Source organism: Pteronotus mesoamericanus, unplaced genomic scaffold (assembly GCF_021234165.1).
Source record: "Pteronotus mesoamericanus isolate MK-2021 breed Mesoamerican mustached bat unplaced genomic scaffold, CSHL_Meso_final contig_33, whole genome shotgun sequence".
NCBI classification, from domain to species: domain Eukaryota; kingdom Metazoa; phylum Chordata; class Mammalia; order Chiroptera; family Mormoopidae; genus Pteronotus; species Pteronotus mesoamericanus.
In genome coordinates, this window is record NW_026555135.1 from 13868949 (window position 1) to 13941037 (window position 72089).

The 72089-nt window shown below is 39.8% G+C and overlaps 1 protein-coding gene across 1 annotated transcript; it reads right to left on the reverse strand.

The window, feature by feature from the left end:
* Positions 1-12679: 12679 nt before the first annotated feature.
* RAB38 (RAB38, member RAS oncogene family) lies at positions 12680-60406 on the reverse strand. Its single transcript, XM_054576171.1, has 3 exons — positions 60205-60406; positions 39478-39758; positions 12680-13415 (listed from the first exon to the last, which is right to left on the reverse strand). Exons 1-3 carry the CDS (start codon positions 60404-60406, stop codon positions 13260-13262), a joined length of 639 nt encoding a protein of 212 aa, XP_054432146.1. The 3' UTR covers positions 12680-13259.
* Between the last annotated feature and the right edge of the window lie 11683 nt (positions 60407-72089).

A 72089-nucleotide genomic window follows, 5' to 3' on the forward strand; every position in this document is an offset into this window, starting at 1 on the left:
AGGAAGATATAAAAATGGCCAATAAATACATTAAAAGATACTCAGCACCCTTGGAAATCAGTTAAGTGCAAATCAAAACCATAATGAATTAATACTTCACATATACTAGCATAGTTATTGTCAAAAAGAGAGAGAGTACTAGTGTTGGTGAGGATGTGGAGAAAATGGAAGCCTCATACACTGCTGATTAGATACTGTCATCTTGAAGAACTTGGCAATATCTCAAATAGTTATTGCATAGAGTTACTGTACGAGCCAGAAATTCTACTCCTAGGTATCTATTGATTGATTGAAAACATATGTCTACAAAAACTTGTACATGAATGCTAAGTGAAAGAAGCCAGTCACAAAATTGAGTCCTACAATATGAATTATACACATTGTATGATTCAATTTACATAAAATGTCCAGAATTGGCAATCCCATAGTAGAAGGTAAAGATTAGTGATTGCCAGAATGTGGGAGTGGGTGGCAATTGGGAGTGATTGCTAACGGTTGTTTCTCTCAAGGGAAATGACAATGTTTTAAAACTGATTGTAGTTGTTCATCAGACAAGTATGTCAATATAGTGAAAAACATTTTATTATTTTTTTTTAAAATATCTGCTGCAGCTTTATACTCTCACAGCTATTCCTCTTGTTGATTAAGGGGCTTACCAATTCTTACTTGGGTTACTGTAACAGCATCCTCATGTGCTTCACCTCCAGTGCTGCCTTCAATCAACCTTTCATACTACAGCCAGAGGGAGCTTGCTATAATCTAGAGCTGATGCTCACACCCCTGTTTAAAACCAACTACTTAAAATATAAAATATCCTTACCTGTGTTTCAACCTGTGTTTCAGCCCCAGCTTTACAGCTTCAATACTATAGTAGTCTCCCCTTTATTCGCAGGGGATACATTCTAAGACTCCCAGTGTATGCCTGAAACTGCAGATATAACCAAACCTTATACATACTGTGTTTTTTTACACATACATAACTGTGATAAAGTTTAATGTATAAATTAGGTACAGTAAATTAACAATTAATAATAGAACAATTATAACACTATACTGCCATAAAAATTATTGTGAATGTGGTTTCTCTCAAAATACCTTATTGTACTGTACTCACCCCTTTTGTGATGGTGTTAGACGATACAATGCCTACATGAGGAGATGAAGTGAGGTAAATGATGTAGGCATGGTGACGTAGGTTAGGGCACTTTTGACCTTCTCACAATTTGTAGGAGGATCGTGAGCCATGACAATACCATCTCTTTTACCCACACATTCAATGCCTTTTCCATCTTAGTTAGGCCTTATCATGCACTGTCCCCATCACTTTTGCAGTGTGAAGTGCATTGGTAAAACCAGCACGAATGTATTTTTCCTTCTTCACTATTTCACAGGTAGAAGCTGTGTTCTTACGTAGATCTCAGCAACCTCAGCATAAGCATTTTTTTTCCTTATTGAGAACATTCACCTTTTCACTTAATGAAAGCACTTTACTCCTTCTCTTTGGCCTATCCCAATTGCCAGAATCACTAGTCTTGTGCTTTGGGACCATTATTAATTAAATTAAAGGTCACAGGTCACTTAAATACAAGAACCAGCTGCTCCGATAACAAAGGTGGATACTAAGTGACTAACAGGTGAGGAATGTTTACTGTGTATATAGCGTGGAGCTGCTGGAAAGAGGATGAGACACATAGGGCAGAGCAGGATGTTGCAAGATTTTCATTGTGCTACTCAGAACAGGAAAACTTATGAATTACCTGTTTCTGGAGTTTTCCATTTAATATTTTTAGACCACAGTTCACTGAAAGTAACTGAAACTCTGCAAGGGGAACTGCAATAAAGTGGGACTATTGGACTTACACAAGAAGTGCCCTGCTACATCTGCCGCTTAACTCTTCCCTCACCTTTCACTTCATTTTCATTCATTCTCTGTCTCTCCCATATGTCCTTCCTTCTTTTTCTATCTTGAAAGATACACTTAGTCTTCAAAGAGATTCTTACTTTCATACCTGGAAATATTTCTCCAACTTCCAAATACAATGAGCCAGTCCTATATTATGTTCCCATGGCTAGTTGATCACATAAGACATAGCTTTAATAATGTTTTCTTTCTCTTCTACTAGCCAGAAGCTCTGGCAAATTAGAATCTGTGACACATTGACATCTCCACACCTGACACATTGGAAGACTAAGTAAAGACAGAGTAAATGCAGTGAATAAATGAAGCCAGAAAGTGCTTTTTCCAATATACCAACATTTTCTGCTATTCCAGGATAGATACAGAAGTGGAATATTAGCCAGCCATAAAAACTAGAATATTAGCCAGCCATAAAAACTAGAATATCCACCATTTTTGATAACATGGTTAGACCTAGAGGGTATAATGCTAAGTAAAATAAGTCAGACCGAGAAAGACAAATACCATATAATTTCACTTGTGTGGTATCTGAAAAAACAAATAACCCCACTAAGCTCATAGAAAAAGATTACGCATGACCCAAGAACAGTGACAACAGATGTGGGAATTGTCTGAGGGGCTGTGTACAGGTCAAGAAAGGGGAAAAAAGGGAGACAACCATAATGGCATAAATAATAAGATAAAATTAATAAAAACAAAAAAGAAATTTCAACACAAAGTCAACAGGGAATTGAGAAAATGAGTCTGAAAACTTAATTAAAAAACTTAACATCAGTTTGGTTTTTGGTTTTTTTTTTTGAGTAATAAATGTCGGTGAAGTCAAAAAAAAAAAAAAAGGAAAAAGAAAAAAGGATCAGATTTGTGGTTCCCAGACAGGATGGGGGTAGGGTGGATTAAAGGAACATGGTCAAAAGGCACAAACATCCATTTATAAGATAAATAAGTACTAGGGATATAATGTACAACATGATAGGAGCATATGTTACGGTGTATCAGATGCACCTCCTCCAACACTGGTGGTGCTTGATATTTTCTTAGGACAGAAGTGCAGGTGTAATATCTTTAAATCTAAATGTATGGTTGCTGCAGAACAGACCTTTGGCACATAGGGGACTTTCGCCTTGTGATAATTTGAATTTTAATTTATGCAATAATAATAATAACAGTTACCATTTCCTTAGTTCAAGATTCCAGGGACGACTCTAAATGTTCCAGATTCATTGCCTAATTTAATCCATTCTGCAATTCCATAATTAAGAATTTCATTTTTATAGTTTTATCAAAGTGTTTAATCTTGGGTGATTTCTAATGGCTTCCCTTAACAATAAATAAAACACACACCACAAAGTAAAAGTAAAAAGTAAAAAATCCACCCCATTCTTTAACTCAATCCCCAAGAATGAAGATAGTGCAATATTGACAGATGCCATAAATTCTGATTCAAGGTCAGTTAAGGTAAATTGAAAAGCATTTTTAAAATGTCCCTTTTATAGGAGCCTGACATTCTTCTGAAAAAACAAAAAAAATGAAAAGAAATTGTGAGATGGTGAGTAACCTTAAAACAACAACAACGAACATTGGGTAAGAGTACTTTATAACAGCATGTTAAAATTTTAATCCACAGTTGATTAGCCCTTGATATTTTATATTCATCCCCATCCAATATATCAAGGAACATGGTTCCCTTTTTAATTAAAAATAGAAGATAATAATTCTGGGGGAAAATGTTATATCTGTATTTATTCTGTTATTAGGATGCTAGCTTATACAAAATTAAGGTGTAAACAACCTCAGCATGCATTTTATTGCCACGAATTTAAAACTACTAAGATAATTCCATTAGTGGTCACATTGTAATGACACTTTTAGTAAAATAGATGTACTATAACACTAAGTATGAAACACAAAGGCTTGAATTATTAATTTTAAGAATATTATAAGCAACTAGATTTTGCAAGAGCTGGCAGGTTTCATCTTTTAAGTAAAGAAAAATTCTTAGGAAATTCTCTTTTCTCTTAAACTTATTTTTTATTTACTGCTGTAGCACTTCTTCCCAATGTAGAGAGCAAACTGGTCTTTCCCAAGGGTACTACAGAGGAGGGAGAGAGAAGAGATCAAAATCTGAATTTAATCTCATCTCCACTTGCTATAATCTGACATCATGTTTTTGGTCCCTGCAAAGCTTTCTCTTCTCATATATTTACCACTGGCTTCCCCTGAAACACACACCCTGGAAAACCTCTGCAGGAGACCTGCCTCTTTTATGAGCAGGAGAGATGATCCTAAATGGCTGTGCTCTTTGGATATTTTCAGACATCACTGATAAGAATAGAAATTGGTACAAACTTTCAAAAAGTAATTCTCAAATTGCTTTAAAATTTTGCATAATGTTTGATTCAATAACTTCACTACTGTAAAGGTATTCTAAAGAATCAATCAATAATATGTGTACAAATTTATCTTTGTAGCACTAAAGGAAAATTATTGGCAATAAACTTAGATGTACAGCATCAGTGGTTTGGTTTTAAAAAACACATTGTATATAGCAAAACAACAGAATTTCTATTCAGTCTTAAAATTTATGCTATATGAAAAATTTAATGATTTTGAAATGTGTTCATTATCAATTATTAAGAGAAAAATATTGGTTTCAAGATATTGGTGCTCTTCTATACCTCAAAAAAAATATTGTTTTGACTCCCACTGACACAGCTTGCTAATATTTTTAACAGCTGGTTATCAACTGACCAACAAAGAAATTTAATATATGCATAATTATATTGTTTAAGGTGTATGGTTTACATTCATATTTATAATTATATTGCTGTATTTATATACTTTTTATATAGTCACTTGCTCATATAGAAATAATTGGATACTCTGCATTACAATTCCCATGAATTCATACAGAGGAAGTAAAATGAACCTGGTATCATGGAGAAAATAAGAAATAACAATAGCAAACATCTGTTCTTTCAATACGCCAGACGTGGTTTTCTACAAGTAGAGCGCTCAGAACTGTGCCTGGCAAAGGGTAAATGCTATATAAACACCGGATACTGCTACTCTTGCCTGTTTGGGGGCGGGGGCGGGGAGATGGATATTGACTGTTTATTTATTACTAGCATAAAGCACCTGCTCTTCCACCAGCCATATCATCACATATTTCCCTACTAGTAGGATATTTGAAGTAAAGCCTTCAGTGCCTATAAAAATCTCCCATTTAAGCGAGAGCTATTATTCTAATTAAACATTATGGCCAAGAACCTGGACCTTGAGGACCATGCATACAGGTATACTGGGTGCAAGGCTAACTGCACTGTCAATGACTGACTGTGTGGACATATTAGTCAGGAGAGTCTGAGTTACAAGAGGCTGAAAATCAAGAGATGAACATAGAATCCAAAGACGAATTGTGTCATGTAACTAATGGGGAAGTTAAAGGTTAAATCCGACACACACAGCTGCACTAAGGGATTCAAGAGGGGTTTCTATTTCTCCTTGCCCCACTTCCTCTCACTGCTCCACTCTCTGTCCCTCTGTGTGTTGGTGTGTGGTAGCCTAATGGTCACATGTCACGTGGGGTGAGAAAACGATGGATGTTTCCTCTGACCCCGGTTCTTAAATCTTTGGCGGGGTCATGGGAAGGCAAAGGAGAAAACTCTGAATGGTTCAGTTGGATCATAAACACAACCCTAGATCTGTCATTTTAGGAGGAACAGAGTCCCCTGATGAGACCGCTGTGGTCAAAAGGGCAAATACACAGTTTGGAAGTCCTGCCAGAATCACATGATGCATTTGGACACTGTTTTCTATCATCCTGTTTTCTTATCCATAAATGTGAAACACCCCCTTCAGTAAGGTGGTAGCGATGATAAAACGAATTATGTTGGGAAAAGATGTGATATAGGACCTAAGCAAAAAATAACTATTAACATTAATTATAATAATAAAATAAAAATGAAGAATGTTATGTGATAGAAAAAGAAACAACCTTCTTTTTTTGATCCATAGTGGTGTGTTTTGTCTGTCTTGTTAACTCACTCCGGTTCCCCAAGGAAATAGCAAACTTAAAGAGCAGGGACCCATGACTTTTATTCTTCATGTTTCCATGGCAACAGCTATCACAGAGAAAGGAAAGAAACCAACATATATTAAGCACTATGCATTTTATTAGAAACCTTGACACGTGACCTATTTCATGCACCAAACACAGCAACTTGCTCACAGCAGTCGCTTGATAACTGTTTGATTAAGAAGTTCAATGAATACAAATTGATGTTACGTATTTAGCATAAGGTAACTTCTTAAAAATTTATTTCGAGACAAAATAGAAAACATTGTATTGTATTACAAGTAATAGCAGCTCTTTGATGTTTAAAATTTGTAACAAAAATACTTTCATAAGGCTTCATTAAGCTCTTTTGAAAGAAAATTTTTGTCTATAGAAAGTATAATCTGGGCCAGTTGGGCTTTTGAATTTTAGAATCTTATGTTTACCATTATAGCTTCAGTAAGTTCATTGCACTTAGGAACATGCTAAGGCCTCTACCTGAGTAGTAATAGCACTAATATTGGTATTGATTCTGAAGATCAAGCAAGTTGAACAAAATAAGTAGAGTTTCTGAAATGGAAATTTCCAGACTCATCACTGCAGTGAAACTCTGTACACATTTCCCAGAGGCACTTCATCTTCATGTTGGAGAGTTATAGACTCAGTCCATCAGAGATTCTGCCCTTTTCATTGGGATTTCGCAGGCTCTTCTCTCTTCCAATATTGGAGAATTTTCTCGTGCTTGGGGAGCCCATAAATCCAAGGGTATTTTCATACAGAAACAGCACAGATTAAGATGAATTTAAACATATATTTTACACTATTTCCAATATCTGAAAGCAAGTCATGAATTCAGAATTGATGAGTAACTAAGGAAATGACAGTAGTGGTAAAAAGGTACTTCCGAAGACTCCTTCCTATGGAATAACACCAGGACCGCACTCCATAGTGGGGCTAAAATAATGCATTGGGGGAAACAAAAATACTCGTACTGATTCCTTCTGTGTCTCCACTTTTTTCTTGCCACAGTTTTATTATTATCTATTTGCATAATATATATTTCACCCATTTAAAATATACCTTCAAATGGGTTTTGCATTCACAGTGTTATGCAAACATCACTGCAATCAATTTTAGAACATTTTCATCGCCCCTTAAAAGGAGCTCATACCATTTAGCAGTCACCCCCTAATCCACTCGGGCCAAGGTAGCCACTCATTGTTCTATCTCTATAGATTTGGCCTTTGACACCTCCAAAAACATCTATCATTTGTATATAATAGTGTTGTTTCCATTACTTTAATAAATAACTAAGCAGACAATAGTATCGTAATAACCACATTCATTAATTACTTGCTGTGTTTTGAGCACTATACTGTGTTTTATAATATTATTCATGACAAACACCAGCTCTCACATTAGTTAAGAGAAATGCCTAGCAGTGCATGGTAAATTCTACCATCATTTTCTGGGTTGAGTACTGTGCTCTGCTTTTGGAACATTGCATCTTCCAGACATCTAAGAGGAGACAATTTAGCCTAATGGTTTAGCATAGAGATTAGAATTAGTCTGGCTGGGTCTGAATCCTTTACAAGTCAAACACGTGAGCTTTGCTAAGTTGCTCGATATCTTCGCATTTTTTTCATATGAAAATGAGGAGATGAGTACTTTCATGTAGGGTCATGGAGATTAAATGACATAATAAAGATAGGGCTAAAGATATCAGTGACTGTCACATAGTATGTGCTCTATAAATAACAGTTGATATCTCACTGGAATGCAGAATGTGAATGTGTGATGATGGATTCAATCAAAAGCTGTGCACATATCTTTGAGAATAAATGTTTTCAATTTTTTATGTTCATTGCAGCATTATTCATGGTGGCCAAGACATGGAAACAACAAAGCATCCTTCAATATATGATTGGATAAAGAAGATGCAGTACATATATACAATGGATTACTACTGAGCCATAGAAAAGATGAAATACTGCCATCTGCACAATATGGATGGACCCTGAGGATATCATGCTAAGCAAAATGTCAGTCATAAAAAACAAAGAAGCATATGATCACTCATATGTGAGACATAAAACTGAAAGTAATAAATGAACAAACAAGAAGAATAAACAAACAAAAACCAGAGACACAGACAACAGTATGGTAGTTACCAGAGGCCAGGGGTTAGGGGATAGTAAAGGATAAAAGGAGCCAAATATACGGTGACTGTAGATTATTTGACTTTGGGTGGGGGAAACAAAATGCAATATACCGAGCATGTATGTACACTTCAAACCTATACAATCTTGTTAACCAATGTCACCTGAATAAATTTAATTAAATAAATTAAATTATAATTTTTCATAAAATACTGTAAAAAGCAATTTGAATTACCTACCGAGATTGTGCCATTGTGCTGATCCTTGAAGAATTAATAGAATTTCCAGGACCAAAAAGAAAAAGAATATTGCAAACAGCCAGAAGAGTCAGCTGAGTGAAACATTCTACTGTGGCTAGGTCAGTGTTAGGATCATAGGAAGAGAATGGTAGCAGCATATTCTATTTCCCTCAAACAAGATTGGAGCTGCAGTCTCTGCATTTAGAAGCAAATTGTTTTCAGAAGAGATCCCTTGGTTTGGTCATTTGACTTCTCTCTTGATACTTGGTGAATTGTTTACATATTTGAACCCTTTCTGAGCATAATACCTTAAGACCTGAGAACATGACTTAGTTATTTTTATCTCCACTACAGTTTCTAGCAAGTGTTGGGAACATAGTAATTGTTCAACAAATATCTGGTGAGGCAGTAAAATGATCAGTGAATCAATGCATATTCATTTTGAAGACTGTATAAACAATTTTATGGAGTGGATGAGGGTTAGAAGACACTTAGTTCTCATCTTATAATACATATATAAGAACCACATTTTAGTGGATATTTAGGGAAAAAATAGATTAGAGATCCCATTGTAATGAAAGTTATTGTTTGGATGCCCCGGTGCTTTAAGTACTACTAGCAGTTGAATCTCACTCAGAAATGAAAATATCTTAATTGGGAGGTGACCCTTGGAAGCCCTGGTAGAGTAGAGAAGGGAGATAGGGAAGGAAAGGGAGCTAAGAAGATTGTGCTAACGAGCAGGTGCCACTGTGTGCGGATTTGCCTCAGTCCCACTGGGGCCCTCTGAGAGAGTGTATAGAGCAAGCCATGGATTTATCCCTCCTGAGAGGTGAGGAAGCTCGACTATTTATCTATCAATTTATGTCCGTTTTAGATGAAATTTCTTGGAGGTGTTAACTGTATAGCACTCTGACCTGCCAAGCATGCAAGACTAATACACTCCATGCAGCCAGATAAAGCTTTTAGCCCTATGCTGAGGGAGTACAGGCCTTTCCTCTGCTACTGTCTAATCCACACCTTGGACTAGTTCATTCTGTGCTTTTACTAATATTTTTAAGTAAATCACTGGGGGGAAGGAGGAAAAAGAGAGAAAGTTACAAGCAGGGGTTTGGTGGTACAAGCTAGTCTCCACTGTGGTACTTAATATTGAGACCATAATTGATATTCATCATTACCATCCTATCCCACTTCCAGTCTCTTGAATAACCTGCTTCTAGTCTCAGGGATAGTCTTCTAACCTGAGACTCGTAGCCTCAGGTTACCTGTCCTCCTAACCCAATTACATATCCTCCTAGATGTTGTCGCTGCAATTGCCCTTTCAGTTATCGCCTAGTTTAGTTTAGCTATCGCTCCATGGAAGCATCAAGAGCATCCCACCGAGTCCCACGGTTTTCAGACAGACTCCTCCCAGCTCCACTACTGCGTAGCCACCCTATGTCCTCTTGGTAACCAGGATGAACTACCCTTGCCTGCAGAGTAACTGCCTTCTCTGAGTCCTGGCCTGTGCGCAGGTGGAGCCAAAAATAATCAGGAGCATCTGAAGCTGTAGTTTTAATGGAACCCTTACTGTGTCCCCTGGTAGAAGCTTCAAAACTTCTAACTCTGTACATCCTGAAGTTGTAAAAAGAGGAAGCTCACTTTTTAAGTGGATTATTAAAAGTGATAGTGGGAAGGCTTCACTCCTACTTCCACTTTCGGAGCTAGCTATCCAGGACACAGAACTAAATATCCTAAGAGCACTTAATAGCAGTGCCTCATCATAAGCCTTAACCTGGCAGGGGTGTCCAACCTGTGTCCCACAGGCCACATACAGCCCAGGATGGCTGTGAATGTGGCCCAACACAAAATCGTCAACTTACTTAAAATGTAATGAGATTTTTTGTGATTACGTGTTGCAATATATTTAATGTGTGACACAAGACAACTCTTCTTCTTCCAGTGTGGGGCAGAGATGCCTGATGTACAGTGTCATTCCAAGTGAAAAACAGCAACATAGTTACTATCTCAAACCTGGTCTACAGAGACCAGCCAGCACTGAGCTTCTCATGGATGCTGTGTCCTTCTTTTTGGGACATTTCTTATTGCTTCAGTAAAGGGAGTGTCTTTTGGGCTCTCCTGGGGAACATAATTAGCTGGTAGTTTCTCTGGCATCACAAAATAAATACATTATAACATGCCCACCTCTCCAAGACCTTGGAGCTCTTCTCTAATACTTTGTAGTAGTTCTGGCATCTCAACATCATTTATTTTAAGCCAACATTGTTTCCAAGATTTAAATAGCTATTCCAGTAGCACATTGGGATCAGTTCCAGGTGTACTTGCCAGAATGTTTAAAATTAACTCATGAAAGAGCACTTTCATAGACATAGATTGTGTACTTAATATTATTTGGTCTTACATTCTGCCCTCCCTGATCCAGCATCTCAAGACCAATTTCTTAGAATATTCTCAGAGTCCTGTTAGTACTTACTAGCCAAGTTCTATAGTTCATTTGATTAATAATCCATTTCATCCTGTAACATAGATCATACCTTTCTGCTCAGGTCATACTGACAATTGACTCTAATTATTTATCCAGAAGCAGTGAGGGGAGATGGGAACAGAACTTACGAAGTTAAAGCACCACCTATAACACATCCTACTGAGGTGGGGCTCTTAAGAGTCAATGGGCTGTTCTTCCATTGGAAAAAGGGCCTCTTTTTCTGGGCCAGGGTTTCAGAAGAATCTCTGAGTTCAAGACTCTCAAAAGGATCTACCCAAATACCTTTTCCTACATTTTAGTGTCTGAATCCTTCCTGATAGGGATCCTGATTTTAGTGGAGGAGACTTGCTATCTTTATGAATTCAGCCTCCTTATAACTCTGCTTCTCCTAAAGTCATACCTTAGGCTGGATTTTCAGCATGGTCTATCCTGTAGCTAAAGGAAAGGAGGATTATTTTCATTGCTGGTTGGAGGTCTTCAAGTGTTCACATTAAATCCTGAATTGAATATTGGCTGACAAGGTCTATAATTTTTGTTTTCCTACAGAATTTTTATAGAGGTTAACTAACTCTATAATCCTGTATATTTCAAACACAAGAGCAATAGAATTTCCCTCCACCTATGTTCTATCTCTGATAGGAGTCTTAGTAATTATGGTGCTCCATCTTGCCAGGGATTAGCCCCACCACATTATGCACCAGGAAAGGGGTTTGGGCTACCACCCAGGTGGTGAATGATTCATTTCAAGAAGCTGGTTTGAGGAACTGCTTCCTAGGCCACCTCTGTCCCAGTAACTTAGGCTGGGCTTATGTTCCTCCATAAGGCCCTGAAATAAGGATTTGAGAGAAAGTAGTTTATTTTGGAAGTGAACTCAGGAAGCACCAGAGAGGAGTGGGGAAGCTATTAAAGGATGAGTTGGATGAAAGTTTTCCCCTGTGAGAACCAGGGACTTAATACCACTAGGAAGTTCTGAGACATTGCATAGCACCTGCTGTGCAATTGTGTTTCCTGAGGGACAAAGAACCTAGGGTATTTAGCCCCCAATTACTGCTATCATCAGCTAAGGGCTGCTCCTGGGCACAGGAAACCCCTGGCACTTCTGGTTTGCCTGCCTCGGGGGCCAAGTGCCCCAGAGATCAGAGAATGCCCTAAGGGAAAGGGTCAAAACGGCTTGTAATAGGAAGCTATGTGGTTGGTGCTTATGGAAAGTGAATGCCAAAATAACTTGGGTAGGACATGCCAAAACATCTGTTACAAAAGATAAAGCTCCTAAGAGTATACTATGAACATCAATGAAAAATAATGCCCTTAAAAAGGAGTAGCTATCTGCAGTTTATCAGCTCCACAGCCATTGTATAAAGCAAGATGTCACCATGCATATTTTAGTTGTTTTTTTGTGTGTGTTGATTGGTCTGGCACCTTTCCTGATCAGAATATATAAGGATATATTTCTCCGCTTAACTGAAGAGATTTGTATACACTACCTACTTTCTTGGCCTAAATGTCAATGTCAACAGTAGATGCAGATGGAATAGACTCGTCTCAGTTTTAATAGTGCCCAGCAGTTCCCTTAAATGCGCAATTTCCCATCTCCTTTTTTGAACGAGAATTTTAGAAATGAGTCTTGAGAACCATGGCTACCCAGTGAAAAAAAAATTTCACAATACTAAGAAACTGGAAACACTTTCAGAAATACGGAAACAGCATCTGTTAATGTTTTATTTTTCACTTGTGAAAATATATACAATGTATATTACAGAGTCCCACAGCATGAGTCAGAGAAGGCTGACAAAAAGGCATGGAGAGCAGGCAGATCTTCTTTTAAACATTTTTCAGTTAAACCAACATTCAGCGCATGTGGCAAGTGACAAGAGAAGCAACAAAAGCACAGGAAGCCTGTATAGACTCTGAAGAGCTAACTCAGAGGTAACTCTCAGGTCTGTTGAGAATGGAGGTCATCTCTGGAGAAAATACCATTTCTATTTAGAAGGTCTGTCAGAGAAGCAGAGAATGCGTTAAAATTTGGAGAGACACCAGAGTCAAAGCAAAAGCCAGTGCTTGCCAGCAAATCTGTCTTCTCCCCTTTCTCTTTTAAAACCTGAGAGCTTGGCTGATTCAAAGAGGCAAATCACAGGATCACTCTGGCCCTGCAGATCTGTGGTCAGCTACAAAACAGAATTTTCTTTAACAGACTAAATATTTTAAAAGGTTGTAAACACGGAGCTGATGCGGGCAAAATAACACATAAAAAGAGCATTCGCTATTTCTCTCTTATAGGAAAGACATAGGCACAAGTCTTTGGCTTACACATGTGTGTTCCTATCATGACATTTACCCAACATGGTAACAACCGTGGCACGATTTATGAGATGACGGGATTACTTCCCCCCTAGGCCAGCCAAGAGGCCTAGTAAGATTTGGCACAGCCGGAGCAGCTGATGGCCCTGGGTGGTGTGAGATGTGGCTTCACGGTGTCCGGCTCGATGGACTCCATCAGGTCACACTCATTGGCCAGGATGTGCTTCACCAGGCACCTGGAGGCTTCATCGATATTGATGTTTTCCTAAAGGTTGGGGGACAAAAGAGCTTTGCTTATTCAATGTTCTAAATAATGGAGGAGCAGAAACCTTTAGCAGACAGAAGGGAAACATTTTCGGCAATTCATTTAAATATCCCTTCCTACATCCTGCCCATGAATCCCCTTTATAGTCCCTTTACTTTAATTTTTCTTTCAAAGAACTTCACTATTTTAGTCCTTCACAGAAGTAAAAGTATTTATTTTGTTTTGTCACATAGTATGAATAGTGTTTTGTAGGCTCACTTAGTAGGCTGAATTTAAATTAGAGGGCAATTTTCTTATTTTTCACATACTCTTACACTATAGCATAATATTGTAAAATACTTCCAGGGAACTAAACACAAAATTTTGATCTTCTGTAACATCAAATTTGACTGTTTTTATAACAATTTTTAGAACTTCTCTGATGCATTTCCTCATATTCAATGTAAAGAGGTAAGGGCTTCCTTGTCAAATTGCTTTGCTATAAAACCTTGCTGTTCAATTTGAAGTGTAACTACTTATTCCTAATTTTTATATGTATTGTCATAATTGTTGATCTATTTCGAGATCACTGCATGAAATCATAGCACATGGAAAATGTAAGAGATAGTGATGGTTTCCAATGGTATTTATGGTTAATGCCTAATCGCATTAGATGAAAATATTCATTGCCCTGTTCCCTACTCTTCAAGCTCAACCCTGAGTTCACCTGCCATGAAAGCTTATGGTAACTTCAAGTTTCAGACAACAACCTGGTTATTTTCCTCCATTTATAGGGTCATAATAAAAATGTTCCTGGCAGTTACTAAGTCTAAAACAAGGTAAAGTTCGGGTTGCTTTTGTGCTTGTTTGTGCTGTTCTTATTGGTTTGCATATGAAACCAGAATTCATGTCTCTGAGCCTCCCCTTTCTTCATCTATACAATCATCTTGATGATAATAGTTATAAAAAATTGCATCTCTTTACCAGTGTAGTGATCATAGCTTCCACAGTGTGAAAGTTCTAAGCACTTTATATACATAATCTTTTTTAATCCCAAGATTTGTTTTCTCTTCTTACTGATTTTGTTGCTGTTGTTGGGGAGCGGTGGGAAGGGGCCTGTCTACCTTCAGCTCAAGTATGTGCCTCACGCTGCGGAAGTCAGTCCGTAAAGGCCAGCTTATCCTGCCCTCTTCTCTGCAGTGCAGGTTGCTATGCCTTCAAGTCGCTGCCCATGCTTGGCATGCCTTCTACCACCCCTCCTCATCCTGGTGTTGTTCCCAGGGTCACACTTGAACTACATGCTTGGGGCAGTAATCTGACCAAGATAGGGACACACCCAGCTCAATGCTTTGCTCTTGAATCCAGCCACTTGTTCACGTGACCAATCGGAAGACAGATGCAGGTCCTCTAATGTCTCAGATTCAAGGAAAGTATGGGTGTATATGTAGCCTTACTCAGCCTTCCAGACCTTGGCTTTCTGGGCCAGCAGATCTCCCTAAATAAGTCCCACATCTGGGTGGTGATGGGGTGCTTATCAAGCCATTACTAAAACAATATTTTGGTTCCCATTTCAATATTGTTTGTGTGTTGGGGAAGGAGGCAATAAAATCCCTTCCCAAATGCCAGACATGGGATATCATCACATCTGTTTGCAGAGAATAAAACTGAAGTTTAGAGAGATTACGAGACTTCCCCCAAGATTACTCAGTGGCGGGGCTGGAGGGCAAGAACTTGGACCCAGTCTTTTAGACATCAGAGCCTGGCTCTTAAGCTATACTCCTTTTCAGGATTGTTTTGAAGATCAAGTACAAGAACAAATAAAAGTTTTTACCACAACATTAGGCCTAATAGATGCTTAATAAATCTTAGTTCTTTTCTCCTCCACATATTAGAAGAAAAACATGCTTCTATGAGAGGGAAATCTAGTTTCAAGCATTAAAAAGGGCCCTCCTTCAATGTAAGTTAGATTAGGCAGTCATATTTTTAAACCCCCACTCATATATTAATATGCCAGTCAAATGGGGTTTTCTTTCATTAATATGCAAAGTGGCAAAATCTAATAATGAGGATAGTGAAATACTGGTGTGGACAAATCAATGAAAATCCATCATCATTATGAGAAAACCAACTAAAACCTGAGTCCAATTAGTGGCAGCCTCGCCAGATCATTTTAGTAAAAGGTGAGATGAAACTGATGACATTGTTTGTGAACTTTGTGAAGTTAACACACTGAGTAAAGGTTAGTTGGTAACAGGAGTAGGACATGGGACCATGTCTAGTCCCATCACAGCCAAGCAGTGGCAGTGCCTGCTTTTAGGTTGCAGAGAGGAACAAAGTGACAGTTCATGGTGACTGAGCCACATTCATTCATTCAATTAATATTATTTAGATTCCCACTGAGTACTTGACATACACAGATAAACACATAAAATAAGTCCTGTCCTTAACTGAGCTTATACACCAGCAAGGTTTATATAAACAGCAAGGGCATAATAAAGTTGGAGATGGCATCCTAAGCCAGATCACTATAGAAGCTTGAATGCTAAGTTAGCCAGGTAGAGTCATTGAGGTTGTTTTGCAGGTGAAGTATCAATAAACACAATACAATACAAATCCATTACTAGACAAAACTATACAGATGCTTAGCCCTCTGTCTTATCACTTAATCAGTACGTATTTAGTAAACACCTATGATGTGTACTATGGTGCCAATTGCTGTGGCAAAACTTTTTCAGATTAGAGATTTCAAGAGAAGCCAGAAAGAAAAACAAACCCATTATATTCCATTATATTTAACACATATAATCCACAAAAAAGTATGGTATATAGTGTTTAGAGCACAGGCCTGAAGCCAAACTCTTACCTTACTGCCCCTACTTTCTGGGTGTATGACCTTGGAAAAATTCCTTTACCATTCCTGCCTCAGTTTCCTCACATGTGAAAAGGGAATTAAAATATTTACTTTATAGGTGACTGTAAGTTAAGGTTAACACTTAGCATATGTGAAATGCTTAGACAAATATTTAGATAAGGGCATAGAGTACACATTCAATAAATGTTATCTATATATGTTTCTCTTTTAATCATCAGGAGAACATGATGTGTGTATTCTGTTCCTTCATTTTGCAGCTGAGGACACTTAGATTTTTGAAGAGGTAAGTGCCTGGACCCAAGACACACAATAGGAAGTGGTAGGACCAGGTGTGAGCCCAGTGAGAAGAGTAGACACCAATATTTACTGTATGCTTACTACAGAAAGCAAGGTGTGCAGTATTTAGAGCACAAGCTTTAAGCCAGACCCTGTCTCAGCTCCTTCAAGAAAATATTTCCCCAAATAAGTAAAGGAACAGCATGGGCAAGGCACATGTTTCCAGCATAAATAAGCAGGAGTGTGCAGTCAGAGCCTCAGGCAAGGCTGGTTTCTATTGCTGGTCCTTCTACACACCACTGAAGTCACAGCCAAGGCCTAGACTAGAAGAGGGAAGAGCAATACAAAGCAATCTTCCCACTCCCCTTCTGTCCAAGGCCAGCATGGTTCACCAAACCCTGCCTGATAGAACCACAGGTTCAGACCTCTTGGGCAATTATGCTGATGAGGTCCCTCTAGAAAATAGTCCAGCCAGTGTTAATATAACAAGAATGATTTGTGCAACACCGATGTAACCTGGCAGCCAAGGAGAGTGGACTGGAAATCACATGTGTGAATAGACAACTTCATTGTACTAATCAGGGGGGATGGTAGACGTCATTAAGTGAGCACATGTATTGTGCGATCAACACAGTCAAAATGACTGAGCACGTGTACTGTGTGATCATCACATTTAAAATGACTGAGCAAGAAGAGCAATGGATCTGCATCAAATTTTGTGTTAAGCTTAAATATTCCTCTTCAGAAACTATTCAGATGATTCAGAAGGCCTCAGCTATGGGCAACTGGTGATAGGCAGCTTCTTCATGGCAATGCAGCTGCCCATGCATCATGCCTCATGCAGAGATTTTTGACAAAACATCCAATCACCCAGGTGACTCAGCCCTGCTACAGCCCAGATTTGGCACCCTGTGACTTCTGTTCTTCCCAAAACTAAAATCACCTTTGAAAGGGAAGAGACTTCAGGTGGTCAATGAGATTCAGGAAAAAAAAACACATCACAGTAGCTGACGGCAGTTGGGAGAACTGTGTGAGGTCCCAAGGTGCCTACATTGAAGGGGACTGAGGTGTCACCATCCTCTGTACAATGTTTCTTTTCTCTCGTATCTTCTCCATTTTTTCATATTACATGGCTGGATACCTTCTGGACAGACCTTGTAGTTTTGACTGAGCTTCTTGGTACCCAAGTAGAGACACAGCCAAATGCTTAGTTTCTAGGTCATTGTAAAGAAATAGAACTGATAACTTAAGTGCAAAATACTAACTGGGAACTTTTATTTGCGTTTATTCTAGGAAGTATTAACATCTCCAAGAGCATTTTTTGCTAAAAAGGAAATTCATAAATTCTATGACTTCCAGGAGAGGTACACTTAGACCGAATCTGACTGTGATTTATTTACATACTTGCAACATAACAAGATGGTCTATTGTGCTGATTGCCTTAGGTTGATGTGTGCTCATCTTTGTGCCTCTGCTCAGAATCTTCTCATTTATATCAATAAGCATACCTGAGAAACAGGCTTTGAAGTTTCTAATAAAGCATTTTAGTAAAAACAAATGTTGGTAACCACCAGTTATTATTGAGTGTCTATGCTGGGCATATAGCAGGTGCTCTACTTACAAAATTATGTTCACAATCAACTGTCACAAAAATGTGCTAAAGAGTGAATAGCCATAATTTAAAGGAAAGGAGACTTTAACCTTTAACAAAAATTATGTAATTTACCCAGAGCGGAACAAGATCATGCTCAATCTGTCATTCTAACCAAGCTTGGCCTGATTCCACTTCCTGTCCAGCTCCCACATACCTTCAGTGTCTCCCAGGACTAAAACAGCTATTAAAATAAATTTTGTTTATAAATCAGTAGGTCTCAATCCTGGCTGCATATTCAACTCTCTAGGAGAGTTAAAAAAAAGTTACCAGGGCTCTCCTCCCAGACATTGTTATAGTTTATCTGGAATGGGGCACGGTATGGGTATTTTTAAAAAAGATTCTCCCCTTCTTAAAATGTACAGTCAGGTTTGAGACCCGTCTGCATAATTAATAATATCTTTAAAGGCGCTCTTTTATATTCAATTGTAAACTTTCTGAAAATATCATTTAATACAGTGATTTTAAGCTGCACTGATATTTATCTTCCTGTAGATAAAGGCATATAAATCTAACTATCTTAGGTCTTGGGTAATTGTCAGTTTTTTAATTAGTTCTTTAGAACATCTGTCTGGTGTCAAATTATTTAATCTCTGACCCCTGATGCCAGAGAGCAAAAATATTCTAGCAGAAAACCTTCACATCTGCCTAGTTAAAAGCTGGCGAAGAATTCATCCTCCCTTAATCTTTCCAAATACATCAGCCTCAAACAAAACACCAGTGTACAGGAGGCTCCCAGGTTAGGGTACTAAATTCCTCAGCCCTGTGCAATTTTAATTAGAGCAGATGGCCCGCTTGATAACACCACTGTAGGAAGTCTTACACAGAACAGGGGTTTTAAAATCCTTACTCTAAAATTCACCATTTGTTTATTGAGCACAAAAGTGTCAAATGTTTTGCCAGTTTTCATTTACTTTAGTTCATATCTAACATGGGTGAGCATAGTGGATATCTGTATTTTTGTCTGCTTAGCACTTCCCCAGATTCCTAATGCCACTCCTCACTTCCTTTGGGTGACTGCTTCCTCCCTCTGCAATCATGAACTTCTACTGAGGTACCTCCAACCTAAGCTGTAAACCTCGGAAATTGTTCTCAGAGGGCAGCATCTTATTTAATCTTCATAATAAAGCTGAGGTGGGAGGTGCTGCCCTCTTTTCACAGATGAGAAAAGTGAGGTTCAAAGAGGTTAAATGACATGAAGGTCTCAGTAAGGAGCAGAATTTGACTTGCAACTTCAATCCCCAAAGCTTCAAGATTCTCTCTTTTTCTTCTCCTTGCTGGCTTCTCAGAGTCTCTGGCCAACAATTTGTTAACACCCAAGTGAAAGTCTGCCTGAGCCCAAGTCCATGGTTTTGCATGCAAGTCCATGCAAGGAGGAAGTGAAGAATATGATTCATACAAACAGGTCCTAATGATGCCCGGCTCTCTGGAAGTTCCCAGACTTTAGTCTATGTAACGTACACTGGGAAGAAGCATATTGTCACTGATTTCAACACAGGACAGAGTCACATTGTCAGCATGGAGATATGGGGAAAGATGAGAAAAGTTCACAAAAAAAAATCAGCTCCTAAGTTTGTGTCCCTTTTACAATGCCGCTCTCATCCTCACCATAGTCCTACTTCAGTCCCTGTCCTCTAGGCACTAGGTGTCAACATCCATTTCGAACCCTTTTGCTCCTCTCTTTCCCACAGCCGCAGGGCCTTCTGTCTTATAGCTCTCTTCCCTTATCTCTACGCCCTCACTCTAGCAGCCTCTAGTACCCCGCTTCAGCCATGAAATGTCCATCAGCTTATACAGAGCCTCCCAATAGTAAACAAGGATGGAAATGAGATATCATTCATTCAAATGGCTCTCTTTTGACACATCAGCAAATTAAGGCAACAAAGGAAAGTGACTTGTCTGGCATTACACAGGCTCCCTCTTAGTTCTTGCTGCTTGCACACCTCTGTTTCTAGAAACATTACCTCTTCTGAGCAGTCTTCTCTCAGCACTATGACCTGTATATTCCATGCTCCCTGGCACTTACCAGACAGCATAAATTAAACTCTGCTGCCCTTGTTATAGAAATGTTGCTTGAGTGAAAACATACAGGAAAAAGAACTATGTGCAAAAGGGGATGTTTTGATAAAAGAACAAATCCACATTTACACCACCTTTCTGAATTTGGAATGTCATGATACCAGCTAACTACCAGAACTTTGGCCTCTGACCCTAGAACTTAAGTCTGCTTCTGCATGCCAAAAATCTCTGATGTCTAACTCCTCAATACCACAGTCAGATAACAAGTCATTCTTAGCCTGAGCAGCCTCATTAGCATGTGCTATAAAATTTACTTCTTCCCAATGTGGAATAACAGTATCCTTTTTTTTTTCCCATTCTACCAACTTTTGATAGCAAAAAAAGGTGATGCATCAATTTGAAGTTCTTATCATGCAATATTGAAATAGTAGCTAAGTGAAATAATTCATTATTCAGCAAATAGTCATTGAGCATCTTCTGAGGATCAGGAACCATTCATCAGTCTGTATACTCTTTGTTTTAATATGTTATGGAGTAAGCTCTTAGGTGATGATCTTACTAGTCCAGGCCTGTCCTGGCTTCTGTTTAGAGATAATGATGGTGACGTGTTCCCTTCTCACTGTCACTGCAACGTTTTATCCGAGGTCAGGTCTTGCGTAGTCTCTTCTCCGATCCCATGGCTCCGTTTGCTTCCAATGGCAATCATCCTACATATTCTTTCTAGGCTATCTCCTGACTGCTCTAATTTAAGTGTAACTGCAGTCTTATCTCATCCCCAATTTCCAGTTCAAAAAGACTTTGTTGGCTTACTCAGATTCAGTCTGGACCACTAACCTGAGGACCAACCAATATGGCCCCAACTTAGTTTTCCCGTCTTATCTCCACCGGCTCCCCTAACTTGGCTGGCTTCCAGCTGAACTAAATAAACCACAGGCCATTCCTTCAAGGTGCTCAGCTTAGGTTACTCTTATGCCATCTCTATCCATAGATCCCCTGCCTATCCAGAGCAAACAGAGCTCATCTGGGTTTTTAAAAAAATTATTTTTCTAATTTTAAAGATTTTTTTAAAATATATTGTTTTTCAATTATAGTTCATATTCAATATTATTTTCCATTAGTTTCAGGTGTATGACAGAGTGGTTAGACAATTATATAATTTATGAAGTTATTTCCCTGATAATTCAAGTATTTGGCTACTGATCTCTAACTGATTCACAAGGATTTCATTTTATTGTGCTTTGAACTTTTAGATATAATTCAGGTACATTTCCCAGCTTCTGAATCTTCTGGTTATCTTGAATTTTTATTATTTGTGCATTTGATTATTTAAGAGGAAAGGTGCAGTAGAAGGACTAAGAACTATCCTGGCTCTGCCAATTGCTGGCTGTGTGACCTTCTGGGAAGTCACCATAACCCCTCCTCCAACCTCAGGGTCTTTACCTATGATGTGATAAAAATAATACCAACTACATAAAGTTGTTGACGATGTGCATAAAATGAGGTGAGATATGTGAACAGCAATAGTGTTGACATATAATAGGCCCTGAAAAGAAAATACAATACTTGGGAAACAAGAGAGCATTGCACTAATATTACTAAGTTATATATAAGAGTATTTGGAGGGATAAACACACTTCTTAGAGTAACATATCTCAAAGTGGGCACAAGTTTCATAAAATAGTACAGGATAAAAAGGCATCTTATAGTTAAATAGTGTTATGAAATGCTAAGTTAAAAATAATTCCAAGATATTTCTTTGCCACAAGATTCCTCAGAATCCTAGAAGCTCACAGAATGTAGCATTCGATTGAAATTTTTGCTTCAAGTGGCGAAGAGATTTAGCATCCTGGCGGAAGTACATACAGGGAGCCAAAGTAACACAACAGAACTTGGATGGGGTTAAAGACCCACAACAATTGTGTGAATCAAGAAAAGACAGATTCAAGTTGACATAGGAAGGCTGGAGGAAAGCAGGCAGTTCCCCTTTTTCCCTTCTCGTCTCCAAGCACAGAATGAGTTTCAGTGAGTTTCATAAACCTCTCTAATCACAGAACTCGAACCTCATGGTCTGTACTGCAGGGTTTAGTGTTTCTCTTTGCAAAATTTGGCAACTACTGATGAGGAGTTGTGGCGGTACCTATGGGAGTGTTTGTGGATGGCGTGGGTGAGGTGGGGAATAGAGACATTATGAAGTGCTTCTCAGAATACTTGCGGTTTTTTGCTGTTTCCTAGGTGGCCCTACTCCCAGTTTTACGCTTCTCCATTTTTCTGAGCCTAGCCAAAAATGAAATTCATGTGTTTCTTTTCATACAATTGCAACAGAGCAGAGTGAGATAATGCTAATAACAAAGTTGGAAAAATGGGCTTGACTGGTGATGACAAAGTGCTGACACTATCCGCCCCGATGCACCTCCTGTGACTAATGTCCTGCCTCAACCTGAGCTGGTTTGGGTTGGGTAGCTCTCAGCTGCTTTCACAGCAGTCTCCTATATTACCTGTTATCAAGCATGACTGCGAAGATTTTTGGAATGTGCGCTCTCGCCAGAGAGTAAACTTCTTGAGAGCAGAAGTGGCACTTTTATGTACCTGGGGTGTTGCCAGCATCTTACACAGGGTCTGGCAGCACATACATGCTCAATTAATTTATGAACGAACTGGCCTATGAAAGGGAAAGAAAAATGGACCAATACTAATTAAAAATCACACACACAAAAAAATACTGTGAGCTGTTCTATGTTAAAATCTATTATACTGAAGTTTCTTTAAACTCAGGACAACTTTAGATAAATGTGGGTTTGAGCCCTAATGGTGCTACAAACTAACTTAGTCACTATAAACAGATCAGATCTCTCTAGCATCAGTTTCCTCAGCTGTGAACGGAATTTATATTCTGCCTTTTTCCAAACAGGTTTAAAGGTGACTCTTGAGACCATCTCCAGCCCTTGACTAATGTGGTTAAACTTGTGGGGGTCCTAAGAATAATGCTCCCTTAATGGGAAAGATTTCTCACACTGAGAGTTTGAGGATAGAATGTTTACTTAGGCAATCATTTACTACCGCAAGTGCATTCTATCAACATGATTGGCCATAAGTTCTTGGTGGCAAAAATCAGAAACACATGGAATTGCCTAGGTCGTCTGGAGGGTAGCTCCCAGGAGTGTTGGAATGGCTGAAAGACTCAGGCCATTCCAAGAACCTTAGGAAGTAAAATTAAACTCTGAAACACCATCAGGTCAGCTTCCATTTAGCTATCTGTCCCGCAGCTTTTTGCATAGAAAGAGGGAGATAGCTGCTGACAGCCTCTGCGCTTACGTTCTCATAGCTTTGCCACCCAAGCAAAAAGACCTCCTACCCCCAAAATGGGTTGGAGAAATTCTGGGGAAGGACTCTGGTGCGTCTCATGGTGAGACATGTGACTCTCAGTCACATGTTCCTGCTGGAAACTAAAGCAACTCTGAGTCCAGAAGAGAACGGTACCAGGAGAGACCCCTCTTAGGTTATGTGGGCATTATTGGTCAATCACTGTGCCTTGAGAGACAGAGTATGTGGGAGATGGTAACTTCCATTTGGACAATCTGTTGGGAGGAGGGAGTGGAAAGAGAATGACTGGGGGTAGGGGCACAAAACTGGCCATGGAGGAATCACTGAAACCCTCAGCTGTGTTTACTACACCGCTTCATGGACATTACACCCATGTAGATGTATGTATTTATATTTTAGACTGACATAAACAATTATGATTTTAGAAATGAATAGAAAAAGATGTTTATAAAGTTGTGCATTATGAACAGATACATATTTACTGGCATCCGATAACTCTGACATATGCAGAATAAGTGGACAGTTGAGGCTTTTATATTCAACATGCAAAAAGAGAAAAGTAGAGTCAATGTGACCTGAAAGAAAGCACCTCTTCAAAAAGGTGTAAAGTAAGTGCTTAATAAGTTTTTCCAAAAAAAATAAAAGAAATAAAGAGGCTTCTTGAATCTGAAGACTTAACCTCAGTTCTGATTTTCTGCTTGTTTTTTAATAAGTCCACCTAATTAAATAGATTCAAAAGGACAGTAACTTTTCCAGATAAAGGATGTTTCTGCTTCAAATGTAACTTTAAAGATCTTAACTTTGTTCCTGGGAAACATGTAAGATGAACTGCATGCTTTCTTGCATTTTAAATATTCTTTAGAAGACAACTTAGCTTTCCTTTCTTACCATGGATATCTTTTACTTTTTTCTTTTCCTACTTCTGCTGTTACCATGTGTATATAGCTATACATGTGTAGAGCTAATAAGCCAGTTCTATGGGTTGACACTTTAATGATAAATATGGCTTAAAAGGGATAGGATGAAGTTCTTTTTAATACAAACATATTTCTAATTGGAAGAAAATGGACTAAAATGTTAATGAATAAATTTGTGATTTGATTACAGACCATTTCAATCTTCTATTTTATAATTCTGGTTATTTTCTAAGCTATTCATAAGGCATATATACTATGTTAATATTCACATTCTAAGGCATGAAACAAATTTAAAAAGTGATTAATTTTGAACCATGAATAGTTTATAAAGTCCTAACATCTTTTTCTTATCCCTCAAGCCAAGACAACAGGAAGGAAATAGCATATCTATAAATATTTCATGAACTGTAAAATAGAAATATGTAAGAATGAATGGAAAATTATGTAGGTTTCTCTCACAGATGGAAAAAAGTCTGTAAGATTGAATCTGGAGAAAAAACAAGGACAGGAAGCTCAGATGCAGAAATTCTAACTATACAAGCATGAGTAACCGAACAAAGAAGAAGGAGGAAAGAGATCTAAGAGAATGCAGTTTGACTACAAAAATGTCTTATGTAAGATCAGGTTTAAAAATAACATGCACAGCCCTGGCTGGGTTGCTCAGTTGGCTGGAGTGTCCTCCTATTTACCAAAAGTTTGCAGGTTCTACTTCCAGTCAGGACACATATCTAGGTTGCAGGTTTGACCCCGGTTGGGCACAGAGGGGAGGCAACTGGACAACTGATCGATGGATGTTTCTCTCTCACATCAATGGTTCTCTCTCTCTCTCTCTGCCCCCTCTTTCTCTCTGTCTCTGTCTCTGTCTCTCTCTCAAATCAATATAAACATGTTCTTGGGTGAGGATAAATAAATACATACATACATACATACATACATAAAAACTTACACAAAAGAAGGAAAAGAGAAGTGAACTAAGAACAGATTCAGGGGTGGTCTGAACTCATCCAGATGGGGTCAAAGACCTCAAACCAAGTATAAGGACATGCCCAGAGAAAATGCTACAGGCAGAAAATGATAGTACTATATTGGAGTTTTTTCAGAGCAAAAGTATTGTCATGGAGAGACAAATTAGTATTTGAAAAATATGGTACAAGGTTAACAGATGACACAGAAAATAGCAGAGTTAACACAACAAACTAACTTCATTTGCTCTTGTAATAAAGATTTCAGGTTGAGCAATTAGGAGACTACCTTTCACATCTTATCTTTAGTATAATGTCCCCCATATTATCCTGTGGCCAGGGTGACTATGGGTTAGCTCCAAAGTAAAGTAAGTAAATCTAATTGGCTCAAATAGTGGCTGAGGGCTACTAATTACTTAATTACATTAAACAAGAAGAGAGTCTAAGGCAGTGACATGGAGCTCAAACCTCTGATACGAACTAACTTCATTTTTATCAGAAGTTTGGATAAAGTCAAAATACCTTTGCCCTCTACTACCAGCTCTCTCTGCAGCCTTATTTTTTCGTCTGAATGTGGAAGTGCCCAGCTATCCATCCTTGATCCTGTTACCTGCACTTGGACTTTTCTCCTGAACCCCAGAGGCACAACCAACTACCAACATCTGCTCATAGTTGTCTTCTAGATTTTAACATCATAATAGTCCCCCACTTACCCATGGTTTTGCCTTCCATGGTTGCAAAGACCTGTTACTAATCACTGTCTAAAAAAATTAAATGGAAAATTCCAGAAATAAACAACTTATGTTTTAATTTGCATGCCGTCCTGAGTATTGCAAGGAAATCTCACTGTCCCAGCCCCGTATCCCAGGATTCATCTCTTTGTTCAGGGTAGCCGTGGTCTATACCCTACTACCCATTAGTTACTTAGTAGCTGTCTTAGTTATCAGATGACTGTCATGGTATCACAGTGCTTGTGTTCAAGTAACACTTATAGTAGCCTAACACTACATCACAATATCTACGTCATCCACCTCACTTCAACTCATCAGGTAGGCATAACACCATCTCACATCATCATCACAAGAAGAGTCAGTACAGTATAAGATATTTGAGAGAAAAGGACCACATTCATGTAACTTTTATTACAGTGCATTATTATAATCGTTCAATTTTATTATTAGTTATTGTTGTTAATCTCTTACTTTGCCTGATTTATAAATTGACCAACCATAAGTATCTATTAGAGAAAAAAAGGTCTTATGTGTAGGATTCAGTACTATCCACAGTTTCAGGTATCCAATGGGAGTCTTGAAACATATCCTATGAGGATAGGACAGGACTACTGTATACAAAACTGAGTCTCAGATGTCTCTCTACTGATTCCTTCATGTCTCAGAACCCCTACCTCAAAAAAAGTCAAGTCTACTGTTTCAGTTGCGCAGGCCAAAAACTGAGATGCCATTCCTAAGTCCTATATTTATCTCGTTATTTTCATCCAAATTGTCAGAAACCCGCTCTTCTCTGTGTTCAAAAATACATGTAGAGTTTGACTACTTCCCATAATTCTTCCTTCTTAGATAGGGCAATGGAGTCCTAGCTCACCTGTTTCCAACCTTCCCTAGTATAACACAGGCTCAACATAACTGCTAGCATGATTATTTAAATCAAGTTGTATCACATTTCTGATCAGACCCAATGTCTTCTCATCTTATTCAAGGGAAAACCTAAAGTTGTTAAAATGCTCTAAAGACTCAACATGACCCCATCACCTCCCTGACCTCACCTTTATTATTCTACTAAAGCCCCACTGTCAGTTCCTGACATAGTGCCACTGAACGTGCTACGTCCTCTTCCTGGACCATTCTGCTCCCAGTAATCTATATGCTCATTTTTGTCTCCCTCCTTCAAATCTTTAATTTAAAAAATAACACACCTTCACAGTGAACCTTCCCTGGTCACTTGTCTAAAATTGCCCTCCTGTCATTGAACTGCCCCCTACATCCCACCCACATATGCCACACAAGCTCTAGACTTCTTCCCTTCTTTAATCTTCTCCTTAGCACTTAGCTCATCTGACAAACTGTATATTACATGCTTATTCATTTTATTACATGTCTCATCCACTTCAATGCAAGCTCCAAGAAGCAGTGATTTTATCTGTTTTATCAACTGGTATAGCCCTGGTATGTAAAACTGTGGCTGTCACACAGAGGCAGGTGCTCAATGATTATTGAAGAATGAATGAACAAAACTCTAAAATAAGCACTTAGATCATAAGATGATTTTGAAGTACTATTCAAATATAATTTTCCTGTGTGTCCATGCATTGGTGGAAGAAGACATAATGACATGATAATTTGGAGGGTAAGTGTGGGTTTCTATTACTATGGTAACACTAGGACTCTAGACTCTGATAATTTGACTTTTCTCTTCATGTCCACCCTTCTTTACAGAAATCTGAAACACAAAATCTTAAACTTATAACCAGATGAACAAGAGGATAACAATTCTGTCTCCAAAGGAACTTCTCTGGGGACAAATGAGCTTCTTGAGGTAGCATTAAAAAGTAGGATTTACACACAAGGTTTGCTGAAACAAATTATGTGGATAATGCTAGGCACCTTGTTGCTGACACCCTCTCTTTATTTTGGGAACGTTGGGGAACATGAAAGCTAAAATACTTGCTCTGTGGTTCTCAAAGACTGGGCCTGCACTAGAAAATTCAAAGTGACCAAGAGTTTTCTCAATAGAGAACTTCCTTCCTCTGGAGAAACCTTTATAAGCAAAATTATACTCGGAAGATGACTTTACTTCATTTAGTTCAAGGAAATGGATTTCCCATTCTTGATTTTTCAGTCATTGGCTTTGCGCAAAATAGTTCTAGGACAATCTAATCACTTCAGAACATCCCTGGACACGTCGGGTTAACCTAGTTTTTAAACAGTGCCCCAACACGTTAGGACAGCATGCAGGCTGCTGAAGAACTGCTGCTGCTGCTTCTGACTTATGTCTAATGGGATATTGATTTTCCCCCAATCCCCGCAGGCTCCCCTAAGGAGTCAATAACTCACTAGTCAGTGAAGCAGACAGAGATGAAACAGAAGACCTTGGGAAAGCAGGGCTGTCACCCAAAAATCTAAGGGTGTTTCAAAGATGGCAAACAAGACATATTAAAGAAGGTAAAGGACCACAAAATCAGGGACAAACAAAATCAATACTGAAAAATATGAAGTAATATAGCGAGGAAGAAGTCAAGCATGTCTTAGTAACAAAACCACTCTTGAACCAAGGGAGCAACCCTTCGCAGAGGGTCCTGACAATGGTCCTGGAAGAGACAGAGACGTGGCTACTTTTTCTTTCTTTTAAAGGTAGAAGCTGAGATAGGAAGTGCCAGGTAGATCCAGAACCAATCAGACCTGAGTTTAAAATCCTAGTTCTGACACTCACTTGTGACGTTCAGTAAGTTAATTATGACCTACTGTGCTTTAGTTTCCACATTACAAAATGAGGATAAAATAACCCTACTTCAAAATATATAATAAATTAAATTATATAATAACTAAGATTGTTCAGAAATAAAGTAGGCAATCAACAAAAGGCCAAAGGGCATGGACACCTTCTAGTTAAGCATGGAAGGCTGAGGAAAATACCCTTATTTCCATTTCTTATCAGAACTGGAAAAATAATTTCAAAGAAACTAAGTATTTAAAATAGAATCTCAAGAACGAAAATAATGGGAAAATGTGCATATGCATTCAAGAGATTTCATTACCTTTTTAGAAATCTGAAAGTAATAAAGGATAATAGTGGATTTACTGGTATATACATTGCATGATTTAAGGGTATGTGAAGGGAGATATGAACAATAAGAGAGCTCAGGATTCCCACAGAATCCAAGACTCACATATTGAGAGTGGCTGAAATCAGGGGGACTGGTTCAAGGTCAGAACGAGGAATGGCAACCATACTCTTTCCTTAGTCCTCCCTGCATAATACTAGCAGCTAGGCATCTATACCGCAAAGCAAATACTGGTGTATCCTCTGAATAAAGCAAAGGAAAAAAAAAAACAAAACTTGAGAATCAAGAAACACCAAAAAATTTTCCTATGTAGGTGGTATGAGACTGAAAAATGTGTCAACAAAAAGCCTGCCTATATGGCAACTGGATCACCACACCACACCCTGCCCTCCCCCCGAACTTTGGCATCTTCCCTGCTACCAGCACAGAAGATTTTTGTAGAAAGAAAGACCCTCCAATAGCTGATATTTGGGAGTCCCCAGTGACTACCAACCTAAAGTGAAATCTACTAGCCAACAATCAACACAGCCACTAACCAAAAAGCTTACTAATATACACAGAGTTTAGTATATACTTTTGATGTCCTAGCTCCTAAAAATGAATGTTCTACCAAGGATTATCAGATGTTTAAGGGGAACAACCTCCAATGAACCGTTAAAATAACTCCTATGAAATATCTATTGCAAGAGACAAAATTACTTTAGAAAACTAGTTAGTCTCTTCCCAAATACAAGTGATTACATTCTTAACTAAAAATAGAATGCTATGGAAAAGAATAATTGAAACAGGAAAGCTCTTCAAATTTAAAATTATGATTGCTGAAATTAAAAAATATAATATCAAATTGGGAAGTAACTCAAAGGATTATAAAGTGCTGCAAATATAAGGGAAAAAAAGCATAGTAGGTACACAGCCTTAATTCAGGAAACTACACTAAGCCAGGAGCTCCATAAAGAAAGAACAAAGAAAATAAAGGGGAGAAAATTATCAAAGGAATAATATTTTTCAGAACATAAACAGAAAAAGCTAACAGAGGGCCCAGAACAAAGATACACATAGAACATAGGATTGTGGAATTTCAGATCCTCAGGGGTACAGAGATGATCAAACGTTAAGAAGCTGCCTTTCTCTCAGGTAGAGGTAACAGCTTCTCCTTCGAGTGCTCTCATAGCTCTCAGAGAGGTCAGCAGTTTTTATGGAATTCCATACTATATTATAATTATTCATTTATGTTGGTTTTCTTCCAGGAGACGGATCTTCTTAATGGGAAGAGACTGTACTCTTTATCATTGGTGCCCCAATGCTTAGAAAAGTGGCTACCTGAATACTACCTGAATAACAGTAGTTATTCAAGGAATACTTCAGGAATCAATGAATGGATGAACGAGTGAATGAATGAATGAGTGAATTAATGAACAAAGTAACAAAATGCATTTTAACCAGGGTACATATGAAAATAACCAAAAAACTCTTTTCCAAAAGCATGCATTCTATGCCCCATCAGACATCTCTAAGAGTAGGGCCGAGGTGTCTGAAATTTTAACAAGCTCCTCAGGTGTTCCTGATGTGCAACTCTGTTCAAGAATCATTGTCATTGCATAGAGCTCTGGACTAGATCTGAAATCCAGGCCTGGTTTCTCTGACACGAGTCAGTAAAATACCTCTTTGGAATTCCATTTCATTATTAGTAAAAAAAAAAAAAAAGAAGAAGAAGAAGACATATAGCCATTGTGTGTGGCTCAAATAAGAATAGCTAAAACAAATAAGAAATGCATGTAAAAGAAGATTATGAGAACTTCAATGAGGAGAAAACTGCTAAATTGTGGTTCTGGGGTGTGAAGGAGGAATAAGGTAGGTAAATAAGATCCATAGGCTAACGGTAGATTTCCAGGATGACGTACACCATTACCAAGCAAAGAATTCACTGTTCCCAGGCTAGGGCCCAAGGAATTAAGTGAGGTTGTTCCCTTATCTTTATTTTTCTTCTCTACTTCCCCCTGCACTACGATCTCCCTGTTGTGCAAAGTGTCTAGAGAGATTTCTGGATGAAAGGAGTAACATACTGCAGAGTCCTCCTGGGAAATACAGCAGTAAATTAATTTTTCTCTTTCTACACAGTTCTCTGAGGATACAAATGCTCCCACGAATGGCAGGGGAAAGAGGAATACAGCAAAGGAATCTTCTGAAAGAGTCCTTCAGGAAAGCAGTGCAACAAACAAATCTGTTCCATCCAATAAACACTAAGTGATCACCCCCCACATGTAGCCACTGTGCTAGTAGAAGGCAAGGAGGATTTCACAGTCCAGTGCAGGGGTCAGACCCATGAAGAAAGAAGTTTAACATAATGTGGTAAGAGACAGGAGAGACTGCCCCCCTGACAGTCTGTCACAAATGATGCCTGAGCCAAGTCATACAGAATGAGCGAGAACAGGTGAATAACTGAAGGGAGCGTGTTCCAGGCAGGGAGAATACCAACATGTGAACAGGGAATTGGATGCAGGTTAGTATCATTGGAGGACAGAGAGAAGGGCTAACAGAAGGACAAAGTAGCCAGAGATGGCCTGGAGAGGCAGAGAAGAGCCTCACTAGGGGGATTTCTGAGGTCAGGAACAAGCGGCTTGTGAAGGATGAGTAACTGTGTGGAAGGGTGCATGGCTGCGATGTCTGGGTGAATGTGGCATCTCCAAATCACATGGTCTGGTTTGCAGAAAAGCTGATGAATTCAGTTTCAGACATGTGGGGTTTAAAGAGTTGCTGTGATGATATCCCAGAGGAGGTCCAGAGAAATACGGAAATTTGAAGTTTGAGAAAGAAGTCACAGCTAGAAACATCCAGCCATGAGGACAGCTGGCTCCAGAAGCAGAATCTTGTTGTAACCACTCCCTGGTCTGAGAACAGGAGATATGGTCTACTAGTGAAGACTAGGGACCGCGTTTAGTCATGGTCTGCACCAGCTACACCCAGGCAATGTTTTCGTTCCCAAAGGAACCAGGACTCGACCTGCTTTTTCCATCTTCTATCACTTCCACTTTGCCACATAGCTCATCTCTGCTTCAGAATTAAGCTCAAGATAGAATAGAGCCTGAGGACTGTCCTCCCTGTTTCAAATTCAGAGAGACAGGCACATGGGTTTTTTTCCTTAAAAGATTTCTACAGAAATAAATATAATGAAGAGATTGAAGAAAATGACATGAAACACCTTCCCTCCTGCATACAAAGCTAATGCTATGTCCTCTGAGGGTCTATTTCTATTTCCCTACAATGTCTTAGTTGCAGTTGGACTTCATATTATAGTAAATTATAAGCATAGACCTAGACAACCTCTGGAGAATTAATTAACTAAAGAAAAAAATTTAAATGTTACTATTAATTTTTACTGATTCTTAAGCAAATGAGTAGCTTGAGTTTGAGAACCTTGTACTTAAGCTACTCTCAACTTTAAGAAACTATTCCATTTTTCATGTAAAGTATTAAGAATTTGTCAGAGCAATGATTCTAATAGTTGTACTATAGACTAGTGGCCATTACATAAAATGATCATGGCCAGCCCTTGCCAGTATAGCTCAGATGGTTGGAGCGTCATCCCTTAACCAAAGGGTTGCAGGTTCGATTCCCTGTGAGGGCACATACCTAGTTTGTATATCTGATCCTGGTCTGGGCACATACTAACCCTGGTGGGGGTGTGTATGGAAGGCAACCAATCGATGCTTCTCTCACATCAATGTTTCTCTCTCTCCCTCCCCCTCTCTTTTGCTGTCTCTATAAAGCAATGAAAAAATGCCCTCAGCTAAGAATTTTTTTAAAAAATTATAAATGATAGTGACAATTAAACATTTCCTTTAATTGATGCCTCCTAACTGCTAATTTTAGATCCCAGATTGGGTCCTTTCTTTTATGTCCCTAAGTTTAGCCAGCTCTAATCAGATCAGACAAAAATACAGGGTTAAATGTGCTGTGACCAATTAAGTCAGTGCCGGCACAGCATACCACCTTACCCAAATTCTTCGGAGATGAACACCTAAAGCCTGGAATACCTATTTCCCATATGGAATTTTAACAGTAAGAAATTTTAAGAATAAGAACTGGCACCTAATCACATCCTCTGAACTCAGAAAGGCCTCAATATACATTGTTCAAAGCACAGACCATGACATTCAATACAAATTGTGTTGAAGCAATGAACACACCAGTGACTGCCAAAAATTTTTTCATGGTTTGATATTTGAAAAATGGAAACAATCAGAGATGGTCTAATACCGAGCTTAAAAATAAAGGAATCTTTTTAAAATGATGTTCTATATTCAATCCATTAAAAATGAATTAGAATAACTATCTACCCATACCCAAGTATAATTATCTACATATTTCCAGTTTGTATAAATACATTATGTTCCTAAGTGAATATTTTCTAGAAGCCTATAAAAAGAAACGATGTGTGATACTTCTCTTCAAGCAGCTTCCAGAAAACTAGCCACTTAACTGTTGCATATTTTGGCTTGCAGAGCAATTAAAAAAATGATAATAATAATAAAAGCTCACTAAACTCAATAAAACACAGAAAACTTTCCCTCTACATGAAAATTCTAGGTCACCACATCCTAAATATGTTCCACTGTTTTTCTAAGTGTCCTGTGTGGCCAAAAGCATTTAGGAACTGCCGCACAGTTAGTCCTCTTTGAGAGGAGATAGTATAGTAAAAACGTCATAACATGTATGGCACACCATCATTTTAGCAATCACACTGACATAGGACATACTGTGATTTTAAAATGTTAACATATGAAGGAGCAAAATGTGTATGTTAAAATCAAAGAAATAGGTGGTAACCTTATATAGCTTTAGGGAAGTCACCTAAATTCAACTTTTTTTCTTTAAAATAGTAATAAGAATAAGACCTACTTTATAGGATTGTGGTAAGGATGAAACGAGTTCACACTCATAAAAATCTTTGCACAAAGCTAACATACAGCTAACAGCAAGAAACATAACTGTTGTTATTATTAGAGATTAGGAACGCATATTAGAATATCCAAGTCTCAAGAAGTCTTTCAGCAGGGGAAGCATTTGTTGAAGTTGGCTTTCTCAGATGTTTTTGACCATGTATATTAACCCAGTTTCTCAGCTGTAAAATACAGAAGGTGATGAAGAAACAGTCGATTCAGGGATGTTGGGTAGCTTGCAGTGTCACTCAGCAGTGTAGACCAACAGGCTCAGCCACCCTAAGCTTCTGGAAACTCAAACCCCACACAGAACAAACCTAATGAGGGCAGAGCTGCGGCCACCACTGAGCATGACGAGGTCCTGCAAATCTCTGAGAAACTCACCTGACGGCAACTGGTCCTGGGGCCAGCAGTGGCTCTGCTTCTGTCAAGCACAAGACCCTGAAAACTCTGCTCTCTATCAAGGATGGAGGTCTGTTTTGCCACCACACTGCCCGGAAAAAAAATGGATTTTGAATTGCACCTTCTTCCTCTGGTTGCTCACTTCTGAGTCAGTGTGACTGGTGGGATCATACCATGTGCCTGTGGTACACATTGCTCCCACCCATGTGGGAGCATAGGCCATGTGCCTGTGCCCTTGGTGAGGAGAAAGCAAAGGAAGAAAGCTTCATGGGGTCTTCCTGGGGAGGTGAGCCTCCCAGGGCTAGAAGTTCCCCAAAGACAGTAAATGTGTTTCATAGTTGCTGGAAAGCCTAACCACATGAGAGACATCTGCTATACTGTGAAACACCCACTCTTCCCTCCCCCCCAAAAAAAACTAATTTTCTATGGAGAATACTGTTGGATATACTTTTTCTCTCTGTGAGATACACATCAACATTCTTCTTTCTAGCTGCAGGGAAAAGACTCAAGTTGAGTGGAGTTTAATGTAAGAAAGTTCTTCTTAGGGCATCCACTGAATCTTAGAAAATTCTGAGAAGAGGGTGGACCTAAAATGTCCCTGTGAGTAGGACAGAAACAGCCATGGAAATCTGCCAGGAGGAGAGCTGAGGCGGAGGGACCAAGAGAAAGGACACTGCAGTTCTTTCTGTGAGTTTGGTCCCTGTCACCACAGGTGGACAGATAACACTTGCTCCATTATTTCCTGGATACACTGGTGTTTCCCTGCTGTCCTGTTTCTGAACACAGCCACAGACAAATCACTGCATGTAAGAGCAGGATGGAGCAACTGGGAAAGGGCTGAAAAACAGAAACAGACCTTTATGCCAAGTGCAGCTGCTGTGTGCCTCAGGGCCACGCACAGATGGTGACACCGAGGCCAGCGGGTGCACTGTGGGAACAGATAATACAGATGAGAATGATGACGGTGTATGTGTGTGTGTGTATGATCAGACATAACATATCCAGGGACGCCATATATACTATGTCACTTCTTGAAGGTGGGTGGCTACGACCATAGAGTGAATATAAAAGGAGCAACTGGTAGGGATTCCAGCAGTGGGCACCAAGAATGTACCAAGTAAATGTGTCAGCAGATAGCAGAGTTCCGTCAGCCATGGAGATGAGCCCAGAAGACAGGAATTGCAGTTGTGTGGATACACTAACAAAGGCAGGGCAGGGCCCTTATTCTAAAGAGACAAATTTACCAAAGTATATTGTAAAGACTGGGCTTGGGCACAGGAATGCATAACGTAGCCATTAGTAGAGCTCAGGTGTGATGTGGACAGTGTGATGTATTGGAGCTCCTGACCGATAGGGTGAGCATGTAAATTTTAATTACAAACCAGGAATGAGAATCTCATTAATAATTATGCTAGGACAGCAGGTATAAACCAAAAATGTTCCAGGAAAATGGGACACATGATCTTCCCAATTATACATTACCTGGCCCTAAGGAATCCACAGGCTGAATTCAAGCAAACATGACCAATAAAGGTAAAGAATGCAGTGGATGAAAATCAAGAAAACCTGACTTAGGAGAAACTGTATTTTTATTCTTTCCTTTGGCTTTAATATTCAAAGAGATGATGTAAAAACTCAGAGATGCTAGCATATACTTAATTTTCTTTTTCTTTTTCTCTCTTAATTCACTGCTGGAAGCTACCTATGATTATTCTAGCAACAACTGCACAAGGCATGAAAATTTTCATGAAAAGTTGCTCCAGAAGATTGAAGAGCAAGAGGGGCAATGTGCCCGGGCAGTGGGGTGAATGGCAAGATGGAGACTGGTCTCAATGACAAACTCCTCTACCACCCTGCTGGCTCTGGCTCCAGAGGTGGCCAAGCTGATGGTAATACCCACAGGATTTCTGCCCTTGGTACATTAGAAATTTCGCAGACAGAAGAAAGGAAATCAGATGTTTATCACCAGACTGACTATGACGTCACTCAAGAGAACTCTAATTGTTAGTAGACTCACTTTCTAAGAGAATGATCTCTATGGGAAATCTTCCGGATCCCAAATGTAATCAAAGAAGGAATCGGTAGCTGCCTCCAAATGCTGCCATCTTAGCTTCAGGCTGACAGTTTGATCTGGGCCTCTGTTTTGTGAATGCAGTAATACAATCCTCAGTAAGTAAGTAGAGCTTCATCAGATGCTTTAAAAGGACCTTTTGAACAGTGTGACTCTCCAGCAAGTCAATGCTGCAGTATTATTCCTGAGCTTCTAGGTGTTGACTTTGAATACTGACCTGGCACCAGGAAGCCATTTTCACTAGTAAAATATTCAGAGGAGCAATTTCAATGGCAGTGTGTTTGGAAGGAGAAATGCTGAAGGCAAGTACTACCTTTTACAATGAGGCCTTGTACCCTCTTGGTTATACTAAGCGCACTTCAGGCTTGTGAAATTCCCTCCACCTCTCCCTGTAAAAAGCTTCTCACCAAAGTTTACAGGTGCAGGGACTGAGAGGATTATATAAATCCAGAATGTTAGGTCAGTGGGGCCTTAAGTTAATGAACTTCATGCCCCTAGGCAGAATTCAGCTAGGCAATGGTTGAGCAGCAATGTCAGAATGGGCAGAAAGGTGTCCATAAAGTCCTTGGTCCCACAAGTGATTTCAACTCTTGCCACAAATTCATAGGTTTCTTCCTGTCATTTCCATTTTTCTTGCTAGCACTAATTCACCATCCAATGCCCCATATATTTATTTATGTCTTCTTGTTGTTATTGTCATACATGAAGTCAGGATTCTATGTTTTGTAAATATCTCTGTTCCTAGTCCCTGCTATATAACACTAGTTCAGTAATATTTGATAAATAAATATATGATATATTTGTTGAATACTTGTTGAATGAGTCCCCTCCCCATATAAATATAAGTCATTCAATCTATTTTTCCCTTCAGATATAAAGTCATTCAATCTATTTTTCCCTTCAGATATAAAGTAACCAAGTGAGAAAAAGAGTTCTCCAAAATCCACTTCTGGGCTGAAAAGTGACTCCATTTAAAGACAGGAATTGGAAGGAATAGGCAGGAGTTGTGGAGTAAAACTGAGGGTGGGACTAAGAAACAGGAGAATTTTTTTCTTAAAGCCAGACTAACATTCAGAATCAGACTATAAAAAAATGTAGTATTTCTTTAATTTCTGTAACTTAATCACATCTGTGAGTTTTGCTCTACCTGTCTCTCTTTGCAACAATAAATTCTTTAAACAAACAAACCCAAAAGATTTAGTGACATCAGGAAGCAGAAAATGACAGTTGCTATGTCTTAAATAGAAGGATGCACCCTAAGAAACAGAGGAACAAGGAATTTTAACAGGGAAGAAAGGGGAAAAGTTTCCCCGAGACCCCAAGAAGGAAGACAACGAACTAAGAAGTAACAACTTCTGAACTCAAAGCCCTCTTAGAGACAGCACAGAGAGCAGGTAGGGACTGAAATTCTCTATGAAATGGTAGAAACAAAAACAATCCCAACCAGGACAGAAAGTGTCAGCACAGCCCACTTATCCTTCTCCATCATCTCCTCATCCAAGCAGGCTTAATCCTGTCGGTGTTTCCACTTCAGCGTTTTTCTCAAATCAGATTTTCCTTTCAATCCCTAAAGCCATTTGCTGAATTCAAAGGCTTGTCATTTTCCCATAGGAATGCAGTAATTACCATGCTACTGTCTCCACGTTCACCTTCCTGCAACCCATCCTTCCCAGGGTAGATCTGGCCATTCTACTCTCCAGCGTAAAACCAGTCCAAGGCTCCCCCTCAGTCTTAGAATGGTGTCCATTCAAGTTATATTTTCAAACCATTCTCTAGTGTTCACTATGAGGCCTACATGTGAATTCCATATTAGAAACTGTAGAGACAATGCCTATCTTACTGACAGCTAAACCTCAAGCAACTAGGCCAGTGTCTGTGTTCCACAAGTATTTAATACTTGGTCCACAAATAAATGAAAGTGAAAAAACCACGATATAAAACAGTAGCATACAATCCTAATAATGGAAAACACACATATGCATACAGAAAATATCAGAAAAATACAGCAAAACATTTATTTATATTTTATTGATGCATTTTTAACTCTCAAAATTACCGCTAAAATGGGTTTTCTCTGATACTTAGATGCAAAAATACTGTCCACACAAAACCAAAAGGGATTTGGGTAAAAGTCATTTACCTGACAAATCAGACAGCAGCATGGGGTAAAATGGGCGATATAACACCCTCATCACTCACATTGGGCTCTTCATTTCTAGCCTTGACTCTGCTCTACTTCCTGCTACCTCTCGGCCACGCAAGAGGGTGAGCAGTGCCAAGCCACGCTACGGTTTTCACATTTCTACTTGCCGTCTACTCTCTCACTTCACTGTCCTAGTATTCCCAATGCTAGTCTGTGTTCTTGTCATCGTTTCATGTCTAGGGCAAAGCACAGTCCCTGGTACAGAAGAACTTATTATATGTTGATGGGGTAAATTAATTAATGCATGAATAAGGCAGAAATACTGAATATGTAACCCATTTCATTCATTTATTCTATAATGGTGCTTACCTAGTAGGGTTGTTGTCAGGACTAATGAGAAAATGCATGTAAAACATACCTGACACATAAGCACTCCATAAACAAAAACATTTATTAACTATTATCAACAGGATGATGTACAAGATGCTTTGCTCCCTTAGTCACAATCATCTTAAATTGTGGATAATCGTTCTTGCCCTGCCCATCTCACCCACTGGGGTGAGAAAGAGCTTAAAGCAGTTTGGGAACTATAAATCATTAGACAGACATATGTTATTATCATTATGATTATGATGATGGTGATGATGATTACATGCCATTTTCTTTGTGAATCTTGCCTACAATAAGTTTATCATTTAAGGTCATATTACCTTTGCTGATGTTTCAAACCATCCTACGAAACCATGCTCCTTGCAGAACTCGTCCATCTTGAGGCCATTATTCATGAGCATATCCTTCCCCTGGTCACATTTGTTGGCCAGCAAAACGACTGAAACTGGTTTTCCATTAGGGAGACTTAACTTTGAGTCCAAGTCATTTTTCCACTTTGTCACTGCTTCAAATGTAGCTGGCCTGGTGACATCGAAGACAATGAATGCACCCATGGCTTCTCGGTAATAGACCCTTGTCATGTTTCCAAATCTTTCTTGACCTATCACCAAAGGAAAATAGAAATCAAAAACTTACTGCAATTCTAAACCAAATATATTGCAATGTTACAAGGCCTCCAGTATGAGCTGTCCTTCATTGCTTATCTCTAAGGAATGAACTAAATATACAATCATGCAGCTTTGTTCTTGATCTTGGAACCTAGAGGGGAGTCATTCATTTAACAAGTATTTATTGAAACTTCTGGATACCATGTAATGTTCTATAACTGTGCTAATATAGTATCCCACTAGCCACATATGGCTACTTAAGTTTAAATTAAATAAAAATAATTAAAATTTAAAATTCAGTTCCTCAGTCATACTATCTAGTTACATTTTAAGTGTTAAATAACCACATGTGGCTACTGGCTACAATTTTATACAACTCTAGTACAGAACATTTCCGTTATCACAGAACGTTCTGTTGGACAACACTGCTCTCAATACATGGGCTAAAACGATTAAAATGTGAAAATCCCTGCCCTTGTGGAGATTACATTTTGGTGTGGTGATATAATGATAAACATAATAAATAACTAAATAATGTAATAGTTAAAAAAGACATCCACAGTCAAGTCTAATTAAAGGCAGTAGGAATAGCTAGCATTTATTGTTTGTCTGCTAACCATCAGAAGTGTGATTTCCATAAATGATCATGAAGGTACAATTATCCCCATTTTAAAGTGAAGAAATTGAAACTTAGTGAGGCTAAGTAACCTGTTCAATTTGTACAGATTAATAAGCTTTAGAAGTCGGAATTCAAGTGAGTTTTTTCACCTAGAGCCCATAGTCATTTACCAACACTGAATATTCTCAACTTATAAACCATAGTCTTGTATTAGCTCTCCTCCAGGTTTCCCTATCAGGCGTGTCCCGTTCAACTCAATTAAACAGATAACAGATATTTATGTGTCAGTGCCAGCCTCTGGGCCACATGCTGAGACAAGAACAGTGAACTAGTTGACCTCTACCCTTAAGTAGCCTACAATCTATTGTATAAGAAAAGCCCTCTGACAGAGAGAAAGATAGAGAGAAAGAGAGGGAGGGAGGGAGATGGGAGGGAGGGAAGGACAGTCAGGGTGGGAAGAGGGAGAGGGAAGGAGGAAAGGAAATTAAAAACAAACAAACAAATAAATAAATAAGAAAGAGAGAAAGCTGGTCCTTTTTTAGACCAATCAGCTAGAATCATTTTTGCTCTGATTCTTAATTTCCGAAGTGAATATTTGCAAGTTTATTAAACTCTCTAAGTTTAGCCATCCTCATCAGCAAAATGGCCATTATAATATATACTTCAAAAGGCTGTCATAAGAATGAAATGATTTAACATGTGTAAAGCACCCAGCACAGTACCTTATAACAACCTGGTACTTAAGTTTTCTCTCCCTTTCTACAGCATGTTAAAAATTACAAAAGCCAATATGGTATAGGTAGTAAAATCATAGATCCAATCTAGTGTTTATAACAAAAACTTATAGGTATTTCACCTGAATAACAGAAATCAACAAAATCCTATAGCTTGTTACTCTATCCATTAGTAGCTGCTGAAGACAGGGGCTAATTAAAATTGGATTTATTTTTCTGAACCAAAAAGTTCCAGAATTATGTGATAAAACAAAGACCTTTTATTCTTACTTGGGAATTGATGTTCAGAGTCAATAAAGTTACATAATTTTTTTAAAAAGTTAGGTATGTATTCAGTAAGTCAACTTATCTTAGAATAAAATGCTGAAACTGCCATGTATCTAAGAACACACCGGTCAACATACCTCTAACACTTTACATTTAACTCAGAGCTCAAGGTTTTGTGATGTTGAGTTTTAATTCAAGTTACCAAATTTTTTTATAGGTTGTTATGTTCACATTGCCATTAGCACAAACTATAAGAGAAAATAATCCATAAGCCACAGCACATGGATGAAGGTCAATGGTTCCCATCCTCATAGGTAAGCCTGCATGTTCAGGTATGACTGGAAAGAGCATTTTTGTCAGAGCCAGCTCATGATGATCCTAAAACATTTCTTACATGAGTTATACCACAGAAGCATTTTTTTAATTTATTTTCAGTCATCCAGTCAATGAAAGTTATAATAGTCTTCATATGACACATAACCCACAAGTAAACTTTCCTTTTTCCCAAATGAGTTTTAAATTTTTTCTTTCTTCTTTTCTTCCTTTCCCTCCCTCCTTCCTTCCTTCTTTCCTTCCTTCCTTTCTCTCTTCCTTCCTTCCTTCCTTTCTTTTTTCTTTCTTTTTAGTTTCTGATACAAAACAGTGATCTCCATTGATACCATTCAGGGTGGCCATGACATTTCAGGAACATGGGGAAAAAGCCACCCTCTGTGATCATTCAGGACTCTGAAGGCCTCTAGGCTTTGTAAGGATGTCTTATGATTCCTTTCAGGGAACTAATCAGATGAAGAGCAAAGTCATGGGTTGTTTAATAGTCTACTTGTCCAGAGGTTTTCACAGCAGAGTAAGGCGGCCTTCAAAAAGAAAATACTTTTCAAATATGGAGCACAGGGTCATTTTCAAGACTACATAAAAAAAAAAAAAAAACAATATATAGACATTGAACACATTCATAGGAATTCAAAGAGAAAATGTGTATGTATGTTTGATTTTGTGAAAGTATGCCTGTCAGATGAGAAAGAAGGAGAATAAAAGTGTGTTTCTAGAAAGAAAAGACCTTTGTTTGTTGAGGTCAGTGGGCCAACAGACTTGGAAAGTTTGTATTTTTGGTGTTCCAGCAAGAGGTCACATTCAGACCAGGACATGTCTAGCACTCACATTTTATCCCTCCATCCTGTCAGCTGACAGCCCTATCTGCTGTTTCTTATTAAAATAATGAGAACCATGTGATTTTTAGGGAGTGCCTACCTATGGGCAAAATAGAGACCTGATGTACTTATCATAGGCTATTTATTATTTTAAAAAAAGGAAGTAAACCACAGTTCAAAAATCACCTGTGAGGCTAGATCACTCATTTAACACACATTTATTGAACAGTGATATTGTCCAGGCTTTGTATTTTGTGTTGCAAATACACAGTCTTTTGTCCTCGAGAAACTTCTAAGCTGAGAAGTGTCATACTGGATGCATGCACTGGAAATGATCCCGTGTAGGTGCCTGATTCTCTTAGTCTCTAAACACATAGCCCTATGGATTGATTCATGATTCAGCTTCCAGCTTTGAGGGGTAGTAAGTGGCAATCAACTGAATCACAAAAAAAATGCAATGGCTGCAGACGCAATTTGGATAACCACACTGCAGAAGGTACAAACTTGCCCTGACTAGCATGACTCAGTTGGTTGAGGGTCATCCTGCAAAGCAAAGGGTCACCTGTTCCATTCCCTGTCAGGGCACATGCCTGGGTGGCAGGCCCAGTCCCCAGCTGGGATATGTACGGGAGACAACCGATCAGTGTTTCTCTCCCTCTCTTTCTCTCTCCCTTCCCCTCTCTCTAAAAATAAATAAATAAAATCTTTAAAAAAAAACAATGATGGGTCAGAAAACATGGGTCTTAATTTTAATCACTGATGAGCCTTCGACAAAAGCATTTCTCTCCCTGAGACTCAGTTTTCTCATCTGTAAAATAAAGTTGTTCTGATCTATCTCTAAGGTTCCTTTCTGCTTTTATGCCTTCTAGCCTTATGATATCACAATTAAATCCACACTTGGTCCTCTGTCTCAACTGCCTGGAATTGATCCACTTGGTGTCATGGACTTGGCTAAAAATATACACAAGCAACACAGCCAGAATGTGTATTTAATGAGATTTTCACTTGGTATTTAGTATTATATAGATGCTCTCAGTGTATATAACCAAGCAGTGAATCTTCTCAATGGGCATAAACACAGCAAGAGGAAATATGTCCAGGGTTCTATTAACCAATTAGCTTTGTAACCTCAGATTAGTCACTTTACCATTCTAAGCCTCAGTTTCCTCATTGGGGAAATAGGAAAACTGGATTGGATACCCTAACTAAATTCGTCATTGCTTCTGTTAACCTCCTCTAATCAACCTTCCCAATACACAGACAACCATAACTCCACCTCTTATTCCTCCTGTGTTCCCCACCCTGGCTCACAACATCACCATACACACTGCCACCCAGAGTGGTACCTTCAAGTCTTCAGACTGCTTCCTCACCCCCATACTCAACGGGTCTTCACCATCCTACCAACATTCCTATTTCAGAAGTGGCTCTTGATCTGTCCCTCCTCTCCATCCGCATTGCCAAAGCTCCACTCAGGTCCTCACTGCTTCTCCTCTGGACCCAGACAGCTCCCTAACGGGGGTTCTCAGCATCTCAGTTCTCTCCACTTCCACTCTCCCTTAGTATAACATAAATACTAACACAGGCTGAGGACAGTTGCCATGCTGGCAGCAGAGATTACCTGATGGTATATCTCCAAAAGAAATGAAATCACTACCTTGAAGAGATATCTGCACACCCATGTTCACTGCAACATTACGGACAACAGCAAAGACATGGAAACAACCTAAGTGTCCATCAACAGCTGAATGAATAAAGAAAATGTGGTGTGTACACATACACACACACACACAGAGGAATATCACTCAGCCATAAAAAAAGAAAATCTTGCCTTTTGTGACACCATGGGCAAAGGCTATGAGAGCATTATGCTAGGTAAAAAGAAAAAAAAAAAAATTTTTTTCTCTCTTTCCCAAAAAAAAAAAAAAAAAAAAAAAAAAAAAAAAAAAAAAAAGGGATCAGTTTTGCAATATATAAGTATATTAAACCATCACATTGTAGACCCTAAATTTACACAATAGTATTTGTCATTATATGTCAGTAAAGCTGGGGGCTGGGGCGGGGTGGGGGCATCATCTGAGGTATTTGATATGCTCCTCAAAGAATTTTATTGTGTTGACTTTGTATGGGGCCCAGAAATCTGTTTTGTTTTGTTTTTTTAAGCACTCCATAGGTAAAGCCTTAGAACTCTTTCTATCAGGCTCTACTTTTTAAATGTAAATATTATCATTATGCTCTGCTGGTATAGCCCTTCAACAATTCTTACATGCTTAGAAAACAGACACCATATTGATACTACAAATATGGAGTCTTTGGCTCCAAACACCTTTCCAAACTCTCCTCCTGCCACTCCCTGCAAAGTGCCCCGTGGCCAACCCACAATGAACTACTTGTGCTTCCAAAAACACATCCTGCATTACTCCCTGGATTTCCTGTTTGTTTGTTTGTTCGTTTGTTTGATCTTTGTTCCTACAGCCTAAATTCCCTCTCTCACTCTGTTCAATGAAATCCTATGCATCCTCTAATTGTGCTCTGAAATGTCACACATTTCTGCAACCTCCTCTGTCCTGCCAGCTGGAACCAGTGATTCCCTTTCTCCCAACCCCACAGCATTTTCATTCTCCTATACCATTCACACTTATCACGCTGTGTATTCATGCTCTGGTTCTGAGTCTCCAACACTGTAAAAAAAAACCTGGAGAGAGGGTCAATCATGTTTTAATGGTGTAAATCTAAGGTCTATTTCTCCACCTTTTGGGTATAGTAAGAGCTCAAGATACTATGGTAGAAATAAATAGAAATTAAGATTCCTTCTTCCTCTAACACACTACATTTATCATGTATTCATGAACTAGTGCTGCATATGAATGCACTTACTCTATATTCTACTTCAATTTCTGATAAATAATCAATAGATGTTCAGTGATGGATAAAATTAACACTATTCTTACTGGGTTGTGTACATATCTGTTGCAACAAGTTTCAGACTGGAATGTCATGTTTTCATAATCGTTCTCATCTTCTTAAGAAACAATTCCTTGGAATTAATTTACTCTATTCCAAAGAATATATGTTTTGGGGGTCATGACATAATCAGTAAAACTAAAAGTGCCACAGAGATGTGGAGTAACAATATGAAAAGCAGGATGATAAAACCAACAGTAAATATGGACCTTGCACAAGAATCTTGGGGGGAAAACAAACTATACAATTGACAGGATGATCAAATGGCCTTATACTGGTTTAAACTGGTTTTGAAGGCTCAGGGAACCCCATAGAGAAGGCTCAGAGTTGGGCTAACATCCTGGCAAGTAAGGTTTTCTGGTTTTTAAGAGCCAGTCTGACTTTGGCTATGGCTCTGAAACTCTTCCATCTTTTTTCTTCACTTCTTGGCTCCACCAATCCAGTAACAGAAAAATACCAATCAATCATCATCTTTCCAAGTCATCTAGGGTTATATCCTGAAACTACCCCTGTGTAAGCTTTCCCTACAAGATTACTCACCTCCCCCTCACCAGAACCTAGTTTCTGCAGCCCCTACAACAAACACTGCACTCTGGATACAGTAAGCATTCAACTACATCTCCTTCCTGAGTGGAGAAATAACCTATAATTCTTTGCCCCCTCCCAGTGATACTTGCAGACTGAAGAAGTCTCTCAGAGTCATTCTCTATTGTGTCTCGTGCATTCATCACTTTCTTTCTACTTCCACTGAAATCACTTCAGTTAGGGTTGCCTCATCTCATTTCACCTTATCCATTCACTTAACAAAACAAATTTTGAACACTTATTATTTTCCAAGCACTGTTTTGGCAACTGGAAAAAAATGGAAAGTCCTTGCCTTTATGAAGCTTACATTCTAGTGAAAAGAGGTAACAGTTAAAAAAAATGAAACTACAAGGAAGCTTACATTCTGGTGAAAAGTGGTAACAATAAACAAAAAACTAAATAAGATGCATATAATACTACATTATCTAGTGAAAAGTGCTATGGAGAGAAACTAAGCAGGAAGGGCGAAAGGGGTATATGGGTGAGGAAGGAAAAGTTAAGCAGGATAGTAATGGCCCACTGAGAAGGAATCATTTAAGTAAAAACCAAAAACTGGTAAAGGAGCAGGCTACATGGACATTTAGGAGAAGAGGGTTTTAAACAGAGGGAACAGCCAGTATGAAGACACAGAGGCACCAACCAATGAGTCTGGCGAGTGTTTGGAGAACATCAAGGAGAGAGTTGGCTAGGTGTCCGATGAGGCAGATCACAGGGACCAGACTCCAGGCAGTTTGGGACCATTACACAGATGCAGCCTTTTATTCTGGACAAGAGAGGAAAGTGCTGAAGCATTGTGAGCAGGTGAGAAACCTGATCGACAGAAGTAAATGGTTAACGGCCCCTGCTGCCTGCGTAATGACTTACAGGAGCCAGGGTTAGAGTTCGGGAGACAGTAATCCACGCAAGAGATAATGATTTGGACCAAAGTGGTAGTGGTGAAGGTGGTAAAGATTGGTTGTTTCTAGATATATTTGGAGATAGAGATGTCAGATGGGATATAGATTATAATAGGATTCAAGCATGATTTCCCAGACTGTTGAACCGAATTATGGAAGGTATGGAGTTGCCATTTGCTGAGATGGAAAAGATTTTTGCAGGCAAAGGTTCTGTGGAAGTAGACAGCGATTCTGACATGTCTGTTAGGCAGATATGTCGGGTAGGTAGTTGTATATTCGAGGCTGAAGTTTCAGTGGTGGTCAAGGCTAAAATTGTTACTTGTACTTTAATTTCTCTACATCTTTGCCACTTTCACCTTTCAAAGCCCTGTTTTCACCCTATCATTTCCCAAATTAAACACTTTCAGAAACCCACTGCTGCCTACAGCAGATGCCAAAAACTGAAGATTGGGCTGCTAACATGTTCTTTACATGAGATTGTAAACATGAGATTACATGAGACTCACATGAGATTTAAAGCAACTTGAACTATTTCCCAACAGTTATAAATTGGAAGATCTCTAGTAAAACAGATATTGCAACATCTTGAAAATTCAGAACATTCAGAAATACTGGGTCCACATCATATGACTACTGTTTAGTCCATTTGATCTGACCAGTACCAAACACCCAATTTTAAAGAAAATTTTGGCCGAGATGCTGTCTTTTGCCTTGTTACGTACCACAAGAACAGTGCCTTAAATTTGTGTATTTATACTAACTTTATAAACATAAGTCTAACAAAAGTATTTAGAATTCAATGAAATTTATGTAATTTTAAAAGAAATTGTACTATTGATTCATTTTTCTTATTGTATCTTATAAATAGTTACCCATGTTTGTTTCTTTGCATCAAAACACTATTTAACACCTTGGCTTTGTTCCAGAATATCCATCTAGCTGTATGGGGCATTTTGTGAAGGAACAAAATGTGAGCCAGGATTATGGGAAGCTTTGTCCCTACTTCCTAGGGAAACAGGAAGCAGTAGCTTGGGTGATCCGATATTAAGAACAGAAGCTTTTGAAAGATGAACAAGTATTTGCCAAGTACAGAAAGAGTTCATTTATTTTACCCTCTGGCTTCCTATGGGATTTTCAAGGTTACACACCTCGATCTACGAGGTAAAGGATAATCTTCAGACTAAGAGCAGGATCGTGCCCAAAACTATGCCTTGCTAGGCTCTACTGAGTTCTTCTTACTTTCATGCCCACTCATTCGATGACACCCCCACTCCCACTGCAACATACCCTCTCCCTCATCCTCTACCTACCTAAATCCTAGCTCTTCTTCAAGCTTGTATCAAACCCTACCTCCTGGGGGCCATTCCTGACTACTGGCTCCACACTCAAGTCCTTCCTCCTCTGTGCTCACACAGCTATGACACTGGATCACTTGCTTGCCCTGCCTTGTACTACTTTTCAAGTGCTGCAAACCTCTGCAGCCTGCGTCACCAATTACACTGCAGACTCCTTGAGCCCACGTTGAATTACTCAATTACCGTACCCTTATGTCTCCATAGCACACACACTCTGAGAGGCACTTCGTCTATGCTCATGATGGACTTGCGAAATAGAATGGAACGGGTAATACAAGTACTCTTTACATAATGAAGTAACAATTAATACTGATTCATTATTTGTGAGAGGTAACCCCAGCGGGGAAAGGAGTGGATTGAATAAAGCAAGAGATCTAAACCAACTCATTTACTTTCTATGCCTTACTTGTTAGTTCTTAAGATCCACTCTGAGAGGCTACATTCTGTCTTATCTCCTGGCTGACAATCAGTCAAACACACTTCCTGAATATGTTGTCCATCGTTCTCTCTCTCTCTCTCTCTCTCTCTCCCCCCCTCCCCTTCACCTTTCTTTTTTTCTTTCCTTTCTTTTTTTTCTTTCAAAAAAAAAGATCCACTCTGAAAAAAAAATCTGTCCCCAATTCAGAACCACCCAAACTCCTTATGCAATTTCTTTAATTTGCCTATAAACAATGGCTCTCATTTTGTCTTACTACTGGTTGTCATATCGTATAGGCAAATCTTACCTCTAATTTACAAGAAGTAAAGTTAGATGCCGTATGCTGAATTAAGATAATGTATGCAAGAGAATAAGATGACATAAACAGTAACCATTGGTCTCTTAGGTGTCCCTAAATAATAGAAACATAGAAAGGAAGGGTGGATAGATTATAGTGATCTAGTTTTTAAGTTAAATTTCAAAATTACAGGGTGGGGCAAAAGTAGGTGTACAGTTGTTTGTATGGAAATATTACAATTAATAAATAATTATACAAGAATAAACTCTATATTTTGCATACTCAAAACTATAACCTACTTTTGCCCCACCCTGTATTTTCAGTAAACTCTGAATTTATATTTACATTTAAGGCAGCATGTGTTTGTGTGTGTGTGTCTGTACATGTGTGAAAATGAGCATCCCCGTATCTCAGGAGATTTTTGTCACAATTTATTTTGAGTAGGGTTTGACATTACTCAGGTTAAATGAAATAACTCATTTGTATAGAGAAACAAGATCATATAATAATGTAATTGCCAATAATGGAAGTGGGGGGAGGAGTGAAACCAAGTCACAGAGAGGGGTTGGCTTGAATCAAGAGAGAACGGTCAGCATCTTGTGTTTTTAATTAAATTAATTATGACCTAAACAAATACCTACCAAACTACCTAAACATAGCCCCACTGAATTGAAAGCACAAATGTACTGAAAAGAAAAACTATCTGTGAATTACATCGCATCTGAGACATCATCTCTAAGTAACCATTAAAGGTACTTTCATAAGTAACTCACAAGAGACCCTGGACTCTAAGGGTTTCACTCTTAAAGAATTTCCAAATTCCTTTAGAGCGATAATTCCAAAAATGTGTACCAAGGTACTCAGAGGTGCTGGGTGCCTCAGTGAACTCATAGGTGAGCAACACGATATTATAAAATTTCAAGGTAAACACAATGGTGTTTAAGACCAATCAGAAACCTCAGGAACTACAAGCTTGAGGTAATTCACAATTTTAACATTAGATCAAGCTATATTCCCTTTAATATGATCATATTGTCTTGAAACTAGGGTTTTTACCGTTTGTGTAATAAAAAGCAAGAGTGATGTGAAAATAAATGTGAAACAGGAAATGAGAGTGGTAGTGTCTAGTTTAAAGTATTGTTTTCTTAAATTAAAAACAAACTCACATGCCATGCTACCCATATAAGGCAATTTTTATTCCAATACCATCAAACATCAATAGCTATTCTTTCTTTAATACTCAAACTAGAGACTTGCATCACTCAGTCACTGTGGATTTCTTGCCTAACAGTAATGTTTAAGATGGTTGTTATTAAGCTAAACAGCTACAAGTCTGCAGCAGTGATGTGTGTAAAGAATAGAGGTGATTTGATTCTTAGCTCTATCCAAAAGTGTAAAGGTTCAAAAACATAATAAATTATTGCTTTAAAATAAATAATATCTTCTAAATGCAACTTAAACAATTTATCACACATGAAAACTATTGCATTATCATATTGCCCATTAGAAAATAATAGAATAGTGTGGTTAGAAAATAGGATTTATAAATAGATAAGTCTCCATTTATATTCTAGCACTACTCCTTACTAACTGTGACAATGAAAAGTTTTATGCTGTTATTTTTTTTGCTTGTTTATGTATTTTCTAGTCTAAGCACAGTTTTGTTTTGTTTTGTTTTTGTCTCTATGATAAGCTCATTGTGTGCAATAAAAGAAATGATACACAAAAATGCACAGCACCATGCCTGACGCTCAATAAGTGGTGGCTATTAATGCCGTTATGTTGAAGGGAGAACAGTCCTCCTAACAAGTAATTTAAATTAATTTGTTCTAAACTTCACCCTATAAGTTAGATTAAAATGTGACTGAATCTCTCATGCCATAGGTAATTCCTTTGTTGTCATTAAACTGCAGAGCTAACGTAGACATATTCAGGAAGTAAAGCTGGGCTTCTACACAACACTAGAAGCTGGTTTTTTGGCCCCCATCTTGAGAGGAAAGATTTATGCAGGGCTGCTGAGGAAGAAAGGTTAAATAACATATCAGAATAACATAGGCTGCAAAAAAGTAAAGACTCAGAGCTGAAAGTAATGATTCTGATTTCCCATAGACATTTGAAACAATTGACTATCCCTTCTTAAATTCTCTTCACTTGGCTTTCAAAACCTGCCCTTGGTCTTCTCCTCCATGGTGTTTTCTCCTTATCTTCTTTGCTGATTGCACAGTTATTTCATTAAACAGCCATTTCATTAAATTATGTAAGAAACAGCACATGGCCAAGTCTGCTAAAAATCATGACGGATATTTGGAGAAATGCAGAATAACTCTAGTATATTGATTGCTGAAGGGAGAAGCGCTAGAAGGGAATAAAAAAGTTGCATGTGTCTCAAGGGAGGAAGAAGAACAACTGGAATGAGAAAATTAGGGAAGTCCCTGTAGAGGAGTTGCCCTTCCAAATGGGCCTTAAACATCAGGTAGGGTTTAGACATGTGGAAATAAAGGGAAGAGCACACACGTGAGCCAGCAAGAGCAGGAGCAAAGACACAGAGGCAATAAACATGGGGTGTGAATAAGGAACAGCAAGGAGTTCAAACGGCCAAGTTTTAAGCCTCATATTGGAGGGTGGAGGGAAATTAAACTAAGAATGTTATTTGAAGCCAGACTGTGGATGACTCTGTGTGCCCTCAAAGCCACACCATTATCCTCTCTTTGCATTAACTCCCACAGTGCTGGGCGCCTACCAAATTCAATTATTTTTGTGCCCCAGTACTTAAAACACCAAAACATCTGGGGCTAAAAAGGTAGTTTTTAGTTACTCAAATCTCATCATTAATGAACCAGAAGAGCCTTCATTCTGGTGCCGGCTCTACCATTAACTTTCTCTGGGCCTGAGAAACTACTGTGACCCCTTCCCCCACTTTCAAATCTTAGCTTCCTTGTCTGGAAAATAAAAGATTTGGTTTGATGAGCCCTCAAGGTCTTAACTCTGTGAAAATGATATTTCGAGAAGGTATTACTTTATCTACTGGATCCAAAAATCATAAAACAGATAGTCTTGTCATTTGACCTCTAAATGAATCACATTTCACTCCAAATTATAAAGACTGTTAAATGAAGAAACACAGTTTTGAAGAATGGTCTTTAAGGTCACTCCCATGTTTTTATAGTAGAATGCCACCTTAAAAAAGTGCCTACCATATTCATTGATTCTAAAATGTATGCATTTCATATGTTAATGTGGATAAAATCATGATGTCTTTCAAGCATGAACAAAGTTTATTAATTTAATTTTATTGAAGAAATTCTTATATCAACAATATATCTTAGAAATAAAGTAATGATGAAAGAGTTGAGCAAGTCTTCACCAACTAAGAACCAAGTACTAGGCGAGGTCTACGGAAATGACATTCCAGTGCAGTAGCAGAGGACTTCCATCTGCGGTGAGCATGGGATTTTATGGGAGCAGAGAAACAATGTCTTCCTTATTCACACGGGCTCAATATAGTCTTCCTGAAGGGGATAGGATTCTGAAGGTGATGGGGATCCACTGAAGGATGCTAAGCTGGAGAATATCTATTGGAGAATGACACCATGCTGAGAAGTCTCACCTCCGTGAATTACAAACTGATGGGTGGGAAAGCTAGACGAAGGAATGGGTATTAGGAAGCTGCTACAGTAGGCCAGGTGAGTTGTGAAGAAGACATAGCTACTAAAAGGAGGAAAAAGAGCTATTTTTCAAGGTAGAAAAAGCAGCAAAGTAGTATTTGATTAATACTGAGAGTGGGAAACTAAAGAGAGTGGGGAATGAAGAAAGTTAAAACCTGGTTTATTTTCAAAGAGTAATTTATGATCATATAATTTTTAAAACCAAATTTTCAAATAGCTGAAAAAAATTATTGGAACTTAATAATTTGGAAGTCCAGGCTAGCATCACAGACATGATCCTGTCAAGCTGAGGAAGACCACTTTAGTACCCCAACCTAGAAGTTCCAAATCCGCCCCTGACAAAATAAACCTGATTTTCCCCCCACCCCCACAGGAACACTAAGACCACCACAACCCTTTGAGAATGTCCATCTCAGAATCACAGAGAGTGGAAGAAATAATAAGGATTCTCAATGGTTTGAAAGCTTTGGGGGATTCCCAAAACTAATCACTGGAAAACAGGGAGAAAGAGCTCTTAGCCTACCTATGACAAGACAACCATTCTCAAAAAATTTCTTCAGGTGAGTGATGACTCTAATGTCAACTATAGGGACTACTTAATACCAAACCACTTTTACTACTTAATACCAAACCACTTTTACTACTTAATACCAAACCACTTTTACTGAGCAACTATTATGTACTAAGCACCATGTTCTACCTATGCTTGGCCCACTTTTCTCCCCTATAAAACTGGAAATAGTAAGACCTAGTTTCCTGCATTACAGTGGTGTTAGAAGTGCAAAAATTGGTGTGGCAAATTGATAAATGTAAAGAATTATCACTCTTAGCTTTCAGTTTTGCATTCACATTCTTTCCTCCTTTGTTCCTTCCATCTCCCCACTGCCTTCCTCACACACTGGAATCTCGGGCCATGCCAGATGACCTGCAGTCCCCACCGTGTCTCCTCACCTCCTTGCCATGGCTAGGGGAAGCCCCATTTTATACCTCCTTCTAGCACCTGATTCTTCCTATTCACAGAACTTATCAAAAGAGTAATTAAATAATCATCTCCATGATTATCTTTTATCTTTATGCCCCACTAGACTATCAGATTCTGTAGAGCAAAGATTGGTCCATTTCATTCCCCCCTAAATTCCTCTGCTTATCAAGTGAATGAATAAACCTTTCAGGCAAGACCTGGTATCTCTCAAATCCTCGTTTTAAAACTATTATTTTAATAAAATGCAGTGAAACAAAAATAATTTAAGTGCCACTTCACTCTTTCTTAGAGTAACTGTGTTCCTGACAGCAGGATCACAATGAGACATCCTGGGTTTCCTTTTGTCATGGCCAAGCCTCAAGGACTGTAGTCATGTCTTACTTGCTAGCACCTCACAAACTCTTCCCTCAATAGCTCTATGACTTAGAATCTGTCTGCCTTCTAGTCTTCAGCCTACTCGTCACTTCATCTCCACCACTTTAATTCATCTCGTCATTATGTAATCTATAGGCATTACAAACCATCAAAGTGATGTTCTGGGGAGATAAACCTAACCTTGGTACATAGGAGAACTGGAGGATGAGGAGACTAGATGGAGCCACGTAGCTATGACAGCAGGACAGTTAAGCAATTAATAGTGCCGGCCCTAGTCCAGGGAAGCGAGTGGCAGGGGAGGCATAATCACTATCTGACTTTGAGATTGATGGTGTGTGCAGGTCACATAGGAGGTAAAAAGATGGCAGAGGTTTCAAGTCTAGTGACCGGGAGAAAGACAGCATGGTTAACACAAACCAGAAAGTCCAGTGTGCGCGGAAAGATGTCGTTTAGATTTAAAAATTGCATCCTTTACTACTTACCATTAAGACGGGTGATTGCCGATATTTTGTTTGTATTCCTTTGCTGTTGTTTTCTTTTGTACCTTCCAATTTTGCTACATTGAGCATATATTATTTTAATAGAAAAAATTTCCTGCTTTTTTTATGCAATTTTGCTATTGACAGATTGATCTTGCAAGATAAATGAGATATCATAAAGGAGATGACCAGCAGAAAGACAGAATTGTAGATCTAAAGCTCATGAGAAGTCAAGGTCATATGCACAGTTTTGGAGTTGTCAGCATACAGTTTAAAGCCATGATAATGCATCAGATCCTCAAGAGAAGGAGAATTAAAGAGGGCCAGAGGATGAACTTCTGTCTCAAGTTGTCCAGCCCTGAAATCACTCACAGGGAATAACTGGTGCTAGGAACAGCACAGGAAGTACTGCACTAGCTAGAGGCTTTGTCCTGCCTGCTCGGGTTTAATCTCCGAGACTGGATGGAAGTAGTGTGGCCAGAGCCCTCTCTGAACCACCAGAGTGTTTTGGAGTTACCGATGCTAATATACTTTACTCACAGTTGCAGGGATTCGCTGTTGTGCTATCGTGCCCACTAAACTGTGAAATTCTTGAAGTCAGGAATCAACTCTTCTTCAATTCTTTATCCTACTTTGTTTTCCCCTCACCCAGTACAGCACTTAACACATACCAAGTTTTTAATATACATACCTGCGGAAAAAACCAACCGCACCCAATAAGAGCTGCTCCTCCCATCCTCACCTTCCCTTAAATGACTTAGCTTTCCTTGGTCAGTCTGCTATGTGCTCTTCTGTCTGAACTAGTCCTCTAAAATCTAGATGAGGGGACATGTCCCATAGGCCTTATGTTCACATGTCTGTGCCAGATGGGGGTTCTAATGCTTGTTCTGCAGGAATTCCTGTGATGCTTTCCACACACATTCCCTCACCCTACTTTGACAGTTCACTCTTCTGCTCAGTGTATGTATTATTTACCTGTAAGCACATAGCATTTTAGTCTATGCTGTATTTAGAAAATCTACAATTATCCAGGAAGTAAATTGCTCAGCAGAGAGCAGTCCCAATTAGATATGATTTTTTTTTTTTTTTTTTTTTTTGCTTGACATAGTGGTTGCCAAATGTAGCTCTTTCTACATTTCTAGATATATTATGTTGATATTTAGGACCCTTCTTCTAAAACTTCTTGGAGAATTGCAGTATTTTGAAATAGGTACTGAGGATATGGTCAAGTACAAACCCATGTGGAAGCACTTGATAGCCTCTAAAACAATACACCACTCTGACCCAGACAAGTCTCACAGCCACTTGTGTGCGGAGTCAGTGTCCCGGGGCTCCTGACCCTCGCTTCAGGCTGCTTCCCTCTTTCACTCTGCCTGTTGGATAGTTAATGTCCTCCAATGCTTCTTTGTCACATGGCTTAGGCTGGGAAAGTTAGAACAGATATGCCCTGCAGGAAAATATTTTTCTTATAAGTTGGATCTTGTTTTAAATATTTAGAGGCATTGATTATTCAGTACAGCCTTGCAGTAAAACTTTCACATAGCGAAGAAGCATTCTCTAAATTATCTGTCTATTTAATTTACTTTCCACTACATTGGTTAAGTCGAGAATTGGGTCTCTGCTGTTTTTGTTCTTCTTGGCCTCTTGCTAGCTCTTGTGTCCTTGGGCAACTACCTTACCTTTCTGACTTTTAATGTTCTCTAATATAAAATAGATTTAACACACCCTGCTCTGTCTATACCCTCTGTGATGCTGGGAAGATCAAGCTGGAAATTGTATGTGAAAGTAGTTGGTAATAACAATTAAAACAACAAGTGTAATAGCTAATATTTATTCAGCATTTATTATGTGTCAGGCCCAGCTTAACATGAATTGATTCATTTCATTCTTTTAATAAGCCTAAGAGGCAGATTTTGCTCTTATCTCCAATTTGTAGACAGGAAACCAAGACATAGAAGCTGAGTAACTTGCACAAATTACTTGGAGTAAGAAGTTGGAATAAGCTAGCACATACTACCTGAATCCAGTAGAATATATTAAAATGGACACAGATGGCAAGAGATAGTATAGTATAAATATGATATCACAGGAAAATCAAATCTATAATTTAGAATGTATTTAGAATATGTTTAAAGGATTCCATTTTTAAGTTATGGGAAGTAGAGCAAAGCTGTTAGGAACCTGGGTGCTAGATTCAAGGGCCAAGTTTTAAATTCCCAGCACTACCACTTAAACAGCTACTTTACTGGGAAATTAAACATGTGTGGATAATTGTAAGAATAAGTGCTTAAGAAATGTTAGCTACTATTACTCTGTCCCAGTTCCTGCAGTTAGGTCCCAAAGCACATCCAGAGGAAAAAAAAGTCTCAAGTGTGATCATTTTGTTTACTCTTTTTCTGATAAATCTATAAAAAGAATAAAACCTATAAGCAAGGATCAAATTTTCAAAAGCACATTTTCATTCCACTTCCTTCCACTGTCTGCGTAGGGGTACTGTATAATATCCAAAAGCCCATTAGAAATAGGAAGGAACAGGCAAGGATAACCCATCTACTGAAGAAGCAAAGCCTTTAAAGAGGAAGAGGGCATAAACCTTGTGGGCCACCTGTGCACCAGGCACTCACAGGCCTATGGCCATAAACACTGTGGCTTGATTCCAAGCCAGACAGAACTGGGTCAACTCCAGCTCTCCCACTTATTAGCTGGGTGGCCTTGGGCAAAGTGACTCAGTTTTTCTCACTCTATCAAGAACTTCTGAAGCCATAGCTGGTCCAGTTGTTCCTCTAAAGTGGAATCACTAGGATGAGGGTGATGGCTAGTCTCCTACGGCCTGTGCAACTTTTCATGTTGGTTTCAAGGTCAAGTTCATAAGCCCTGGAGTCTTTCAAGATCAGACTGCCCAGGCTAAGTGGCTACAAGAGATATATCATGGGAATTTGCTGGACAAATAGGGCCCACTTGGCATTAAACCAAAAAAACATCAAGAGTCTAAATGAGCAAAGATTCCCTCTCCAGCAAGTTGATCTGATATCCCACCAGGACAGGACAGGTCTCTATCTCAAACACACCCCAAACCCTCTCAAAGAGAGGCCCACCAGTCTTCACTACACATTCTCTCCAGACACACAACAGAGTTAAGCACAACGGAGAGAGAGAAGCATGTCTATGTTTGATGAGTCAGGCTATGATCTGAAGTGTATAAAGTACACTTAGCTAACTGGAGTCTAGGTGGGCAGTTGATGCTGAATTTCGTGACTTCATTCCCCACAGGGCTACCTATGCAGCCTGAAACATGTTACTACTATGCTCCAGACATCCTTTTCTACAATGGCCCAACTTACCCCACCAGCTTAGCCTGCTGCCCAACTTCTAATTCAGCCTACCTAGCCTCTAGGCTGGAGATTGCCAAAGACAGGTTACCACAGAACATCAGAGCCCTGGGACAAAGAAGCTCCCTTACTGAGATGCTGCACACCACCATATCTGTAGAGCTGAATTTCCAAGGCTCCTCAGACTTCTCATCTACCCAACCTTCTGTGACTATTGTCTCTATGGCAACCTTAGTCCAGAACCAGAGCTCAGGAGGCATGTCTAAGCTTTGGAGTTATACTGCTCATGACAGCATGTTGTAATATGGGTAAAGCTGAAAAATGATACTGGGTATTTTGGAACATATAAATAACATATTTTGGAATGTAATAAAGACATCGTTATTTATTAGAATTTAATCAGCATATTTATATCATGTCCTTCTTGCCTAGCATTTATACATGCTCAAAAAATGGTAGCGACTTTAAAAATAACCCTTGCAGCTCTCCTAGATAGAAGTATTATCGGGTCTAGCCAGTGTTCGTTAGTTGCTTATCTCTTACTTGTTGGGAGAAAGCATTTCGCCTATTACAGATAAGGAAACTGAAGCCAGAAGGTTAGGGAACTTGCCTAAAAATTTCTTAGGACATGTGAGATAAAACATGGATTCACACAGCAGCAGCTTAACCCTGGTGACCTTCTTTCTTCCCTGTTAGGTGAGGACACTGAGACCCACGGACATTGTATAAAATGCCTGAGGTCACATCCTTCCTTGCATTTGACACTTAAGTTTAAATTATGGCTACCCTTTCAAACAGGTAAGCTAATTCTAAACCCAAGTCCTGGAGACTTCTAACTCATCAAGAGTTAGAACAAAGTACACAGACTCATAGTGGATTTTCTAGATGAAAAGTCCAATCGGATAGTGGCTGATGACATCTTCCGGTCTCTGATAACCCCTGTGCTACTACAGCTGCTGAAGATGACTCTGAATGCATGAATCTGTCCACATGCCAAGAGCTTTATCATAAGACCTGGCAGCTGATGAGTAAAGAGGCACTGGAGCCTCCAGGATCAGAAATGCCCTTTCAAAAATTTTCCACATTTGTTCTTGCTTCAAGCCATGATAAAGTGTTTCCAGTCAAATGCACTAGCTAAAATGAACTTATTTTCTGAAGGGGAAGCAGCTAGTTTGGGCCCAGCACTTGAAAAAGTTCTCAGTGCCACAGACCATGAAAGAGTCAGAGGCGAAGTGGGATTGTTTAAGGTGATTCACCCCAGAATCCCAGAGGACCTTAAAGCTTCCGAGCAGTGAGCTGGGAGATTCCTGAGCTGTCAGGCCAGACCCCTCCGCATTCAGCAGGGACACAATGAGCTAGAGACGCTTGTCTGAAGCAACTGAGCATGTTAGTGAGTGTCAGGACCAGGATCTATAATGAGGACTTGAACACCACCAGGTGCAAACAGCCTCAGTCCAGGGACTCACTCTTGAGAGTAGACACTGCTTCCTCACTTTCAACTGTGCCCACCTCCTGGTACAAACTCTCGGAATCAAATTCTGATTTCAAACATCGTAAAGAAGCTTCTCGTTCTCCAGGTTTCTCAGCGAAAGCTTTAGGACCAAATCAAGAAATCTTATGTTTAATGTCATAAACCCATAGATAAAAATGTCCCTAAAATATACACACTAACTCCTTCTGAGAGACGACAGAGAGCCAGAGAGATAGATATAGTGTGGGAGCAGGGGAGAGAAGGAATACTTTGCCCCCACATGTACATTAGGAAGCTCTGTGGCTTCCTCAAAGCAAAAGCACCTCCAACTCGCTTGACTGACAGTAGAAAAGGGAATGAAGAAAGTTGGAATAAAGTGAGCGACTGAAGAAAGGAATTAACTCCTCTAGCCTGGAACTCTCTCGGTTTCTGCTGTGAACCGATTTAGGGGCTTCCCCTGGATTGGACTGGGCAGGGAAGGGCGGGCATGGCAGTCCGGGTCGCGTCACCAGCCCGGAAAATGAGCTGTAGGCCAAGAACTCAATGCAAGTCTAAATAGGTTTCCCTCTGCGTCCCCGGAGAGGCCCGCGCTGGACAGAAAGATCCCAGGAGAGCGTGCGAGAGGTAGTTAAAGCAGCAGCCCCACGCGCCAGTGAGTCCGCTGCAAATTTCAGCGAAAGCGAGAAACTTTTTTGTTTTCTTTGGAGCCAAGTTTCCAAAACACCGGGAAAAGTCTCTTTCGGCTCAGCGTCCCGGAGACCTGCTTCCCTTATTTGGCCGCAACCCTTCTGCCTCGGGACGGGGTACAAGCTGCGAGGCGCTCCCGTCCCCGGACCTCCTTCCCCAGTCCTCACCTGCGATGTCCCAGAGCTGAAGGCGCACCACTGTCTCCGGGTCCCAGTGAAGCACCTTGAGCGCGAAGTCCACGCCGATGGTGGCCCGGTAGTGCGAGGAGAAGTTCTGGTGCACGTAGCGCTTAATGATGCTGGTCTTACCCACGCCCAGGTCGCCGATTACCAGCAGCTTGTACAGGTGCTCCTTGTTCGCCGCCTGCATCCTGGCTGCCCGCCCGCCGTGCCGTGCCGAGCCTGCCGGGCCGGGAAGCGCAGCCGGGGCCTGGGCGGGATGGAGACACCGGGAGAGGAGCGCGAGTGCCCGCGCAAGGGAGAGGAGGCGGCGGGGCGGGGGCGAGGGGCGGAACTCCTCCCCCGCCTGCTGGAGCAACGCCCTGACAGGCACTTGGGGGTTAATCTGCCTTTCCATCCAGCGCTGTGCTGCTTTCGAGCGGAGTACAAACTGGAGGGATTCCTGGGACTGGAAAGTTGAGGGTTCACGTGATAATACCTGTTGCAGAGGTAATGCATACAGCGCTTCACAGTTTCCAGAGTTTTTCTCGCCTGTGATCCTGTCTATAAAGCTGTGAGGATCGGGTTGCACCAGAAAACTGAGTGTTAAAATGTTAAGTGAATTGCAGGAGATGACAATCAATGACAAGGGTGGCTGAATGAAGACTGGGCTCCTGAGGCCATGGGCCTTGCCACCATCCCACACTACAGAGAGAAACTGGAAGGAGAGGCAGCGTGTGATACAATTTCAAGAGACAGGATGTGTGTGTAGGCCCTGCATGTCCTGGATTTTGAGGCAGTGACCTTGGGCAAGTCTTTTGGGCTGCCCTAGCCTCCTTCTGCAGTGACCTGGTAATGGTAATCCGGACCTATCAGCAGCCTGGGATTGTGAACATATATGATGTCACCTATATTCAACAGTTTATGGTCCACAAAGGAGGATAATTGGGCTGAAACACTGAGGGCGTCGGCAGTTTTTAGCCTCCCCCTCTCCTAGCCTAACAGATTTGAGTTTTACTGAAAGACAGGTTAAACAACTGCTCAGATTATTTTAAGTGGTAACAGGAAGCATTTATCCAGTACGTGCTACCTGCCAGTTTTTATCCATGTCACTTAATCATCCAAGCAGCCCTAAAAATAACAAACATTTCTTCGCATTTTACAAATGAGGAAACCAAGGCCTAGACATTTTAAGTAATGTACCGAGGGTCAAACAGGTAGTGAGGAAAACTATCCTGGTCTCAAAAGTTTTACATTCTTGTGGGCAAAGACAAACAAGATAAACAAAAATAAATGAATACAATTTTTAATACATTACTTGGTGTAAAGTAGGGAAGGGTATATGAAGAGTTGGAATGGGGTTGGCCTTTTAGGTAGGATGGCCGGGGAGTTCTCACTCACAAGATAGCGATTCAGTAGAGACCTGAAGTTGGTGCACAAGTGGCAAGCAGATTGAGGAGATGGGTATTCTATAGCAAATGAGTCATTCTGTGCCTGAATGTGCTGGGGCATTATCTCATTGCATCTTTCCAACTGCTTTATGAAGGGGAGTATTTTGTTCAATCTGTAGATGAGGAAACTAAGAGAGCAGCTTTTCCCCAAGGCCGCACAGGTGTAAGAACAGGGATTTTAATCCAGACCTTTGTGTGAAACCAAGAATGGAAGGCTTCACACACCCTTGCTTTCTGTCTTCCTCTGACATTCAGCCTCCACAAGCAGAGGGTTGCCCTAGATGCCTGCCTGGACAAATCACATAACCTCTCTGAGCCTCAGTTTCCACATCAACAAAGTGAGGGTAATGTCTGCCTTATAGAGTTGTTGAGAAGACTAGAGAAAATATAATAAAATGCAGAGCCTACAGTAGGTGCTGAATAAATGGTAATTATTAATGTCAGATGAGGAACAAGCTTTTTATACTGTGTTCACTGATATAAACACAGTGGACAGACACTATATCTTCTTGGCTTTCTGTCCTCTCAGAGGGTAACTCAGAAAACCTTGTTCAAAATAGGCACTAAGTGAGGGTGTACAGAGTTGCACTCGTTCGTGTTTATTGAGTCCCGGGATAGATAGCCATCATTCCTTGGTTTCTACCCACACAGGGACACACCAGGCAGATTATATCTAAGTGAGCCAAGTATTCTTTCTACCTGCTCAATGTATTGGCCAACACCCGTGGCGTGGCTTGGCTTTGCAGGGAGAGGAATTCACAGTCCTGAAGTGCTTAAGCCATTCTCAGAGCCTATAAAATTAGGGATGATGGCAAAGTAAGACTCTTGCCAGATATAAAATCCTCATTCTGTAGATCTGAAAGACAAGTCTGGTATGGGCAAGGAGCTAATGGTGATAGGAACGAGGACAAGGGTGAAAGTTTGAGACATAATGTGAGCCAGCCCTCTATGTTATGCCTGACCCATGCTTTTACAGGCCCCAGCTTGTTTCCCCAGCAGGCCCAGACTGAGTCATCCTCAGCTACTCACCTGACCTCCTCCTCTGATCAGGAGAATGTTGGAGCATCAGATGTTTAGATTTGCTGTGTGGGACAGGCAGGCCAAGATTCAGGTTTTCTGGGACCCGAAGTTCACAAAATTAGGGGGAAGGGGACTCTTTAAGCAAAAGCATATAAAATTTAGAAACGGGTCCTGAAATTTCAGCTCACTGCCTCTTGGGGGACAGGAAATCCCCATCAGGGACAACAGAGACAACCATAGTGAGCAAGTTCCTTGGCAAGGCAGGAAGTATGTGCAATTTTTTTCCAGAGTAACTCATTTGGGTCTCATGACAGTTCTTCACAGTGGGAAGAAATTACTTTTAGTTTGCATTTCTAAAATCTTTTAGATTTCCATGGCTTGGTGAGCACCCAAGGTTAGCTGTTCAGTGAAATCTTTGTAAAGGTCACTCGAGGTCTCTAAACCTGGAAGTGCTCTGGGTAAAATGAAGGTGCTGGGCCTTCATTTTACCCAGCAAGATCTCTGGAGAGTACTTTCGACGAAGATATCAAAATTCTGGCTCTTCCAGACATTCTCTGGAAGGAGTGACACCCCCACCGGTTCTAACCATCCTCACCAAAGCCCCATTACTCAAGTGGTGACGTTTTCTGTCCTGAACTCGATGTGCCCCTCCTTTAGGAGATTTGGGAGAAAGGCTAGGAAAGAGCCATTTCAAAGCCAACATCGTGCCATAGTTCTCTTCTGGTTACATGGCTCTATTCTCCCTCCTCAGCTGTTGCACATTCCCCACTTCCCAGCCCCCCAGAGAAGAGCTCTCCAAGCACATTTTCTTTTTTTTCCCAGAGAGCAGGACTTTCCGTGCTCCCTTGCCTTGCTTTGAACTTCTTTCCCTCTCTCAGAATTAGGCTACAACTGCCAGGTACAGAATATAAACTAGATGCAGGCTAGAGCAGTTTAGATGAAACAGCATTAGCAAACAGGTAGATCGTTCTTCCTCTTTTCTCCCTTTACCCCTACATTCTAAGGTTTCATAAGAACTCATCTGTCCCAACCTATGAATCCATCTCCTTCACACTTTTTGGGCCTATGCAGAAGGATGCCTGGCTCTATCTTGACAAGCAGGCTCTCCCTCCTTGCAAAGAGAATGGCTGAGGTTTTTCCATGTGTCTCCTCCTGACAGCAGCCAAACTGCTACTTCCACAGTAACTCTCAGAGCATCTCTCATGATCTTCTGACAATCCGACTGCCCTCAAATAGCCACACCACAACACGCCCTCTCCTGAAGAACAGAAATGCAGGTGGCTCAAGTCTGTATAAAGTGTGCAAGACCACAAAGTGCTCAGACTTCAAGCACGGAGTGGCATTCCAGGAGACACAGAGTCACATTTCTCTGAGTCTTCATTCCTTGCTGTCCAATGTGGGTACATTGTCTTGCACTTACAAATGATTGGAAATTGCTTTGAAAAATAACGCGAAACCCTCATGTGTCCTTCCCAGGGCTGCTGTATTAGATGAGTCCCTATGACATTACCTTATTTGCTTTCACCAGCAAGAGAGCCATAGGGAGTGAGTCATTAGCTTATGTGGCTCTTAATTATTGCTCTGAAGACATACTTAAATGACCATAAGATAGGGTGCCAAAGACTCTGTTATAGGAAACTAAAGTAATTTTTCTTAGATTAATGCAAAGAATATATCATCAAAGAGATGGGCTTTGCTCTGAAAAAAAAGCCTGTAAGGAATGACCATAGAATTTATCATACAAACAGGGACACTTGAGAGTGAAAGGGGGCACTATTAATAATTACACCAAACCACAGAAACAAGCCAGGGCTGTCCTAAAGCATGTTCATTCCTGAGGCAGACGGTAAGAGTTCTCAAATGAGATCTACAACTAAGAGTGGCATTTGAAAAATCTCCTAAATCACCGTTTTAATAAATAGTTCTGCCAAGCTAAGGCTGCAGCTCATTTCTCTGTTTTCTGCAAAGAGTTCCCCTTTTATCTACTAGGCTTGTCTGAAACCTGTGCTAACTTGCAAAGGGAGTTACATTCAGTATTGATTCAGGACAGCAGCAATTGTCTGGTAGGAGGCAATAATTTTTAGATTATTTGGAGAGAGGCCATAGATTCTGTATGGGAAGTGCCTGAAATGAACACATTTCAGTCCATGAAAATTTTGATGTTGGATTTTGTTTCTCAGAAAGAAAAACTATAATAAAATACTGGTTATCATCAGAAACTGTTTGCTGGTGAGTTTCTGTAACCACCATTAGTCTGGACCAAGAAAATCAGACTGTGCCCTAAACCATTTTCAACAAATGTTTTACCAATTAAAATTAGGTACCATAGCTGCACACATTAGACTTGCATTAGGCAGACGAGGCTGAGTTGGGTCTCATTTTCCTCTAACCCACCCAACAGGGATGAGTGTAAATGAGCTATGGAATGCTCAAAAGGCAAGCATGGAGAATTCAAGCAAAGTGATTCTATATGAAATCAGAGTTTCAACTTCCTTGTATTTGGTGCCTACAATGGGCCAAACCTTTTATCTTGGTTACATTATTTAACCCTCACAAACACCCTATTAGTAGGTACCCCCACTTTATAAGGAGGGAAATGGGACTCAAAGAATTTGAATGATTTGCCCAAAGTGACAAAATGAAAAATTTAACTTTTAATTTCTAAGTGTATGCTTTTCCTACTATACCACAGTCCCTTAGCATGTGGTTAAATCCAGGTGCAGCTTTACTTCTGCTACACAACAATATATTCAGGCAATGAAAAAAAAAGGGCGGGGGGTGATTTGAATTCTATTTTACAAAGTCCTAAGTGTGTAGAGAAACATCCAATAAAAGAGGAAAAGAAAAATCTATGATTCAAAGATAAAAGTATATATCCCACACTCACTCAACAACTCAGGCAAAAAGGCAACACAGGAAAAACAGCATGGAATTTATCTGTGGGAGTGATCTTATCCACACATGAAGACAGCAAAAACCAAGGAGTCTACCTCTGCTGCCCTCAGAAAGGCAATAGCTTAATACTACTGAGGCACTCCTGTGAATGAGCCCCTAGTCCATAACAAGTGGGGACACGGGGACAGATATGGTCGAGCTCAGAGGATATAACACAAGAAAATTACTGACAGACCATTGGGGCACCAATCAAGAAAGATTTATGTACAAAGCACTGTGGCAGAATTTTTTTTCAGGAGCAGGGCCAGGAGTGGAGTCTCAGAGTCATGTCCAACATGTAAGATATAATAAGATAGAAGTCTGTCCCATCAGAATGTTTGCATTCTAGCCCTGGCCAGTGTGGCTCAGTTGGTTGGAGTGTTGTCCAGTAGACCGAAGGTCGCGGGTTCCATTCTTGGTCAGTACACACGCCTAGGCTGCAGGTTTGGTCACTGGTTGGGACACAAACGAGAGACCATCAATTGGTATTTCTCTCTCATATTGATGTTTCTCTTCCTCCCTTCCCCTCTCTGTAAAATCAATAAATATGTCCTCAGGTGAGGATAAAAAAAAATATTTACATTCTGGTTACAGTGTCAGTCAGCATGTACATACATGCCCTTCTCCCTCCCCCTCCGCTCCCTCTGAGCTCCCTTCACTGGCCCGTTCCCTTCCTTTCTGCCTGCTGCTAAAGCGAGCTACTTTCCAACCTGGGGACTGGCTGTCCCTGCGTGAGCTCATCGTCCACCCCTGTGGCAGTGGAGCAAACAGGGTCAGAGAGTAAACCTCAATCAAGCGGACTTACTTGATTTCACGTTTGACTTTCACCACTAACCAGTTATAAGAACTTAGTAAAGTGATTTAACTTCTGTAAGCCAGTCTACTCATGTGTAAAATGAGGATAATAACTTCTACCTTCTAAAGTTGTCAGGAAGCCGAAATGTAGTAATGCAGTGAAGTGCTTATTAGCATAGTGTTCGACCCAGGATGTGCACTGAAAAGAAAATGTTAAACTATCAAATGTGTGCTGGATATTTCTATGTCTGTATTAAAATCCCAACCTTCCTCCTGTGTTCTGTACCCTTGTTCCAAGTGCCTTTGGGCCATTTCTACCAGGCTTTCTGGCAGACATTTCAAATGCAAAGGGTGCAAAACTGAACTCATTATCTACCCTAACAGACTTGTTCCTTTTCCTGTATTCCTGGTTTTAGTCAGTTGTTTCGCCCTCACCAGTCTACCAAGCCTAAAATTCAGTCATGCTTGACTCCTCCCTCTTTGTCACCCATATGTCCTATCATCCTGAGTCCTCTGATTCTATCTCAAATTCCTGAGTGTTTCCTCTATTCCATAAAGTTACTGGTAGACCTCAGAAGTGAATATCTACTCCATACTATTGTGGGCAAAGGATTGTTAAGCATTATGTAAAAAGACAGAAAAAAACATTTTCTGTCATAAAAGAAAAAGAAACATTTTAAATGTGTATATATAAAACAAATGGTAATTGTACACAGGAGAAAAATTTGCCCCATTTAGGACAGGGAAAAAAAGGAATATGTATATAAAAAACTCTTAGAAGTTATTTTAAAACATTCAAATAGATAAAGGGACAAGGATATAAATAAACAATTGACTACAGAGGAAAACAAAAAACAAAAAGCCAATAAGAGTGTGAAAAATATATTTGTCATTAATAATGGAAGTAGTAAAAGTATCTTTTAATACTAAAAATACCCAATATTGACAAAGGTCAAAGAAATAGATACTATCACAGCATCCTGGTGAGAGTATCATTCAGGAAAAAGGTATGGGAGGGAAATTTGGTTATACATATCAAAAAACCTTAGGAATGTTTGTGCCTTTGACCTAGCAATTTCATTTGTAGGAATTTATGGTAATGAAATCATTAGAAAGAGAGGTTTGTACACATTTAACTTCAGGACATATATAACAGTGTTGCTTATCAGAGAAGAAAAATGGGAATTTCCTAAATGTGTTAAATACTATAATGCTATAAGTATGTAATTGTACATTATACAGCCTTTATAAATGATGTTAAAGAAAAATATCGAATGACCTGGAAAGGCGTTCACAATTTTTTTACAATATTTAAAAATTAGAAAAAAATTACAAAATATTATAATAGCTAATTTGGCATAATTATAATTCTATAATAGTATATATAATCTTCATTTTATATATGTATATGTATCCTTGTAAATATAGTTAAGGACACTTGTACAAAGGTGTAGAAAATTATGCACCAGTATGTCATCAGAGACTATCTCTAGATGATGAGGTTACTGCTTTGCTTTATTACACATTTTTCTACTTTTATGGTTTTTCCTCTTTTATTTTCACAGGGAACATTATTGATTTAAAAAGAATAAAACAATTTTCTTTTAAAAAATGAATGTCCGCCTCATGGGTCTTGGAGCGGGACTTCAGTAGTTCTGGTCCCAGGTTTCAGCGGTTATCACTGAAAGAGGTTTTCTAGCCTTCTCCACCAGGTGCTCAGTATCACTGTTTTATTTAGCATTTTTCAGCCCACCTCTATAGTCCTGATTGCACTCATCTGATCAGTGCTGAGATGTTTGCCCTCCCAGGGGAACCAACGCACCATTTCACAGGTGGCACGCACTGCCATGGAGCGACTGTCGTAGCAGTCCTCAGTTCACAGGGCGCTGACCGGAGTCTTCCCTACCAGTTCTAAGTGCCTCAAAGGAAACGTACTGTCTTTCCTTCAAAGATGCGGCCCTCCCAAACCATGATACCATCTCTGCCTCCTTCCTGCTTGTGCCCTACATTTCCGCTCTGACATCACTTTGCTGATTCACCCCTCCAACGTCCCTCCCACCCATCCTTTTGTTTCAGCCCCTCAACATTTCATCCAAAAGCTGCTTCCTCAGGAAATTTCCCTGACTCTCTTCCCCCTGCCTCAACCTCTGTGACCACTCCCTGGTCAATACTCTTCAAAAATAAATGACCTAAGCAGCACACTGCTCTACTCACCACCTCTGAACTTATTTTATGTGCTGGGATAAATTGCATCTTATTTAATCCTTCACTGAGTTGCATTTTCTGTTATATGTGTGGCCAAACCAAATCCTAAATGATAAACCTCCTTGAGTTGGACAGGAAGAGGTCATCTCCCTCCCTAGCACTCCTTATACAATAGCAGTTGCTATGTATAATATATCATTGGTCTATGCCCTACCACCATTCTTTTTGTACATTTCCTCCCAATCTATATCCTAGCAATTGTATACCCTACTAGCACCTGGCACAGTACCTGCTATGTCATACCTGTGTGCTCAAAACATGTTCTGTCCTCATTCAGGCAAGGCTGCATTTAGTGTCTTAACATGCACAGACACTCAGTAAATGTTTTAATCACAGCAGAAAATATGAACCACATGAAACCATGTCTTATGTTACTGCCAACCACTTTGAGCCCGGGATGCAACAAGCCGGCTTCCCCACCTCTCCGCCCTGGAAAGGAACTCGAGCATTACTTCAGGCTTCCACAGAAAGCAAAGAGAAGGTAGGAGTAAAGACTGCTGAACTAGCAGTTTTAAGGACCGTGTTCCATTTCTGACTGTGTCACTAGCCCCCAAGTCAGCTTGGTCCCTTCACCTCACATGCTCCAAGCCACTTTAAATACCTTTTTTACACTGCTAAGGCTTTCTCAAAGATAATCTGACCATATGCTTTGAGTCCTACATACAGGCATAATTATCTAACAGTTAGTAAATATTCTTTAACCAGATGTTCCTGTTTTAAGAATTCATCCTTAAGAAATAATCAGACAGCCTTCAAAGATTTATGCACAAAGTATGAATGTAGCACAGTTATTAGTAGCAACCTGAATACCTTGGAGAAGAGATTCTTACCTAGACAGCTGGGATCATCTTTCCCAACTAAAGCATATTGTTGTACAAGTCGGTCTATGTAACAGGGAATTGAGACACGAAGAGGACCAGAGACACCCAGGGCATGCCTACTGGGCTTCTTGAGGCTAATGATCTCATGATAAATTCCAAAAAAGGTACTATCTAGGTTGTCGGATACCATAAGGCTCAGGAAGATCAGTGCTATAAGTATCCAAAATTCCAGGACCCTTCCAACAGGTATTTACAACAGCTGAGGTAAGAGGTCCTCCTCCTCCACTGAAATAGTCTTGTTTAGTGCTCCTGGTGACAGCCATTGCTGAGGCTTGCTCCATTTGATGAAACAATTCTTCCACCAAACATTTGCTACTGACTCATTAAAGTCATTAAAGGATAAGGTCCTCCAGTAATCCAATCTGGGCCCGTGGTTTTGATGAACACATCTCTCAGCTGTTCTGGGGAAAAGTTTGTGCACGTCCAATGAGCATACCTTGGCTTTGCTGACATGAGCTCCTTTGGGAATGAAATATTTTAATCAGCTGAATCACTCCTAAATCATCTGTAGTACCTCAGTTTACTTTATGTTAGTTTTTTTTTTTTTTTTTAATAAAAGGTTTTACAGTTTGTTATCCTTTCTCCACACAGGAAAATTTTAAACTGCTAGGAACTTTCCTTGAACCATTTTTTAAAGCAGCTCCCTGGGAGAATAACCATCAGACAAGCAAGTTCCTGAAGCTCCCTCATTTCCACCCCATCAGGGTTGTGGCCTCTGAAATCCATGGCCCAGTCTTCCGGCTCCTGCTATGCAGGCCTGACATTCTTTCCTGCTGATTCGAACTGCTGAGGCTCAGCCTGGGGGATTAGACAGCCCCTTGCCCTCCAGAGAAATGCGGCAAATAAATAATAATTGAAGATGAAAGGGATTTTCACAGTTTCAACTAAGGCTAAGAAGATTACTGTATTCTAACCCTAATCATAGTGGTAGCTTTACTGCCATCAGAGTTCACAGTGAGGTCACAAGTCCCTGGCAGTAAATAGAGGTGTCAGAAGAGTAAGAGTTATGTATCAACATGCATTGTCTGCTCTTTGCTAATTAGCTAGTGCTGCCTGGCATTTATTATATAAAGAAGTTAGTAAAACTAGGAAAAACAACATTTGGAACATTGGGCTGACAAGCATGCCTGAAAAGGCTGTAATTATGGGTCCCAGCAAAGGAAACACTGGTTGTCCTAGCTGAGAGAAGGGAGTATATGAAGCAGATCTTGGGTATTCACTAAGTTGAGATTTGATGATAACTCTTAACTTTGCATTCATCATGGCTCTTCAAATTACATTTAAACAGCCAAATTATGTTCCAGTCAAGATGGTGGCATATGTAAACATGGTACTCAGAACCTCCCACAGCCACATCAAAATGTACAACTAAACTACAGAAAAACCACCATTCAGAACTAACTGCCTGACAGCTAGCTGAACATAAGGCCTATCACTATGGATATCAAGCTGAAGCTACATAGGGAATAGTAGGGATGGTGGAGACATGGAACAAGCTGGTCTCACACCCATGTAAGGTGGTTAAAAGGTGAGAGGGATATCTCAGCTGTGGAGGTCCCCTACAAGGAGCAAGGGGTCCCAGGCCCACACCTGGGACCCCTAGCCCAGGGTTCCAGTGCTAAGAAGAGGAGTCCCCATAACTTCAGCCTGTGAAAATCACCAGAGATTTGTGACTGAGTGAGACAAAGAGCTTCTGAAGTCCCAGACATTCCTATTAAAGGCCCTCATGAACTTACTCAGACCTACTCACTTTGACCTCCAGCACTGGGGCAAGCAACTTGGAAGGCACCAGAACATATGAGGAGGAACTGAATTGTAGCTTTAAGATGAGGGCTGGAGGCACAGCTTTGTCCCAGGCAGAAGTGCTGGCAGAGACCAATGTTCCTTGGCCAAGCCCTCCTCTATAGGGACAGCAGTTGAGCGCCATATCTGAGTCTCCAACAACCTGGCTAATGCTGTTCACCCCACCTTGGTCATTCTCTGAGACCCCACCCCACCCAATTTTCCAGCCCTCCCAAGCAGTTTCCAGTGGCTTTACCATACAAACATCTTCCCTTGGCTCATGCTTCATACTTTCCTCAAGTCTCTCAAAAAAGCATCATCTGGGCTCTACATATCCTGTACCTCTTGCTAAGTGGCCCCAGGCCCAGCACTAGTGATAGCCAGCCTTGGTTTGAAGCTTTGCCTCTCCCCAGCACCTCCAAACCCAGCATAAGTAGCTGCTATCTGCAGATGGCTTTGTAGCTCATGTCAGGTGGCCCTGGACAGGGCACAGGTGTCAGCTTACCTTGGCCTGAACCAGGAGGCACAGAGCTAGCCCACCCAGTGGACAGCTTCAGACAACATCTTGTCTGAAGTACCATGCAACCATCTCCATGAGCAACAACTTACAGGGCACATTCAGTGGGTACCTGAGCCCTGCTGAAGTGAGTTCTGCTCCATGGGGTCAGCCCCTGCACAGCAGATCCTCCATGGTGGTTTCATCCAGTCTTTGAAGCTAATCAGCCTTGGGATAAATCCCTCCCATTGATGTGCCCACAGCCATCAA

Coding starts and splice junctions, on each gene's coding strand:
- RAB38 (XM_054576171.1), bottom strand. CDS start 60,406: ATGCAGGCGGCGAACAAGGAGCACCTGTACAAGCTGCTGGTAATCGGC. Junction 39,759..60,204: donor TCAGCTCTGGGACATCGCAG/GTGAGGACTGGG, acceptor CTTTGGTGATAG/GTCAAGAAAGATTTGGAAAC. Junction 13,416..39,477: donor GGTTTGAAACATCAGCAAAG/GTAATATGACCT, acceptor CCCAACCTTTAG/GAAAACATCAATATCGATGA.